Source organism: Suillus fuscotomentosus, assembly GCF_016647785.1.
Source record: "Suillus fuscotomentosus strain FC203 chromosome Unknown F5891scaffold_97, whole genome shotgun sequence".
Lineage (NCBI taxonomy): Eukaryota > Fungi > Basidiomycota > Agaricomycetes > Boletales > Suillaceae > Suillus > Suillus fuscotomentosus.
The window spans coordinates 14,865-85,353 of record NW_024539609.1 but is presented as its reverse complement, the minus strand read 5'-3'; the positions used below and the strand labels follow the sequence as shown (position 1 = coordinate 85,353).

Genomic DNA, 70,489 nt, shown 5'->3' with positions numbered 1-70,489 from the left:
GACTAGTCTCCCTTACTTACCAACATGATGGTGATGGGTTGCGGCTAAGTTGGACTCGGTCTTTATGCGGTATACTATAGCACGTTGTGTGCACGTGCAACTTACAGATCATGACAGACTTTGGATCAACTGCACATTTTATCATCTCAAATTTGAGACCATCGTTACTGAAAAGCAGTTTTTGGCTCTGTTTCGATATCCAAATAATGTTACAAGTCGCATACGTCGTATACTTATAAGTGATTTAAGTTTTAAGGGATAAACTTCTCCCAGTGGCTTTTCGCAAGGGATTTGAATGCAACATAATACTGCAAGGCGACGAGCCTGTATTCCGGTGCCTCCATGCCACCTTTGCAGTCACTAGCGACCTCGCATTTCAACACCTCAGTCCTAGCGGACGGATATTGACAGGAAATGACTGCATCGCTCAACGCTTTGGTGACGGGCACCAAGTAGAAGGTGGGGCGCGTCCCAACCATCGTGACTCAAGGTATGGTCATGGCATCAAGTGGATGCAGGCCCTTCTCTTGCCGCATGTTATTGTTGAACTGGTAGGCCGCAATGGCTGCTGAAATCATGTGTGCTTCGATATTTGAGCGATCTATCTGCGTCTTGTTCATTTGTAGAAGAGGTACCATCTCTGTTGAACCAAGGTCCTGCAAGCCCAAGCTTATCTCCGCGATTTTGCGGATGTCATCACAGATCAACAATGGGATCTCCAATCGACACACGCGATACCGATGTTCTTCGAAGCCAAGAGTAATGAGAAGCTGACGAGCGAAGTCGGTAATCTTCGGCACACGAACGTTTCGATCATCACTGAACGGCGTGGTGGCATAGCGCAGATACGCGAGAAAAAGGTGCGTGCTGTCCGAGACATCAGCGCTGTACGAGTCGGCGGTGGCGAGTGCGGGATCAAGTCCTGCCGCGGTTAGAGGCACATCTGTTCCTTGGGGAAAGAATTGCTGTGATGGTACAGCAGTGACGGTTATGTTGTATGCGATCAATTCATTGTTATCCCATTTACCGCATGACTTTGGAGAACGAATGATATTGGCCATGTTCTCTTTCTCTTTATAGGGGTCAAACTTGAATGTCAGAATGAGCAATCACAGAAAATTTCCTTCACCTAGGGTTAAGTTACGTCCCAGCTGCGTGTTACTTTGTGCAGGAAAAGTACTTGATGAAATATGGAATGTGATAAATAATGCGCAGTGCGCACAAGTAGCTAGAAAATAAACCAAGGAGGAATGCAACCTGGAAACCTCACGGCAGCTGAGTCATCGTGGAGTGATGGCACTCCAATACCGGCAATTTGCGCCCGGAATGCAGTAGATTTTTGTCTATGCTTGAACTTTCAAACACAAAGTTTGATTGGTAATCAACGTGTGAACCTGGGTACAGCGCGAGACAGTATAGACAAGTAGACTACAACTAAGACAGGAGTAATGGTATCTGGTTTTTTGGGCAAAGCTTTGAAGCTTTAGACCGAAACACTTCTGGAGCCTCGCACCCTAAGCCAAGCTGAGCCGAGATACCCTATGACAAGGAGCGCGTCGCGATGCATCGAGCGTTAGCTTGGCCCCAAGTGTAAGGAGAGACGCGAACATGTACCAATCAAAGAGGTAAGGTATATTGCATGAACGGTTTGAGGACTGGCTGGTCCTGTAAGTATGGTGCTAGGACTACCGCATGCTTGCGCAAATATAACACAAAGGCCTCGCTGCTCCAGCGCCCCATTGCTTTGACGCTCTCGAAAGGGACACCATGGAGGAGGTACTCCAGCGTTCCGCCGATGCGAATACCGTGACCCTTCAGATCATGTCGGCTGAGGCGCGCGCCGGCATCCTGTAGACATTTCAGAAACGCTGACTTCGTCAGAACCCTCATTCCTTTATGATGGCGCCAGCTGAACAAAGCTGCGAGGGAATGAGGTGCGTTCACGGCGAAGTGGTTTAGCAGGGCAGCCTTAGGGTCGACGATGCCGGACTGGGCAGCCCAGTAGACATCTTCTCCGGTAAGGGCCGTTTTGGTACGAGGCAAGCGGAAGGTGGTGACCTGAAATCCGTTGCGATCGACTTCGCAGTGCACGTCGGCGACTTTCACGTGTCGTGAAGCATCGAAAGACAACAAGGAGGAGACCGTGAATTCGCCGGTTCTGGCGAGGGTGAAAAAGGATGTCGTGAGACATGCGTATACGGCAGCGTGCAGCGGTTTAGATAGGTTGAGGACTGAGTGAATTTGGGTGAGCAGCGTGATCGTGAAAGGGGAGCGTTTAGGATGAGAGGATTGAGGCGGCGCAAGACGTTTTGCGCCTTCGAGGGCAAGAGAGACTTGAGCTTGGTCGACCAGCCAGGGTAGACCATGCAACAAGTGCCAGGCACACACGCCGTAAAAATAGTTTTCTAACGTACGACCTGAATATAACCCAGCGCAGCTGGCTACGAAGGCAAGTAGTAAAAAGGACGAAGCGGGGCAACACTGAGTTTCAGGGATGTTGCGAGAATCGCAGAAGACATGGTATACCAGAAGTCCGGACCCATAGCATTCACGTGTGCTGACAGCGTGAGAGTGGGCAAGCACTGCAAAGATGCGGTTGACGTCGTCGTCAGATAAGGTGACAATGGACCCTGAGTGATCTTCGTGAGATCTAGGGGTGGCGGGTGTCCAAAGACAAAGGCGGTCTCATGCAAGACAATGTGGGCGTAAGATGGAAGGGCGAGGGGTGAGAGAATGATGGTACGTGCGCGGTGTGCTGTTGATGGGAGGAATGGGAAGGGGAACGATGATGTCGAAACGCGAAGTACTATTCCCACCAGCTATCATGATATTTGTTGAGGTCTTCTCCCCAGTCTGAATCCAGTGCCTCGACAGCCACAGAGTGGCAGCTAGTACGTGTGACATCGGGGAATGCAGTGACGTGCTCATTGAAGGGGTCTGCGTCGGTAAGGAGGTGAGAGACGTCAGGTGGCAAGGAGACGGGTGGGAGAAGAAACCGGATTGGTGGGAAGAGACCACGTGATGGACCGTCGGCTGGGTTGTTGCGACTTGCAACATAGCACAAGTGGAAAGAGATGTGGCCGTTGGAGCTGGAGAGGCTGTTGTGGATCCTGCGGAACACTCTGTTAGTCTCCCAGTTGCGACTTCTACCATTGCGCCAGGCATTGACAACTCCCTGGTTGTCGCAGAATAAACGAAAGTGGTGGTCTTCGTCGTCAGAGAGGGAGTTAAGGATGCTGAGGACGAGTAGCTCAAAGCCGATACATTCAGCCCAGCCGATGTCTCGTCGTCCGTCGCACATTTGCCAGTCGGGAGATAGCTTCCACGCCCGCCAATGCCCATGGAGCATAATTGCGATGCCGAAGGACGAACTTGCGTCTGAAAACGCCTGGAGTTTATGGAAGGATGAGGGACGTGAGATAGACCTGCCGAGGAAGGAGCGGGATAGGGTGGAGTCCCACCAGCATAGGTCGTTCTGGAGGTGCTTGACGGCGTGATGAGGCACGAAAGGACGAGGGGAGCATACTCCGAGCATGGTCTCCAATGAGGTGAGGTAAGCACGGCCTGCTGGTACGACCAATGAGGCGTGAAGAAGTTTTCCGTAGAGTTGTTGAATGTCGAGAAGGACGTGAGTTTGCCGCGAGTTCCAGTCCGTAATGGCATTCCAATATTTGGCTTTCTTGGCCGGTGAGAGTTCAACTGTGAGCTGAGTAATGTTCCATAACAGCCCAAGGTAAAGCGCAATGAACACGAACGCGACGTCTTTCGTGAGTTCCCAAGGGATCCCCAGAGGTTGGGACTCCCGGTCGATGTCTTGGAAGGCGTACACGAAGTCAGAATCAATGTCAGAACGGGCTGATTTGAGGGAGAGATCGCACACAGGGAAGACTACGTCTTCCCCGTGCACGTCGTAAGAGTCGTCTGGGAAGGTGGTGCCTTTGTACCAGATTCGGCCTCCGGAGCGTTGACATCCGTCATGCTTAAGTTGTCATCGTAGCTGCAAACGATGTGAGTTGTAAGAGTCGATGTGGGCCCGTCTGATGCGGAAGAACAAATGGTCATCGACCCATTTGGTGATAGGACCGATGCCGGCTGCATGTAAGAGATCTGTGCCTGTGTCAGCGACTTGACCATATACTCCAGCAGACGGACCCATGCCGAAGGATACACAAGTATCCACACATAGATTCCCGTCTGGTAACAGAACCACGGCTGCAGGCCATTGGGATGGATGGAGTGGAATGGTGCGGTAAGCTTCTGCGACATCTCTCATCGCGGCTTGAGACCCGGGGGGTAGTGAGCGAATAATTGTACAGACGGTATCGAATGTACCCCAGGTACAGGGGAAATCATCTGAGCAAACCAACGAGTTGACAGAACCGCTGGGGTATAAATGTGAAGGCGTAAAAGGGAAAGAAAAGTTTTGAATGATTCGAAATTTGCCGGGTTTTCCCGATTTTGGTATAATGGAGATAGGAGACATTTGAAACGGACCGAGGCAAGCAAGAAGTTCAGCCGAAGAGAAAGGTCCAACATAGTGGCCAGTAGCGAGTTCTCGTTCAAGAATTTTTTCAAATGCGTGACTAAAGGTGAGCAGAGACGAACTATTGGGAGGGCACTGACAACTAAGTAAGGAGGGAATGTTGAGATGATGTTACAAGTAACATCGGCTACATGGCCCCCCTATCATTTTTCCCCTTCGTCCTCGCCCTCGTATGCCTCCGGCTCGTACTTCTCTACCGACTATCCGTTGACCAGATCCTTGGGACCGTTCCCGTCCCTCATCCCCCTCCTATCGCACCAACGTGCGCACGTGCCTTCGGGCTATGACTCGTTCTGACTCGTGCCACCAATGTGGCTTTCCTTATCTTGTCTTATCTTTCCTTTGACTCGTGCATACTGCACATTGTATCATTTACCGTTGGCTCGTTCCAACGTTTCTCGGTCTCATTCCGCATTCGACCTTACATCACTAATCAGGCTCTGCTACCAGCGTACCTATACCCTTTCCGTTTCCCCTTTACCCTTACCTACAGTACGGTAGCCTTGCCCTTAACCCTTTCCACTTAGTATAAGTAGTTGTTACGACGGTATGTCGCGTGCGGACTGGGATGATCTAACAGCGACGATCACAACAGTGATATCTCGTGCTGAGAGTCCGAGGTCGGCTTCCACAGAAGAGCGGAAGTTGCGTACGCTTGCGGAGGCGAGCGATGATAGCGGTTTACAGGCAGAAGGGGTCTCAAGTCCTTCTGAAGGTACGGATCTGATGTCAAGCAGGTAACTTTAGCAGGACAAGGAGTTCAAGGTAAAATCCAGTAGGATTAAAGTAAGGAACATCTACTTTAATCGTCAACCTTATATAAGGCTACTCTATCGATCTAAGCTCAGCTTGAAGCTGGGTTCTAATCTGCTTATCTATCGAGTCAGAGATACCATGCATGAGGCAGGCTTCTATCTAGGATAAGGACCGCGAGGCGTCCTTCTATCAGTACATGAGGCAACATGAGGCTTGCCTTCTATCTTGATATCATAAATAGGTCTTCTAGACCTATGTCGTCATATGTTCGTTATAGCGGTCCAGACCGCTTATCTAAGCCGGCATCTTCCGGGCTTCTTTTCTATCAGTCGTCTGTCATCAAGGCCTAAAGGCCTGGGTATCGTGTTGTTGCCATGCAAGGTGGCAAAGGGCTGGTCGTGTAGCTGGGGGCTCTCGTAGTGACTGTAACAGTAGTCGGTCACTTTGTACTAGATTCCCTAACTTGAATCTACTCAATCTTCCCTCGAACATACTTCCCTCTGAAGCCCCCTCAGCTTCAGTCTCTAGTATCTTTTCTTAGGTGCTCTTCGTGCCTAAGTCTACCTCGATCGACAACTCATCGTTCGGACAAGACTGTCCTTACTTTGAGAACGTCAGTGACTTTGAAGACATCTGTCTTAGAAGTCACGGGACACGCGCGTCTCTGAGATCTGCCGACTCGACGTCGCCAGTCTCAGTCGCTACACCGGACCCTTCCGGTTACGTCACGAACGTTAGCGGACGACGCCCCTCTCAGGGCTCCGCATAACAGATCTATTTGAGTGCGTAACAAAAGATTCAAGTTTCCTTTTTGCGCCCTGCCATCCGCACGGCCCATTAACCAACAGACACCACGACTACCTGGATCCCGAAGTACCCTTGGGAACGTAATCCCAACACTCCGGACTCCGAAGAAGAAGAATCGGAAGAAGACCACACATCCTCCGACGAGTTTCCCGACGAACAACCGTACGGCAACCTCAACTCGAACCCTGGAACAAGAATGTCCGGAGGCCCCACCCAACAACCGACAGTGGTCGTATCCAGGCCTGAACTAAAGGCTGGAGTACCACAAAACTATGATGGAAGCATCGATGATGCCGAGCGCTGGATGTACTCGGTGGAGACATACTTCCTCATCAACTCGACAATCTACAACTCCGACCAAACCAAGGTCGCTGTTGCACTCCAGTACATGAACGATGGAGACGCCCGCGTCTGGGCCGACACCTTCTACCGAGCAGCCTTCGACAAACCTGCCGTCGACTTCGGTAGCTGGAAGGACTTCAAGAAGGCATTCACCGAATCCTTCCACCCGGTCGACCGGATGACTGAGGCTCTAACCAAGCTTCATGGTTTGAGCCAAACCGGCGACGTAATGCCCTACATTGCGACGTTCAAGACCCTGTCATCCACTGCTAGTCTCAAGCAGGATGTCGCCCTCATTCACTTCTTTGAACGAGGGTTGAAACCAGGACTTCGGACCGCCATCTACGGGAAGGAGGTCGTCCCCACCACCATCGATAAATGGTACACTGCCGCGATACAGTTGGAAGCCAACTACAAGCGATCAAGAGCAGTTGTGTCCAACAACAGATCAGTACGCCCTTCCGGCCACCGGCACGTCCCCAAACCTCAGGTTCGCCAACGCGATCCTGAGGCCATGGACGTCGATCGTTCCCTCACGCCTGAGGAACGACAGAAATGCTTCGATAAAGGCCTTTGCTTCAAATGCAAGGAGAAGGGCCATCGAGCAAACGACTCCTGGTTCCACCCGAAGGTGCGCCGAGGAGACAAGAACGACGAAGAAGACAAAGGCAAGAAGCCAAGCAAGTCTGGCATCCGCCAGCTTGACGAGTCTTCTGACGAGGAAGACATGGAAGTCAACCTTGTCAAAAGAAAGGATTTTTAAAGAGAGGGCTTGTCGAATGGTCAATTCCCTCTATCTGCGCATTGTATACTAAAGCTGTTGGTAAATCCAACGAGTTTCGTGTCCCGGTGACACTTTTCTCTTCTTGCAGTGCCAAAACCGTTCAGTCGACCGCCATCATCGACTCAGGGGCAGGTGGGACCTTCATTAGCTATGACTTCGTCAAGCGAAATGGGATCCAGACCCACCTACTCAAGAAACCCTTCCGGATCACCACAGTAGATGGAAGCCCGTCCTCGGCAGGACAGGTAACCCAATACTGCATGCTATTCATTCGTCTCGATCGGAGACTTATGTATGGAAAGTTCAACGTAACGAAACTTTCCAAGCATGATGATCTACTTTTTGGAAAACCTTGGCTTAGTGCCATGATGCCCAATATTGACTGGAAGGCCAACATGATCTCCCTGCCTTCGACCAATAGGTCAAAGGAGGTGGAGAGGGAACTCAACGCCTCCCGGCGAGAAAGCAAGGCCAAGCCATATCTCTTTCATGGAGAAAAGGCTGTCCTAGAAGAACTCGACGACGAGGACTTTTCGCCCCTCAAGCGACTCCCCGAAGGCACTCAACATTGCCTCGAAGAAATCAAGAAACGCAAGAAGCGTAACAGGAAGAAGACGGCACCAATCATCGTGCCCTTCGAAGACACTGACTTTAACACCATGGACGATGTCTGGGTCGGACAGACCCATCTAGTGGATAAAGTTGAGGAGATCTCCACTTATCCCCTCACTGACGATGAAATTCTAGTGGAATATGCTTCGGACGGAACATCCGTCCGGATCATCAAGAACATCTCTTTTGACACCCCACTCACCAAGGACGGAACCTCGAAGAAAGAAATCCGGAAGGCTCTCCACAGATGAGCAAAACCCCTCTGGAACCTCTGGATCCTCGCCTCTCAGCAGGACTATACGAAGACCTCCAACAAAGCTCAAGAATTTGCTATGGAGGACGCACAGGAGAAGAAGAAGAAATCATTTGAAGAACTGGTACCTTCCTATCTTCATGATTTTGCTGACATCTTCGCAAAGGATGGTCTAAACAAACTCCCTCCCTCGCGACCAGGAGTAGACCACAAGATCGAAACGAAGGAAGGCTTCATTCCAAAGTCTTCTCGAGCCTACCCGCTCTCACCAAAGGAAACCGATGCTGTCAAAGCATTTTTGGATGAACACCTCGCCAAAGATTTCATCCAACCCTCGAAGTCTCCTCAAGCCGCTGGATTCTTCTTTGTCGGCAAGAAGGACGGATCTCTCCGTCCCTGCCAGGACTATCGATACATCAACGAATGGACGATCAAGAACGCATACCCACTCCCTTTGATACCACCCTTGCTTGCGAAACTCAACAAAGCGCAATGGTTCACAAAGGTCGATGTACGCTCAGGATACAACAATATCCTCATTCATCCCAACGACAGGTGGAAAGCCGCGTTCTCCACCTCATACGGGCTCTTTGAGCCCAAGGTAATGTTTTTTGGATTGTGCAATTCACCCGCCACCTTCCAAGCTTACATGAACCAGACATTTTCAGAAGAACTGAACGAAGGATGGTTAATCGTCTATATGGACGACATCCTGATCTTTTCAGATAACCTGGACGAACACCGGCAGAGGACCCGCCGAGTGTTGGAGAAACTCCGCAAAGAGTCTCTCTTCCTCAAACCCGAGAAATGTACTTTCGACACTCAAGAAGTCGAGTACCTCGGTATGATCATTCGACCTGGACAGGTCGCTATGGACACTGCCAAGCTGAAAGGCATCAGCGAATGGCAACAACCCTCTTCGGTCAAGGACGTGCGGTCCTTCCTCGGATTCTGCAACTTCTACCGTCATTTCATTCCCCACTACTCCGACATCGCACGCCCTCTCCTAGACCTAACCAAGAAGGAGATCCCCTTCTCTTGGTCCGACTCCACCGAAGCTTCATTCCAGCATCTGAAGAAGCTTTTCACCACCGAACCGGTTCTGCGGAACCCCGACTCCTCGCGACAGTTTGCACTTGCAACTGATGCCTCGCTCTTCGCGACCGGAGCAGTCCTACTCCAGACAGATAGCAATGGGGATTACCACCCCTGCAGCTATCTCTCCCAGTCCCTCAACGCGGCCGAATGGAACTACGAAATCTACGACCGGGAACTCCTTGCCATCATCCGAGCCCTTCAGGCTTGGAGGCACTTCCTCGAAGGAAATCCTCACCCGGTCATTGTCTTCACGGATCACAAGAACCTGATCTATTTCCGCTCCGCACAACGACTCACCCAACGACAGGCCCGGTGGCACTTCACGCTCACCAACTTTGATCTGGAACTTCACCACGTTCCCGGAACAAAGCTCGCTGCACCGGATGCCTTATCCCGATGTCCGGACCAAGCTATAGCTGGTCAGGATAACGAGGATCGTATCCTCCTCCCCGACACCTTATTCACCCGTCTAATTGACGCTGAACTCGCAGACGAGTTCCAACGCCTTTCTGACGACCCCTCCGACCAGACTGTGAAAACAGCCTTGGACGCTCTCTCCGGGGTGTGCGCACCCCCCATGAAGTCTGCACTTTCCGATTGGAGGTTCACCGATGGTGTTCTCTTCTATAAGGATCGTGCTTACGTTCCCCCTGACCTGCGGCATCGCGTGTTGTCTCTACATCACGATCACCCAACCGCCGGGCACCCCGGGCGTTCTGGTACCGAATGGAACGTCAAGAAATCCTACTGGTGGCCCAGAATGGGCTCCTTCATTAGGAAATACGTCGATGGCTGCGCCATGTGCCAGCAGATGAAGGTTAACACCCACCCCACGACACCTCCCCTCACCCCGATACCCTCCTCGGCCCTCCGGCCCTTCGCTCAGGTTTCGGTTGATTTAATCACCGACCTCCCCGAGAGCGCCGGCTACGATTCTGTCATGGTCGTGGTAGACCATGGGCTTACGAAGGGGGTAATTCTCTGCCCTTGCAGAAAAACCATCACAGCGGAAGGAGTAGCCGAACTTTTCTTCAAGAAAGTGTTCATGCGCTTCGGACTCTATGACAAGATCATCTCGGACCGAGGCCCCCAATTCGCCTCAAAGCTAGCAAAAGAGCTAGGACGACTCCTCGACTATCAAGTCGCACTTTCCACTGCCTACCACCCTCAGACAGATGGACAAACCAAACGGCTCAACCAAGAGCTCGAAACCTACCTCCGGATCTACTGCCGGACGACCCCCTCCGAATGGGCAAAGCACTTGCCTATGGCCGAATTCGTTCATAACTCCCGACGACACTCCGCCAGAAATGCCTCCCCCTTCTATCTCATGATGGGCTACGAACCATGAGGCATCCCCCATCTATTCCCCGACTCTACTCTACCAACTGCCGAAGACCGAGTCAAATCACTCGCCAAGATCCGCGAAGAAGCCCTTGCATGCCACAGCCTCGCGCAGCAACGCATGGCTGATCGTTCCTATGGCCAGCGTTACAAGCCATGGAACGTTGGTGATAAGGTATGGCTATCCGCCACAAACCTAATCACCGGATTCCCTTCTAGGAAACTCGCCCCGAAACGATATGGACCCTTCCCAATCCAGAAGGTCCTCTCCCCCATCACGTTCCAGCTAAAGCTGCCTGCTAGCTGGCGTATCCACCCCACGTTCCATGCCTCGGAACTTTCCTCCTATCAGGAGACAGACGTGCATGGACCAAATTTCACCAAACCTCCTCCTGATCTTATCGATGGAGAGGAACACTACAAAGTGGAAGCTATCCTCCAACACAAGGGTACCGGATCGCGTCGCCGGTACCTCGTGTCTTGGGTTGGCTATCCTGCCTCCGAACGAACGTGGCTCCCCGAAACAGAATTGAAGTCCGCAGCGGAGCTCCTGAAGGCATATAAGAAGTGACTCAAGATCGCTTCAATCGCCATCTCATGTTGATCAACAAACGCCACTGCAACTTCTCCTACCGCCCTCACTACACTAGGGCTGACCCCACCGACAAACCCATCCACACCGACACCAAAACCTTCCATCGCCAACGAATCCGCAACCGCCATCGCCCCACAAAACCCAAACCCATCGACAAACAGCGACCCGTTACCCAATACCCCACCTACGCCACCACCCAAGGAAAGACGCTTCACTATGTCGGTCTCAGCGTCGTCTGTTTCCTCGCACCGATCTGCTACCTCTCATGCGTCTGCCTCCGACCGCGACCCGACGAGCCAGCCAACGCATGGCCATGATAGGCCCTCCCCCCCGGGATACACCATCTTCCGACGACCATCTCTTCGCTCAGTTGTTCAAGATAGGCAACGGGCCTACTGGGAAGCAGTCATCTGCGACCCCCAGTATGCAATTCGACTCGACAACTATCTCAACCGCACCAACGACGACATAACCATGAACCTCGTCCAGGCCTTCAGGGCCACCGACGCCCTCACCGGCGATATCGCCAGGATCGACCTGGCTAGGGAGACTTCCCTATCCACCGTCTCGACCAGATATAACCAAGGCAAGATCAAGCGAGCCTTGCTAAATCTGTTTGAGCTCAGGAACTTCCATGCCGCTGTCATGGCCGTCGAGGAGGAGCGGGCATTTAATCCCCCTCCCGACCCGCTTGCAGTCGTCGAGCGTGCTGTCTATGACAGAGCTCCGACCCCCTTCCTTCCCCAGCTACCCCGCTCTGAATCACCAGAGCAGATCCCCAACATCACCCAGTTGACCAACCCCGAGATTGACCGTCTCTACAACGAATATGAACGCGAGCTCTACGCTCCACGTAACCCTTCCCCCATCCTCGATGTCGACACCATCTCTATTATCATCCCAGAATTGGATGAATGCCCTCCCGAACCACCTGTTCTCAACCCTGACGATTGGGTACCTACTGAAGTGGTCCCACACCTCTCCATTGGTTCTCCGGAACCTCTTCCTACTCTGCAACGCCGAAACCACCGTGCTCGTGCACGATCCATCCTGTCCCTAGGACTACCCCTCTCCCATGCGCATCGCCCGCGCACCCAGAACTTCACTAGGCACTATCCTCGCAAGGAAGCCCAGGAAGACGCCATCAACGACGCGCGTCGTAATGCCACCGAAACCACCCAGGTCTACCGCAGCAACATTGTCTGCCGCCAGTGCCGTGTCTTCGGACACAAACAGAAACACTGCGCGCAATACTTCTGCCGCATTTGTGGGCAATTTGCCCCAAAACATCTCACCCCCTTCTGCCCTCGACTCGACGGCAGAAAGATCCTTCGCCGAGGAACCTCTTCCGACCGGTTCTACAGGGACATGCAGCAGCTCGAAGCTGCGTATGACCAGGACACTGCTCGCCTTGAGCAAGAACGCAAAGAGAATGCAATCGAAGCCGCCTCCTGGCTCAAAGACCTCGACTTCGACCCCGAGTGGTATAACAACCAGGACAACTACGTCCCCTTGAACGACAATTAAAGAGTTCATGGAACTCTACCTTGAAACGGGGGTAATGTTACAAGTAACATCGGCTACATGGCCCCCCTATCATTTTTCCCCTTCGTCCTCGCCCTCGTATGCCTCCGGCTCATACTTCTCTACCGACTATCCGTTGACCGGATCCTCGGGACCGTTCCCATCCCTCATCCCCCTCCTATCGCACCAACGTGCGCACGTGCCTTCGGGCTATGACTCGTTCTGACTCGTGCCACCAATGTGGCTTTCCTTATCTTGTCTTATCTTTCCTTTGACTCGTGCATACTGCACATTGTATCATTTACCGTTGGCTCGTTCCAACGTTTCTTGGTCTCATTCCGCATTCGACCTTACATCACTAATCAGGCTCTGCTACCAGCGTACCTATACCCTTTCCGTTTCCCCTTTACCCTTACCTACAGTACGGTAGCCTTGCCCTTAACCCTTTCCACTTAGTATAAGTAGTCGGTCACTTTGTACTAGATTCCCTAACTTGAATCTACTCAATCTTCCCTCGAACATACTTCCCTCTGAAGCCCCCTCAGCTTCAGTCTCTAGTATCTTTTCTTAGGTGCTCTTCGCGCCTAAGTCTACCTCGATCGACAACTCATCGTTCGGACAAGACTGTCCTTACTTTGAGAACGTCAGTGACTTTGAAGACATCTGTCTTAGAAGTCATGGGACACGCGCGTCTCTGAGATCTGCTGACTCGACGTCGCCAGTCTCAGTCGCTACACCGGACCCTTCCGGTTACGTCACGAACGTTAGCGGACGACGCCCCTCTCAGGGCTCCGCATAACAGATCTATTTGAGTGCGTAACAGATGAAACCCGAAGCGTAAACTATCAGACAAGGTAGGGTATTTGCGGACAAGATTGTGTCTATGTAAGGCGCAATCCCATACGGTATAGTTATAGGGTGTGAGCGGATTAAGATGTCTGAGCGCGAGCACAGTGTTGGGCGCTGTGCGAGCTTCCGAGGCAGCCAGAACAAACATGTCGATCGTCGTGAGATCTGCTGGAACAGCCTTTGTGTCGCTGCCAATCGACACAAAGCGGCTTGTCGGACTTGCGCAAGATGAGTTGTCTTTCGACGCGGGTGGCGAGGGTGGGGTGTGAACTGTCCCAGAGTCTGTCCGCAGTGCATTCAGCGAAGATATGTGAGTTCCTCCCCAGGCATACGGCGCACACAGCTGGGGAGCGAGAGCTGGGTGCACTGTCCTGAAAACCCGAGCGACTAGAGTGGTTGTTGTGGGACTTGTGTGTGGCAAGGGTTTTTGCAAATTTCGAAGAGCCTGCCCATTCGAGATGTGAGGGCGACAGAGAACGTTTGGAATGTTTAGAACGCGAGTGACCAGAGGAGTCGTGGGCACGCAGGGGTGATGATGCATCCTGCAAAGTCGTTCACAACCGCCAGACAAAATAACGCGATGCCACGGCGCCCAGAGTGGTTCGATGATACCACAAACACGGAGCAGAATGGAAGCATGAGGTAAACGCGAGGTGCATACGCCAGAGACGCAAACGCAAACGCAACGCAAAACGCAAGATGACAGCGCAAGGTAGAAAGAAAGAACATGAGGAATATTAGCGAAAGTTCTAAGAATGAGTGATCGAGCTACTTACGCGACGAGAGTCAAGGAGGTCACGGTTACGCAGTTGACGGAAAACGCGGTCAAAGGTACGCAGTAGCGCAGTCTCATCCAGGAGCGAAATGTCCCAGGCGCCCTTGGGCAAAGGGATGGCGTTGTGCCAGGCGCGGCGTTGTTCCTCCTGATAGATGAGGATGGCTCGTTGAGCGATGGCATCAGTAGAGTTCCAGTATCGATGCAAAATGATGGACCCCCAAAAATTGGCCAGCATCGTGATGTGCTGGGCTGGCCAATCATATTCTTCCATGGTTTTTAGTATGCGCGGGATGGCTTGAGCGAATTCCACCGTGGACAGGTTGCGATCCGGGACTACCTTCGAGGAAGGTTTGGTTAAGCCCGCACTGACCCATACGGTGGAACTGTCGTCTCCGGTGGTGGGGACCATGCCCTCATCGTCCCTGGTGCGATAGTTGGCATGGGCATCGGCGACCCCAGTGTTAGTCCAATAATAGAGCTCGATGTAATGCCCCTTATCAATCTTCCGGAGAGCGAAGTCAGAAACCATAATCTCATCATCAGCGGAGTCAGGGCGGGGACGTAGGGGAATTAATAAATGTTTTGAGCGATTTTTCTTCTTTTCGTCATTTTTGGCTGCTTCCTCCTCGAGGCGAAGAGTCTCCTGGTTACAGTTGTTTTCGTCGTCCGCTAGACGCTGCTGTTCGAGATGAAGGCGTTCGTCGTCAAGTGTCTGTTGCTGCCATTGTGCGCGGAGCGCATCGTTAGTGGTAACCCAGACTTCACGAAGTAGGTTGGCGGCTTGTATCTCCGTGGTGGTTGGTGTGACTAGGCCGAGACGGCTGACACTATACGGGTCAGACATGAAGTCTGGGCAAGCGAGCAATCCTGGGTCAGAGTGTAGGCGGTTCATTGAGGCGAGTCAGCGAGAGCGACGAGAATGATAAGATATTGTTTTTATTTAAGGACGCGAAGAGTCTAATCAAGAAGTTTGTTCGTACTTGCGAGGAGCGTGGTGGTGGGGAGAAGAAGAAGGAGTGTGTCAAGTTTGCTCGTGACATGCATAGACCTCATTCGTATCACGTGCTCGTGCCTCGTACTTATTTAGAATACAGTACAAGCAATTTCTGTGCCTGAATATCCCACGCCTGAAGGCACCCTCCGAAATTTCCCGACACCGCCAGCTTCCGAGAGTCGAACTGACATCATTAAGCTTCCCTCGCCTGCTTCGAATGGACCAGCTATGAGTTCGCCTGTGTCCAAGCTCCATATCCGAGCTGTTCCATACTCTGACCCACCCGCTACCAACGCGCTGTCCGCGGAGATATCAATGCAAAAGATCAAGCCAATATTGTCAAATGTTCTCACGATACCCATTTCAACCCTCACTGACTTTGAGTCCCAGGCTATAGCCAGCAGTGACAACCTATCGACCATCCCTTGATACCCCCACCCCATTTATACCATCATCACAAACCTCCCGAGCCTCCTCAATCTCCTTACCCTCCCGCAGGTCCCATCGCCGAATCGTCTCATCGCCTGATCCGCTGATCATTTGCTTGCCGTCAGGAGAATAGGAAATGCACGAAACATATTTGTATTCGTGATGGTCACCATCCGGAAGGAGAACTTTCCATGGTTCATGTCCCTCCAAGGTCATGACTGGTGTTAGAATCGATTTGTTCTCTGCTGCATCGGGCTGCATCGAGCTAGAAGCTATCACAGCTGTATTCGCCAGACTGGTCGGCAAGATGTCGGTCAATGGATGTGTCCGGTGGGTTCTCCTCATGCTCTATAAAGCTAGGCTTGACGTTGAGTAATTGTCAACTCTCACTCGTTCGAGAGCTGGCGCACCTTACTTGCTCAAATCAATCGTCAGTTTGACTCAATCCATGCGTAATCCTCAGAGGTTTGGTCTTACCAGGGCGTTAGCAAGCAAGAGCGATGATGGTCATATAGGCGCGTGTCCCATCTCTTTATATTTATATCTTCTAGACGGCTGTGCATTGTACAGCGTGACTCCCCATACTATCCACACATGTAACCTTATCAAGTTATGATGGCCTTGGAGTGGCGTCCACCCGCATGCTTCTTGTGTGATTCTCATGTGCCAGGGCGTAATGGATTGCCAGTTAGGAGGAAATTCATTGCATGAAATTCGTCTGTGAGAAGCTAGTACATGGTCACTTAGAATCACAAACCAAGCGTTAAAACTTGAAGGTTACGAGAAATGAAAAAGAGCTGGCTTGATCTCGTTTGAAAGCTCACTAGATTCAACTAGGCCGCATTTTCGAGCAGTTCTATGTGGGCCAAGTACTGAACAAACGCCTTCGGAACAAGAGCCTATCGGGATTCGGATGTTGATACATCAGGAGGTCAATTTCTCTCTGCCCACGACACTACGCATGTGCCGTGACTATTGTGACGCACACCAATTTTTGCTGGATCCACGTTGATGGACGACTAAAGCGCGTGTCTATACCTCTGTCGTTATATCTGAAACCATTGTCAAGTTTATGCGACTCCGAATATGGCCTCAGAGCATCAATCTCATCAAACATGATGCAGAGGATTTTCGACACGCACCGCCCACCGCAAGCTGTAAGGCGCATTGGCAGGAGAAGAATATGAAGGTCATATGACAACCAAATGATAAGCAAACTTTACCCATGGTTGAAACTCATTAGTATTGAGAGCTTTTGAACCGGGAGTGATCGTGATCGTGACCGGAAACATTACCTGGTTGACGTTTGGCTGCACTCCGAAAGCCGATGTCGATGCGCTCGTACATCGCAGTCATCAATAATAAACCCATGTTGTCAGGTACCACTTTCTGCTCACCAATAACGCAACTCCGTCTTCATAGCCAGTGATTTCCTGCGCATGCTGCCGCTCCATCCGATCCAGATTTCTGGACTCAGGTCGCACCAGGACATCCAGATGTCGCTTCTCTGTGTTGACGATCTGTAGCGGTGCAAAGCAATTCGTGAGATGACTGTTTAACAATGAAGAAGTTCTTCGATGCTTTCTTGAGTCGATGACATGGATAAGTGAAATTTTGCTTCTTTACCTTTCACCCATCCTTCCGTGCCAGGAAGCCGTTCCTTGAATTTGGTATGTCTTTGTGCTCTTCATGACCGCGTATACAGGCACTAAAAAGCGATCACTTGCAGGCTCTCAGCAGGGTGGCAAAGGCACATTTTTGCGTCAAGCGACCAACGCTGCAAGACGGCGATTTCCTTCAACTTAATGGTGTAGTTTTGCAAGCAGGAAACTAAAATAATGATCCGTTCTCTACCTTGGCTAGAACAGTCAGATTGGGCCAGAATCTACGACGGGATGTTGCGATGTATCAAGGACACGAATAAAGCGTGACTACTCACAAGGAAATGCAATGGCAATATGATTGTCTGTGACACTTGGCGCTTGAGTCTTTCTGAGTCAGATGCCGGTGAGCCGATTCTAATATCACGCGTTTAGAAGATGATGCGAGACGTGCATCAAGTTTTGCATCGTCTATTGCACTTCGCGTAGGTTCGTTCTTTGTGATTGTTGTTGACCAGTTCACTGAACTCGAGCTGTTTCTCCCGAAGCACCGACATGTCTCACAGAGACCTGATAGATCTCGTCACTCACGCGAATCTGCCTTCAATCTACTATGATTCATCTGTTCGCTATAACTTCTTATAAGTTGTAGTGCTCCAATCAGATTGTCAGCCTCAGGAGGACCTAAACATCCACAGCGCATTGACAATGCACTGCTCGTGTTTGCATCGCGGGCCTGCAACAAGAACGAATAGCTCAAGCGTGCATGCAAAGCTCCAAAGGACCATCGTCCCATTTAGTGAATGACGGTGGTCCACAGAAATTTTTTCCTCAAAGGAAGGCCCCTGCAGTGGAAACACATCTCGAGGATATACCTTCAAAGCGGCGCTGGACGAGCATATAAATATTGCGTCGGTGGCCTTCATCATCTATTCCTCACCCACTGCACCTACTGCCACTGCGACCTCGTACACACACACCCTAACATTTCAATCAACTATCTGTTGGCCCCGGTACGTGTGTTCAGAGCTTCAACACCTACGTTTTCTCACTGTATGTATTTCTTGCCACCAGATGAGACACTTCACTCCCCATGTCTCCTCATCACATGGTTCCGATTCTTCCAATGCAACCCAATACACGCCAAACACTTGTATGTATATGGGTCGATTTCGCTGGCCCCAGCCCTCACACATTCCTTATCTAGGCTTCTACTACCCGTATGGTGTGTCAGCTAACGGGACGCATAGCGCCCCTCCATCATACGCGCCGGTCGCACCTTCGCCTGGTGTCGGTGCTGGAGTCGTGCATCACGCGTTCCAAACGGGACAAAATGGTTATTATCCCAATCCAGGAGCCGATGTCTCGTGTGCCACTTATGGTGGTCCATACTCACTGCAAACTGCGGCTACTCATCCCCCACAAGGCCCATCCGCGACCCCCCTGTACCATCAACCTATTTCTTTTCCAGGAGCCGCAAACCCTTACGCTGCGCTCATACCGCACCAAGGATACTTCCACCAGAATCACGGGCCTGTGCCTGCAACGGGCTCTACTTTTTCGTCTCTCCCTCAAGCGCCAAGTATCAGTCAAAAGCGCATCGCGGAACACCTCCATTACTGCGATGTCAAGCAAGCCAAAATAGCTCCCGGCGGAATGAAGGACGACCCGTTATTTGTGAGTTTTCTTTTCATCTTGTGAGGTCTGATTCTCAAGCATCGGCACAGACCCCTGTGTTAGATCAACTCGGTCAACCAAACGGGACATTCGTGTGTTCTAGGGACGGCATGGTGCTCAATCCTGGAAGCTATCTCAAGCACCTTAAGACAAAAAAGCACCTAGGCTTCAAACTAGAGAAATTCAAGTGCTCTGGTTGTTCCAAAACGTGCGTATCCCAACTCTCAAATAAGCTTCTCGTATCATTAATATCGTTGTGATTAGGTATACGAGACGCGATGCCTACAAGCGGCACTTGATCAATAGCAAGTGTGGACAGTCGATAGCTGTGGGCGCTCCGCCGCCATACTCAGCTAGTCAGAACTCCACGAGTTCTGCTTCTGTTGCACCTGCAATGGCATCTACCACTGCGCTCACTTATTCTCACCCATACCCCATGTTCCCCACGTCAATGTCCCAGAACGTCGAGATCGCACCCCCAACAGCTTATATCTCGCAGTCATGTGGCACGCCCAGTTTTTCGAATCCTGAAGTTTTCTCTTCATCACCAGAGAACAACATGGTCTCAGAGCCTGCCGAAAACGATAATAATGACGACACTGGTTTTTGGGAGGCTAATGAGATAAAGGACGGCCATGAGATGTAACCATATTTCAATTCTGCTACTGACTATTTTCTGTCTTTTATTATCTGCTGCTGTCGTTCATTCACTTGTCTTTCCACCTACTACACGCATTCTCTATTCTCTATGGCATAACACATTATTTATTCGTCCACATTGTCATGACTGCTATCATCATCATCATCATGGTAATTTGGTGATTCGTTGGTTATAATACACACGCTCCTCTCATGTACGCGCGAGCTGGAATATCTAAGGAACGAGCGAGTAGGTGAGTTGAAACAATTTGTGACATCATCACCCGTCCCTCCCGAAGAAAAACTTGAGAAGCATCAATATCAGAGATGTCAACACATTTTCTCTGTAAAATCTTGAGAGCGCGCCTCAACAGATGTCACAATGCGAGGTGAACTATTGCAACAAGGCGCGGACCCACAATTGACTCAACACGATGAAGTCCCTTCAGCGGAGGCCAGCTATGTCGGAGGTTAAAAGGCTCTGGAGTCTGGATAGTAAATGCTCATGACAGATAGAAACGCAGGGACAATATCTCGGAGCGCCGTAGACACTGGAGTCTGGACAGAATCGACCATTGGCACTGTGATCATATCTCAAGCGCTTCAGGGGGCAATAGCGACCATGAATTCGACATGAGTGTAGGGAGGACAACACATACAACGAGCAGCAATTACAGTAACGTCGAACAAGATGCCCGATAACTAGACGCAAAAACAAACAGCTTGATAGTCGATTTGATCTGAAGGTCGGGGAAGTATTGATGACAGAGGATTGGGTGGTGGGTGGTGCTGGTGTGCGTCGAGACTGATGGAATGTAAGTTTGACACGTGATGATAGAGGTCCGCACTCACATTCTCGTCGTGCTTTGGAAGTGGACAAGGTAGAGGCGATGTAGCAGGGAACTGTGAGTCAACTGTAGAGTCAACTTGGAGGCAAACAGGTAAAAGAAACATACATCCAGGAGATTAGGCTCATCGATGCGACCCGCGTCTGTACGAGGAAAGAGCTTGCGTAGAAAGCGGAGGCGAGCATGTGGATCCTTGGCAGGCAAAGGTCGGGGGATGGGAGACATGGCAGGTATTATCACTGGTCTACGACGCGCGGGACGAGGTGTTGCATCGGACTGTAATGAATAAAAGTGCGGTGCAGATGAAGGAAAGGGCGGGTCCACATACGTTGAGCAGACCAGCATGGCGTGAATCAGATTTATTGGTCTATAAAATATTAGCATATAAATGATGTATGTATGTGGGGGATACATACACTAGGCTGCGCTTCAAGTCCAATGCTAGTAAGGATGTTGGCTGGAATGTCACATATGAAGATTTTAGTGTCATTGGAGATCGTGTAAGCTAGTTGGCGTAAATTGGGCGAGGACGAGCTCGGGAAATTCCGAGACGTGGAATGAAGCGAGGAGTTGGCGGGACTCGAAGGCCCAAGTGGTCGGAAGAGCTGGCGAGAAGAACACAATCAGATGAGAGTGCTAGACTATGGATGTTCTCAGTGTGTTTGAAAGGGGCTCCAACAGTCTTGAGGGTCGACGCGTCAAATTCGTGGATTGTCGTGCCATCATCCATGCAGTTGGATGCGGCTATGTAAGTGCAAATTGGCAAAGGTGAATTGATGTATCTGCGCAGTGCGATGGTAGTACGACTCGGATGTCTCCAACTAGATCGGCGTTTGAATTATACTATAGCCAGTATCGTCATTCAAATATTATCACTGAAACAGACCTGAATATGACTAGTTGACTATACATATCATTCGCACTATGTTTGTTCTACTGCACTTTACTCTTTTCAATCCCGCCAATTTGTTAGCAAAGATAGCGCATGAAGATGTCCCCGCCGAGTCTCAGAGGGCATAACGACGGGCATTGAGGTTCAGAATTGCTAGTACTTCTCATACATGTTGCCGAAACTGCAGACCTGGGACCAAGCTAGTCGGAGCTCAGGTAAATGACCATTTGATGTGTCCTCGCCAGATGTTCTAAAAAAGAACAGACCGAAGCAATTCTGTGGTATTCGAGGGAGCACGCACTGCCACATAGAAATATATTTGTCGTATGGAATACTCGTTCTCATTTAAAGTCGGTTATAGGTTTCGCATTTTCGCCTCTTCGAAGTGTTCCACACTCTTGAGCTCCCCGCGAGCTTGTTACAAGTGTTGAACGGTCTGCAGTTCTTTCGACCCCACCCACTAGGCTTAGGGCTATCATCAGTGTGCTTTGGGTCAGATTCGTGTCTCCTACAGCCCGCGGTCCAGTGCGTCTATCAATCCTGATCCGAACGCGCCTAGAAGGTCTGTATCTTAAAAGTCCATATCTTGTCCCTCGCTTTTTCTTTTCACCGCATTGTTGCTTCAAGTTCAGACGCGGCACCTTCCAGCCCTGCTCTGGCGGTGCTGGACCTTTCCTCTCAATCGTTCAACAATCTTTTTCTATTAGCCTGCTTTAACAGATTCTTTACTAGATCCATCAAATCTGTAAATTGGGAGCCTGACTCTCTGTCAGCTCGTCTTCCCTTCTCTCCATCCTGACATAACGCCGACGTACAAAGGCCAACACTCATGTCCAACTTCCTTTCTACCACGAAATCGGCCAGTAACTGGATCTACAATTTGCACAATTCTTTTCATCTCCGACAAACGTACCATTGGGAGGACTCGAGCCAGCGCTAGCTACTGCCACAGTCAACACGATCGGTGTCTCAGAACACACACACATTCCTACAGTACTTGAATGCTGTCAACGTCACAACGCGCGAGTCCAAGGTCGACGACTTCGCTCATTTTGCTCTCACCGTTTGCAGCTTCAAGGAACACGACTCACTCATACATGAAAGACACTGGATTTCTCTGTGGATCTGTGGTGAGGAGAAATCTGCAGAAGCAAATGTCTGCATGGTGGATCCAGACACAGATGATCCAGGTGATCGAAGAAAATAAAGCGGCGCGGAATATCCAAAGTCCCGAGCCACAGGTGATTGCAGAGTCCATCTCTGCATTCCAGCACAACAACCACATTCGACAATCCATGGGCCTCCCTGCACTTGCCCAGATGACCTTACTCCGCATCACAATGGTGGGAACGCACCCTGCCTTCTACCTCGTCCCCGTCACGAATGTGCTGAATAACGCCGTCCTCAATGGAACATACCCGCTGTCTCGAACAAGGGTGCAAAGATGCAGATGCGAAGTCGTTGGCGTCAACGGTGGTGTGGAGAACCCGGCATATAGGACTCATGCCCTACAATATTATGTCGCGTTCAGGGTCCTGGCCAAGAGATGTTTTCCGTTTAATACCCCTTATGCATCATGTTTCGTGTCGCCTTTGATTGTAAAAGAAGTGATACCCTATCCTGTATTCCAAATTTTCACGCACAACGACATGTAATATACCTACATTTGCATCGTATCTTCCTTCTCCCACCCAGGGTTCTTCTGTAGTATAACAAAGCCCTCTAGAACATGTGCATACGGAATGAATTCTTCCGTCGCCAACTCTGCACGCTCTGTCGTCCCCAGTCGTACAGGCGTCTGGTGCGTCTGGAAGCCTGATATCGTGCGTGGTTTGCCAGCTTGGCCGACGACGTCCACAGCCTATGTAACGAATAAGGATGTGCCGTATGCGACACGGAAGGGGAACACTATGAACTCACCTGACCGACACGAACTGTCACAGGCTTGCTCTCGAGGTTCTCATCGAGCGTGATGAGGAAGCGAGGGTACATGGCAGTCACTAGGAAGTAAAGCATCCAATGGTACTTGTCGAGCACGACTATATGCGCTCATCAGAATACGTTTGCATGAATTAGAGCGAGAGTACTTACAGGCTTTAGCATCCGTAAACGCCATGATTGTCGCCAGTAAACCCGCAACAGCCGGTCGACTCATGATGTTTCTATCCGAGAAGAAAGGATTGATCCCAATCGTGCCCTTGCCCATGTGTACGAGACCTTGCGCGATGCGGACCATAAACAAACAATCAGGCTCCTTATAGTAGTACCCCGCGAGCTGACGGAGCATCTGTGCAAGCCGTGCGTTGTTCGTGCCCGCGCCCACGAGGCCCATTGCAAAGATGGCGTTGAGTGCGACCGCGAGGTCGTGGTCGTGGCTGTATTTTGAGAGTGTGTCGAGGACGGGGAGCTGTGGATTTGAGGCGCTGATGAGGCCGAGGGCAAGGGGGACAGATTTGCGGATGATGGGATCGCCGTAGTGCATCTGAGAATGATACCCGTTAGTAAGACGACTACATATCATTTCTCTCGAAAAGTTATACCAAGTGGTTGAATTGCCTCATGGACATCTCGGCACCAATATCCTCTCCCATGGCGATCATCGCAATACCGAGAACGGCGAACGATTGGAATGTATCGTCGGGTTTCTTGTCCTCTTTCTTCTCATCCTTGTTCTCGTCCTTCTTCCCCTCCGCACTCTCAGCTTGCTCCTTCTCCTTGAGGGCATCAAGGTGCTCGCCACACAAGTGCAGCAATCTCTGCACCCGCAAGACGTTCCCGGTGGCAACGAAGGAGCACACCTCCACAAGAATCTGCGCCTGCCTTGAAATCGGATGTTGAATAGCCTTCAGCGTCTCGAGTGTGGCATCCGAAGCATCCTGCAAACCTGTGACTCCGACTCAACACGTCTCTCAACTCAAAAAAAAACTATGAAAACGTACCAACATAAAGCAGCGCCAGCCCCAACGCCATAAATCGACCCCACTTCTCGTCCAGAGCTTTATCATCTCTCTCCATCAGCGTCTGTAGAATCGTGCTCGTAATCTCCCCGTTCCCGCTGCCTACGAACACGAATCCCAGCGCGAGCGCGCTGAGTGCAGCAATCTCCATCGATACACCGTCGTCTGCGACCGCAGGCAGGAGGAGAGTGAGTAAGTCCTCGCGATGCGAGCCTGCGTATGCTACACCGAGGCCCATGATTGCGGCTATTTTGAGTGGGACGGATTTGTTCTCTACGTGTTCTGCTAGGAGTGCAAGGGCGGCATCTGCTTCCGTGCGCACACCTGCATTCAGCAGGCCTGTGGCTAAAAATGCACCAGCCTACATAATTAATGAGGATGTATAGTAACACGGAGTAGATAATACCTTGATCCACTCTTCAGGGGAGTATGTATATCTGTCGATGTGGCTGAGACCAACATCCGTATCCCAGAGGAGTCCAAGTCCAAGACTGGCTGCAGCGCTCATCATGCCTAAAAAAAAGTTGTCAGTATACCGGCTTCACGAACTGGTAAGATAGTCACCATGGTCTTTGTTCTTGTAAACCCAGCTGCTGCCCTCTTCAGCTTCTACCATCAGTTTATCGTTACCAAAACCAGCGTTAACGAATGCATTGACAAATGTGCCTGCAAGGTTAGCGCGAGCCGAGTCGACATTGGCAGACAGCCCTGATCCTGATCATGGTTCAGAAACAGACAAAAAATAGCTTCAAAAACGCACTCGTAGTCTCCAGATGACTCTTGTAGACGTCTTCAAGGCTCTTCGGATCTGCAACGCCCACTTCTTTCCCGAACTCCTTGAAATGTCTGCTGAGCTGTGTGTTGCTTAGACAGTCTAGAATGTCTTCTGGGAATTCATCTTCTGCGTCTGCATCTGGGTCTTCTGAAGCCGACGCTTTCAGCCATTCGATCGGAATTTGTGCACGCGCAAGAAGGAAAGCAAGCTGCTTCTTCATTATTCTGAGCAGATATGAGTGGATATCAATGCGCGTATGACACGACTCACGGGTTGCCAGAGGCGTTGAAGTCTTGTCGAATGAGCGCAGCATCATTGAGGCGGATAGCCACACCGAGAGCCTCGGGGAATTTGGAAAATTGGAGGTAGATCTTGTGTATCGTGCGCAAGAAAGTGACATCATCAGGAGGTGGGAGGAGCATGACGCATCTATAAAAGAGATTAAAGACACGAGAATATGTACAAGGTAAACATACCGATCCATATATGCACACACACGACCGAACGTGTTTGCATCTACGAGACTTGCGATCCGATCAACAATCTCGAGCTCCACGAACAAGTCTACGGCGTCTGGCTCGGCGTTGTGTCCTAGGAAGAACGTGGCACATTCTAAACCGAGGTTATGTAAGTCTTCGATGGTGCCAGGGACCGGAGCAGGCTTTGATTTAGGCGCGTCTGAATCAGCTTCTGCTGCGGGTAAGGGGACTGCCTCTTCACCCTCTTGACGGACGGTATACTCCTCTCCTAGTTCAGCAGCGAGATGACGGACGTATTCATGCCCCCAAGAACCAGGTTCAGAAATTTTGGATGTAGGAGGGAGGAGAGATGCAGAAAGAAGGCGATAGCGGAGGGTTCCTCGTGGTTCAGTATCGGAGTAGGTCATAGCGAGAACAGAGAGAATATCGGCAAATAAACTCTACAAGATGATCAGCCAGTGTTATACAAAAAGGATTTCTTCGCACCTTGTTTTCAGATGCTGGCCATGTCTCGAACAGCTCCTGCAGGCCGGGATAATGTGGGCGTAGAAACTTGAGTGGTTTGGGAACGGAAGTCATGGACGACGTGGATGTTCTTATAAGTGTCCGGAGCGTTTCAAGAGCAGGACGGTAGAGATCTGTGTTCAATTCCTGCTACCAATTCAATTACTTGTTCTACCTCGATCGTGAGTGGCACGCACCTTTAACCGTTCAACGAGCATCTCCAGCTCGGATTTGAGCTGTGCATCTTCTTCCGACTGGAAGATATAAGTCAAGCTAATGTTGATTTCGCTAATGTGATTAACACTCACTAGTTCCTCCTCCTCGTCCTTTACACCATTCGCTTTAGTGTCTAGCTTCTTGTCCTCTTCTTTCTTCTTCTCCTTTGGATCCTGTGACGGAACTGTAATATCTGCTACTGGTCTTTCTGCCATAGCTCGTGTGTGTCTCTAAGATGATAGAGCTAAAACAGTTAAAGTACTTGGCAGCCAATAAGTCTCGACGCGCGTCGGGGACGCGTCACGCACCATCCAGGTGTCACACATATTCTGTTTTGGGTATCGTGACATTATGTTCAATTCCGTCACGCTGGCTAACCACTATAATTGGTTTGTCCAACTTCACTCTCAGTAGGCGTCTTCAGGCGCAATGCGTCTTTCATGTGTTTATTAAAAAGGCCTCAGATTTTAGATATCATCGGATACTCATCGGCCAACCTCGTTCTCTAAGGATCAATATCCCTTCACGCCTTGGGGCTTCGTATACTCTTTTGCCTAATGGTATTTCCGCAGTTGTGGCCTTCGCGTCCGGCTGGAGAGCTCTTGTTCCATTCATGTCGCAGGCTTGGTATGCCAGTGACGAAGCATGGGAGTGGAAATGTCAGGGTGTACGTAGGATTTTGTGGAGGGGGCTCAGTATCACATACGCGTTGGAACTTGGCAAGGGGTTCCAAAAAAATATGGTACACGAAGATGAGTAAATCAGATGCCTCGCAGTAGTCGTTTCTTAAAGCAAATAGCATGCATGTACACGAACTGTTCTGTGACGTCAAAGAGACAAGATAGTCTAAAAATTGAATGCTAAATGGTTTACGATGGACATGCCATGTGCACCCGTAAATTGACTGCCTCCGTGTGGTATGCAGAGATATGTTCACTGAACCATGCTGCGTCGTTCCTAATTTGAAGCGGGAACGACACAGATACGAGTCGAGAATTTCGATTGATCAATCAAAGATCATGCTGTTTTGATGTGCCAGTATGTATAATCAGTAAAGTTTCGAGTCCCACATGCTTTACTTCCGCCTATACTAACAGCATTTAGCATTAGCAACCTGTAGGAATTTTATGCGCCCGACTCGGTTGGCACTCTCACTGACGCTGTTGCATATCAACCAAACTGAAACGGTTAATTACTACTCACGCAATGCAGTCTTACGCAGCGGAGCGGAAACAGGACAGGTCGGTTGAATTATCATTACAAACCCATTTGTGTCCTCTGATGAGCATACGAGGGATGAGAGTATGGAGGACAGTCGCCATCACATAGGATTCTTCAAATGTACTACTCAATTACTTTCTAGGTATGGAATTGAAGCTCATGGGTGAGTGAGATGGAGTTGTGACACTTGTCCTGGCGCTTTTGCTGACCCTTGGATAAGCATCCGGTGCTGGCGGAGGAACGTCTCGAGACTCGGTGGTACCAGTTGTTTTTCGTTTGGTTCTCCTCTTGCATGAATATCTTGGTGTGTGCTTTTATCGCTGTCTTAATTCTGGTGCATTTTCCTGATCTGCCTAACACCTGCAGATATAGCTTTGAGCTGCTGGCCCTGCTTTTCCCCCTGGGAGTTCGCGACTCCATAGCTATCATCGTCATTGTTCACCTGGTGTAAGCCAACAATTCACAAAATATCGATCTCCAGCGATTGTCCTTCAGCTAGATGTTGTTTATTGCCAGGATTCTTGCGGGTTCTTTTATTCTTCTCTGCACGTTTCTGGGGACTTTATGATGCACTACTGCCGGATATCAAGGTATTTCGGTGCCATCGTACCAGCTGTCTTCAATGTTTTCTCCTCGGAAGGCTTCCTCGTTATAAACTGCATCATTGGTGAACAAACGCTTGCAAGCCTGTCTTCTCGTTTTGATGATACCCTTGGTATCATATCCCTTGTAGTATGTCTGAATTCCTCCCGCCGCACCAAATGACAGATTTCGAGGTGGATACCGCGTTATTCATTGGTGGGACCACTTTAACACCAATAATCCAGAATTCTGACCGAATGCTGACTCATAGGTACGAAAGTGTCGCCTGGATCCCGAATGTAATTGCATTTATCGCCGTGTTGGCTATAGGTTATCCACAACTACGCGAAAACCTATCCGCTCACGTCCCTTCGGCAACACCTGCTAATATCATGTCTTTTGCATCGTTTCTTGCATCTAACATTATTGGCAGGTGTTCCACAATCCCTGACTATGACGTATACCATAGCCCTGATGCTTCTTCGTGAGCTGTCCCTGGTCATTATCAGGGCTCTCTTGACATTCCCATAACGCTAAATTTTTTGTTTACACGTATCTTGGGTTCTTCATATCTAATGTAAGCCATCTATGTCAGTGTCAGTTACATCTTGACCTTTTTCTTTTGAAAAAGGTGACTGGTCAGGCTCTGGGTGCCGCATTTGCAGCAGCAGCTCCAAGCATGCCTGCTTGGAATGCAGGATTTGATAACAGCTCTTCTGTCGGTGGCTTGTTACACAGCGTCTTGTTACCTACAGGTGCATTTGGAAAAATCCTGACTGCTTTGGTCGCTCTCAGCATATCCGGTGCCTGTGCACCATCGATATATACATGCAGCAACAGTTTCATGGCTATTATTATGTGGTTTGCTGCGGTGCCGAGATGGGTATATATCCTCGGGTCAGAGGGGATGTAAGTGTCATCAAGTGGATGCAAACGTCAGCGATATTCATGATTTTGATTCAGGCCTCGTGCCAGTGGCCATTGTTGGTGCCAAAAGGTTTTATGCTACCTTCGTGGACATCCTTAGTACAAGTTCCAAATATCGGTATCGATTGTTAGCACTAACATGCTGATCTCTTAGACATCATTGGATATTGCACATCAGTATTCTCTGCGATAATACTCGCAGAGCATGTATTATTCCGACGAACCTCATATTCTGAGGTCCAGTACCCCATCGCGACTTGAGCTTCATATGCTTTCTTTCCTAGCGGTAGTGGCTTTTGTGTGCGCATACGGAGCTCTTGTTCCATTCATATCACAGGCTTGGTATGTAGGACCAGTAGTGAGGTAGGGCAGTGGAGACGTTGGTGTGTTCGTAGGGTTTGTGGTAGGAGTTGTCACCTATGCGTTGGCGAGGAGTTTCGAGACCATACTGTACAAGAAGATAGGTAAAGCAGATCCTTACTGGTATTGATATCCATGTGTACGTGAGTTGTCTTTGGCTACCCTTTTACATTGCAACTTACAAAAGACAACTTAATGTTTGGTACCAACTTCGAGACCTCGATTCTTGTGGCAACTTGATTGAATATTTGATGACGACGTACATTTGACCGTATATTTACCCCACACTTGATCATGCAAATACGCACGACTTGGCAGCGGAGAGTGCTGCTGCAAAATCTAGAGCTAATTGTAAGTACATGGATCAGCGAAAGCACGACCATTATGCATGCATGAAGCCCCACTGGGAAGAGAGTTATCGCAAAATGTGGTATCTCCGCATAGGTATCGAATGCCACATTAGCGGTACTCTCCAATAACTGGGTTCCACAGCGTCGATGTCACGATAACTGTCCGCTCACCTTCGCTACTATTGTGAAACGGCCGTAAAGAGCTACTCCACTGACAAGGTCAGGGGTGCACGAGAAGGGGGGCCTGGTACAGGAAGAAACTTGTACATGGTTTGACTGCCTTATTCGCCTTGATGAATGAGATTTAAGGAAACAACTCTGGTTTGAGGGGAGGGCGCGGGAAGGCTTCCATGCATTGCCGATGGACTCCGAATACCCGCCGGCCTGCCATACAGGGCTATAGTATACAGCCTGTAGGTACATAGGATGGAGGAAGGCCGTATGTAATTTGGATCAGCATATTTAATGCTGGTTTTTAGAAACGAGCCTGATCACAGTTGCCGAAGCACATTGAGTATAATAATTCCTAATTGGGCAACCCCAGTTGCCGGGCCCGGTCACCGGATCATAGCAAACTTTATTCAAGACAGAATGTCCGCTATTAATATATTGAATCTGCCTAGCAGCTATTATCCTATTTCATTCTACACTACTCCGTTAATATTGCTTAACATTTAACCATCGGTGTTGTCGTTGGCATGTCCCACGAAGCGCTCAGATGGTAGGAAAGATAAAATCCTAGCCACCAAGGGAGAAACTGACCTCAACAAAATGGCTACACCCACAGTTTCGGGCTTCATTGGCGCTGTGATCATTCGTCCCGTCGTCGTGGCTATAAACAGTCTTGTGCTCGCATCCCTCATGTCCTACGTGATCGCTGAACGACTTGACTGGGGGCCGGTAAGCTCTCTGTTTGTGTATTCCAGTCTTTACGGTCTTCTGATTGAACAGTACAAAAGATCACCGTATGCGTTACATGCGACATTCTTGCTGTCGGCATTGACCACTTTAAGGACCAAAAAATTATCATTAGCGCATGCGGCGCAGCTGCTGAACAACGCTTCGCCTCCCTGTTCTTTCTTACCCGCATGTTTCTGGTCCTGAATGCATCACTGCTTGTGATCGCTTTATGTCAAGGTTCACCAAAAATGACTATCGTCACCGCGATTTTTACTACCCCCGCTTTCCTGTGGGCGACGCCGCTCAACCCTCGGCGAATTGGTGCGGTCATCCAGAGATCCTTACCCGCAAAGCATGGTCAAGAAGTGGAGTATAGTTCGTCGATACCTGGTACTCCATTCGTCATCAAACGAGTCCCTGGCATGAAGGCTATATTCAACGGCATCATCCGAGGGTATGTGATATTGCATTCCGACGGTTTATGGGTTTTGATTTGAAGAATTTTAGTTGTGGGATATTTTTCGTTGTTCACTCCTCACTGCAGGCATCGTGGAAGTCAGATTTCAACGCGCTCCCATGGACGATCATTGAGATTGTCATTTGGTCGACGGTTAATCGCATTGTTCATTCTGTAAGGCAGTGTTCTACATGTAATAGAACTCCTAACTCACGAACTCCGAAAGGTTATGACAGACGTGCGTGACTTTGATGAGGACGAGAAGGCTGGAGTCCCCACCATACCCGTCCTTCTTGGATCCCCTATCAAGACTCGTATTTTATTAACTGTCAGTCAAGCAGCCGTTCTGATAGCCTCTCTCAGCAACCCATACATTTTAGGGAGTTCCTGCTTCATGATTGCTCTTGTTTGGATCCTAGGGAAAGATTCCCCGAAAGTTTCCTTCTTCCTGAGCATTCACTCGCAGTCGATATTCATTGTTATGTACGCTGTCACAAAATGTTGGTCTCTCTAGACTACTGTTACTGTTATCTTACGAAGGAAGAGAGGCTCGTCGAGACTGGACACGGTAAAGTCCGCACGCTTGTTTGCAGTTTGTTTGCCGGTGTGTTTATTTGTCGTTTCCGGTAGTCTCCTGTCCTGTTACAAAATCGGAATTCCAATTTTTGTTCTCGTTTTGTTCTCACTTCTCTTTCTTCCCCTTTCCTCTCTACAAATCTCCGGCTCGTGTCCATGACCGGCCCTCGAGCCGAAAGCATGAGGGACTGGCAAGAAAGCTCTCTCCCCGGCTTCCTTTACGAATATCTTGCAACAAGGCTGCGAACAAAATAGACAAATGTCTCACGGTCTCTGTCTTACTCATCACCTAAGACCACGCTATAGCTAGTCAGCGTCGAACCGATATTTTTCAATGCTCAACTCAATTTCGACGCTTTTACCACTTGTCTCGTCTTTGATCATTGCCCTGAACCTGACGCATTAGATTCAAATGATACAATTGCTATATCAAGGGTATGGTGATGTCTTTGCATACGAGGATCATTCGTCTCGACTCATTGACATGATCCATCGGTGCATTTGTGCGTTCGCGTGCCGCATTGCCATATTCCCGCTAATTTTTATACAGGGTCGAGTGTCTTTGTATTTGTACATGAGGATTATCCCGACGATACGTCGGGTGTGGTCTCTCGGTGCGTTCGCTCGTGCGCGTGCGGCATTGCCCTCCTCGACCCGCCTACCCAAAAGCTATTTGAGAAACCCATGCCATTGGCCAGATTATTGCATACCACACAAACTTGCACAACCACGCAAACCATATCGTTGATATTCGAACCGCATGTGATCATCAGGGTCAAGTGGCTTTGTCTTTGTATACGAGAACCATTCGCCTTGATACGTCAGGCGCGGTTTATCGGTACATCGTGCGTTTGCGTGCGGCATTGCCCTCTTCCCGAATCCAAATGCATTTTAAACAGGGTCAAGTGGCTTTGTCTTTGTACACGAGAATCGTTCTCCTCGATACGTCGGGCGCGGTTTATCGGTGCATTTGTGCGTTTGCCTGTGCACGTGCGGCATCGTCCTCCTTGACCCGCAAACCCCAAAGTACATGATAAACTGATACCATTGATGCATACCGCACAAGCTTACATGACCCAGTCATATCATGACCAAACCAGTACCCGCGCACAAAAGCCACACAGTCATCCATGGATCAGTGCATAGCTCCAGAGACTCATACTATGCAAGCCCATTATAGTCCCTTGCCTATCCGTATGGACGAGACCAAACATGATGCGTTGCTCATAGAGCAAGTTGTGGACCAAGCATACGATGATGACCTTGAAGGAACCTATCGATGCTCCCGTGCTTCGCACGGCGCGACTCAGTACACCTGGGTTTTTGAACCGTTATCCTATATCGGACTTGCGACTTATGATTCACAGACTGTTGTCATCAAAAGCTTTTTTATGATGTCAAGCTCTTGCTACACGCCGTTGTCTAGCTTCGACTCGAATCTCATTTCACGATTGTTTCAGGCGTATGTAGGGTCGATGTGTATCCATGCAGGGAGGTGGGAAGCCCGTTGGGAGCATATCCAGGATACCCAGTTGCCAGTAACGCAATTTGTCAAAATGTATCCGGAACTTGCCGATGTTATGTAACCCACGCATTTCCTGGGAGCCCATGTTTTGCATGATCGTAAGTTATACCTCTGTTCTAATTCCAATGCTCATTGTACGTTTTGCAGAGGCTTTGCCGCCTTTGATTTTTTGGCAGCTCTTTCCGCCAGAGCGAGGCAGATTTCATGGCTTTATGGGTCTGTCGTCTTCAACTGGAGCCCTTGGGCCTGTTGATGATTCTCGCACAATCTTTTGCCCCCCTCCCTTCTTTGTGAAGGGTCTTCATCTGGAATGCGGTTTCGCGCCGTTCAGATAGAAGAAAGTGTCGTATTTCTTGACAATTTGTATTCATTCACGTATGATAATGGTAATATTCATCCCGGTGGTGTAGCCCTCCTTGTGTCTTCCTTGTGCCTATGTGATGTTTTGGAGTCCTAAGCTGTGCATGTGAGTTTGAATGTACTTGCGACACTCTTAGCATTGCTATTGTAAGGTATCTTAATGCAGTCATTTCTGGGCGAACCCAACCCCAGGTGGGGTATCAGTTAGCCGCTATTAGCAGAACCTGGTCGTAATCAGCTGCGCAATGTACCAGAACAGCCAAAATGTTTTTATACATGCCTTTTACATAGCTAGTATCATACTCCAAATCGCACCTGAGCAAACATCAAATACATCGCTCTATTCTGTCACAGAGCAGCAGTGGTGGACGTGATGAGATGTGCATGGAATTACCCTCCCCATGACTTTCACAACACACGCAATACCGAGCTCCTTCCTGTCCTTGTGGATGACACCAAGAAGTATATGCAAATCGCTTCGAAATCTAATCTCAAGCAGCTCATCGGAAGAGTGGATCGTTTTCTCGAATATCTGGAGCGGTACATGCGATGGCAGAGGCGGCTATAGGAGTTGCGTCTGGAGACGGGGCCGGAGATATAAAGCTTAGAGCAGGGAGAGGGGATTGCCATTGTTGTGAAGGAGTTGAGGTCTGCAGCCAGCAACATGATAGAGAGCTTTGGTCAACAATTATCAGTGGCTGGCTAATCATGACGCATGACACGTTAGGAATCAGAGGAAGCAACGTGGCAGTGCATATGCGGAAGCGGGAAGATTAAGACCTGAACGGAAACAATATTGAATCATCAGCTGGTCGTCTGACTTAGTATATGCATGGCAGGTGTGAGGAACAACGGGCATGAGATGCGAAACCATGTAAATATCGAGGGAAGGTTGTTTGTTCCACAGGGTCAAAGCTAGACACAGTCACTGGCGAGGTTCAACTTCTGCGCTTCACATCCCTTGATCGACATGCACGGAAAGACAAAGACAGGGCGACAAACGCAGACTTATTACCTCAAACCATTCGTGTCACAATCGCCCTTCTTTGGCAGAGATGTAAGTAATAGCACCGAAACCAATGAAATTGTCCACCTAAAGCGAATCAGTATTGACCTCGCCCGCGACAACTATCGTCTCCGTCTCCATGCTTCACGATATTCTGCCCTTCGAGATGATCGGTTCTTGATAGGCCGTCATCGTTTCCCTAGCGTAGGGTGAGCAGTCTCAGCCTTCGTTTTCTGGGAAGTCCGGGCGATTGATGGGGCTTTGCGGCTTGGAGATTCTTCGGCAGCCGGCCGCTGCGGAGCGATGCGAGAGAATTGTTGGGTCCAGAACTGCGGTGAGGACTTCAGTAATGTGATCGAGTAGTATGAGTGATACGTACCTCGGTAGCCAATATCTCGAGGACGTCAAAGTAAATCCAGCACAATGAATGTGTCTGGGATGATTTATGGCAGTTGCTAGGGTGCGTCGAATAAGAATCATACACAGACGCAAATGTCAGGTCCTGTGAACACAATACTCATCAGTTACGCCACAGAAAAAGGCTTGAAGATGATGGGACACCTGCAGCACTCGAGCAGTCGATATCATTTACGTAGCATCGAGACTGAATAAAATTGGATGGGGCACTTCAGCAGGCGCGTTAGGGTGACATCGAGGATGAATACGTTCTGAATGACCATCATGAGCTGCTTTGAGGTAGGGCTGTACGATGGAGAGGCCTGGAGTCGTAGTACGTGTAATAATATACAGTCTCTGAGGAGCGACTCGGAAGAAGCTTGTCGTTTGTTGAGTTGATCACCAATGTCAAGTCGTCAAACGTGTTACGAAGACGAAAACTGCTAGAGCCTGACTTAGCCAGCCCATGTCTTAGTAACGCGTATGAATTGATGATGCAATATCAAGTAAAATGAAGTCAAACAAAATGTGGTTGCGCTGCTGGACAGTGGAATTTCAAGATGCGGCAACTTGAAGCGTGCTCGATGAAACGATTACAAAACCCTAACCTTAAAGTTGGTTTTCCTTATCTTCACAACTTGCAACGATCCAAATAAGGTTTACAGCATATCCTGGAGGATCTTGCTGCATTTCTACTGCAAGGACAGCCAGTTCTCTATTGTCGACCTAAATCCAACGGGGTCATGACTCGGTCAAAGGTCTGTGGTCTGTGAATAAGAAGTTCTGTCTCAAACCATACTCATGGATGAATTCCACTATACTTCATTTCTTAGAAACGACAGCGAGGAGGCCGAGCAGGAAAATCGCGGGACGATGACGATCGCGGTATGCTAGAAAAGAGCGATATGAAAAATGAGCGCTTCAGCTCGTATTACAAGGCTCAGCACATCATCCCGGAGGAGGAATGGGATCAGTTCATGGAGGCCTTGAGACGTCCCTTACCTACCACCTTCCGCATCGCCGGAAGTCGAGAGTACGTGCCTTTATGTTCTCCCGTGCCAACTCCAATGACGGAGGTGTTAGGATTGCTCATGCTCTCAATGACGCTATCAAAAAAACTTATGTCCCGTTGTTGAGCGATGTTGTTTTTGAGGGTGATGTTGTACCGCCTCCATCTCGGATTCCTTGGTGCGTCACATTCCCTAGATACGTAAAATGTGTGAGACTGATGCTGTGCTTAACCAGGTATCCAGAAGACCTGGCCTGGCAATTCAATGTGTCCAAGAAGGTTCTGAGGAAACAACAAGCGTTCAAAAAATTTCACTCTTTCCTTGTACACGAGACCGAAGTCGTACGTGATCCTTCACCTCGAGTTACGCGGTCTATGATGCATGTAACAGGGCAATATATCAAGACAAGAGGCGGTCAGCATGCTTCCGCCGTTGTTCCTCGATGTCCAGCCGCACCATAAGGTAAGGTATGCCGGGCTGCTTCCGTAATGTTCAAAGTACAAACCGTAGCTCGGCAGGTCGTTGACATGTGTGCCGCCCCTGGTTCAAAGGTAACCCATTTCTTACGCCATTGCGTTCGTCTTTGATAGACCTTAGACAGCGCAGCTATTGGAAGCTCTTCATGCGCAAGACACTGCAACAGCAACTTCTATTCCTCCGGGACTTTTGATAGCGAATGACAGCGACAGCAAGCGGGCGCATCTTCTCATTCACCAATCTGCTCGTCTTCCCAGTCCGGCTTTCATGGTCACGAATTTGGACGCGTCAATCTTCCCTGTCCTAAGACTTCCCATGACAACTGCGGATCCTCGCCGTGGCATCAAAAAGTCTTCGAATCAACTCCTGTTCGATCGCATTTTATGTGATGTACCTTGCAGTGGTGATGGCACGCTACGAAAGAATATTGGGATATGGAAGCGGTGGCAGCCTATGGATGGGAATGGCCTGCACAGGTCTGTTCAGTACATGCGCTCATCCTTCATCAGCTCATTTTTAACAGCCTCCAAACCCGCATCCTGCAGCGGGCCATGCGCATGTTGGAGCCTGACGGTCGCATTGTTTATTCGACTTGTTCGCTTAATCCCGTCGAAAACGAAGCAGTTATAGCAGCTGCTTTGAACTCTAATCATGGTGGGTGATTTCAGGCCGTTACAGATCGATCATTGCAGTATGTTGACGCATAATATAGATTTCCAGTTAGTCGACGTTTCTGCGCAGTTGCCGGAGCTGGTCAGACGAGCGGGCATCAGTTCGTGGGCACCCACCGTCAATCGCACAATAAATACAACTTTCAAAACATGGGATGCATACAACGAAACTCTGACGGAGGAACAGCGAGCAGATAGTAAGATGTCGGAGACGCACTGGCCACCTATTAACGCGGATTCCCTACAGCTGCAGCACTGGTAAGTTTCACCTCGTACCAGTTGCATTAAAACGTCTTCTGACTACGAAGTTTCACAAGTATGCGAATATATCCCCATCTTCAGGATACGGGTGGATTCTTCGTTGCTGTACTCGAAAGAAAGTTGCGAAGCAGTCATACGAGCGCTGCAGTGTAGGTTCAAGCGCCATCTTTCCCAGAATTATTTCTTACGCTTGTCCAGGAAAAGAGATGCAGAGGAAGCTGAGATCACTGCCCCGGAAGCCAAAAAGGTTAAACTTGACCTCGACAGTCTGCCAGAACCCCAACCAAGTGCTTCATTTCCGCCTACACCAATGTCCGAGGACGATAGTTCACGCCTGTTGGTATTGGACACTGTGCAGGCAGATGTGCAGGCTGTTACTGACACGAAGAAAACTACATTCAAGGGTAAACCCAAGCTCTCGGATCCCTCCTTCAAGGAAATGCCCTATACCTTCCTCGAACCCAATGATCCAACCTTGATGTCCTGCATGTGCGTGTTTCTGCATCATATTCAGACTCCAATTCACACTATCACAGAGATCAGCTTAATCTTATGGCCAGCTTCCCGTCGTCGAACGTCCTTGTCCGCAATCCGGAAGGTGATGCGGTACGATCTTTCTATCTTACAAACGACCTTGTGAAAGCTGTCGTTCTGAACAACGACTACACTCGCATGCGTCTGATGACGAGTGGGACGAAGGTTATTACCAAGCAAGAGGCAGGACGGGGACTTGAGGCGCAGTTCCGTGTTCTTGGGGAAGGTTTACCTGTCGTTCTTCCGTATATCGATTCGAGCGTAATATTGGACGCTGAGTTTGCGACTCTGAAGACTCTTTTGATAACGTATTATCCGCTCTGCGAATCGTTTTCGGACCCGTTCCGATCTGTCATTGAAAATAGAAGTATGGCTCTTGCAATAACCATTCGATCACACTTGACTTACATTGTGTCGTAGGTCCTGGAAGTCATATTGTCCGATTCTCAGCTGGCCAATCAAACGACTCGACGTAGGTGTATTACACACTGGTACATGCATCTAGCTGACGTTAATAGGCTGTCACACGACCTCCTTTTACCTTTGTGGAAGTCCAATGTATCCGTAGCTCTCATGATCGACAAGAAGGCAAAAAGGTTCGTTCGACATATAATACATCCCGTTTCCCTGGGTAACCCATCGACCGTTCTTAGTGCGCTCAGTTTACGACTTTTCGGTGAAGATATAACAACTGCTGCGCGTGATGGCGGAAAGAAGGTTTCTCAAACATCACAACTGCCACAAAATTCAGGCGATGTGGCTCCGGATGAAGCCGCCGATAACGAGGTTGAAGAGGCAATCCTCGAAGATGAAGGTGACAATGAAGCAGAGCAGTAATACTAAAACGGTTTGGTTTTGTGCGTTTTCTTCCTCGGCATCATCGGGGCTGCTCTTGTATTTGAACTCGTGATCAGTCTTCTTATCATGATGTTGGATGCAAATCATAGTCATGAGTAATCTCATCGAATGCGTTAGTACGAGGATGAATCGATGAAAGCTAAGCCTGGCATGGACGCGTCTCAATAACGTATGTAGCTATAGCTCGAGTTGACAGCCATACCTACTCGATGATCTAGATTAATCCTAGAATAGAACACAGAGTTTCAAATTTCAAATTTGATAAGCTTGGCGGCAACGAGGAATCTTAACCTTAACCCTAGGTCACTTGGTTTGGCTTATCTTCACAACTTACGAACTTACATCAAGATGGAGCATTCTTCAGCGTCAAGAAAGACGTGCTCATGATGGTTGTAGACGCTCAACCAGCTGGTGCTTATCTATGTGCGCTCAGACTCTTCCTCTCCACTGGCTTCTATATAGCTCTCACTTACTCATGTCAAAACTTGAAGTATCAAGCACTGAGGGCGCCGAGTACCAGCCTGAGTATGTCCAGCAGCCTGCCCCAGAACAGCCGGCGCACCCTCTCTCCTAGGCCAGCCAGGGTGGTCCTCAATGGGGATTAGGGGCGATAAGCAACGAATATAGGAAGGGTTCCAACAAGTTGAACCCCAACGTTCGGCATTCGACTTTGGCTCGTATTACCGCAGCAGGCGCTTCGCCACTTCACATAACCCTATGGCTTACACGGTGACACCGGTACCTACTACTCGATGACAAATCGAGAACGTGTCGAATTTCAAATCCAGGCGATAACCATAGGTCACTTGGCTTGGCTTATCGTCACAACTTACGAATTGGCACCAAGATGGCGGTACCCTCAGCGTCAAGAAAGACATGTTCGTGATGGATTCAGGCGCTCGACCAGCCTGCTGTGTATCACCACTACTTATATCTGTGCGTTCAGACTCTTTCCCAATCCCACTGCCTTGCATTCGGATCCAAATATCTATAGCTTTTACTTACTCATGTCGAACTTAGCATCGAGCACTGATGGCGCTGAGGACCAGCGCGTCCGTGCCGACGAGCAGCCTGCCCAAGAACAGACCCTAGGACCCCCAGAGGATTCAGAGTAAGTGACCGATTCCTGAGATCTGTCACCTGTATAACAGGAACATAGGGAGAAGGAAAATAGTGGGCCTTTACCGGTGAAGACACCATCAGTGATGTAAGTGGTTCTGCTCTGATGCTTCTGTTTAAATTCTCACCAGAGCGGCAGTTCGAACACTAGGCCTTCCCAACCATCAGAACGTCACGAACAGGAAAGTGCTTCCAAAGTCTCAAAGAACGGCAATTTAGCTTCGTAAGTCCCTATCGATGGCAATTTTAAATAAAGCCAATAAATTGTCTCAGCTGGGCGGAAAAGGTCGTGGCGGACAAGAACCAACCAGATCTCAGCGAATTGTGAGCGACAAATAAGCTGGGCGATCGCAGCTGACGATACCATTCATGCAGAACAAATGTTATGAAGGAAGTATTGGATGTTCTTCAGAAATCGACAATTGCACCCAATAGTGACAAGGACAATCGGTCTTCTTTCTGGGGGATATACAAACAAGTCGCAACAGACCACGACGATCAGTTCCTCATCCGATACCACAGCGACTTGAGTGATATCTTGCTCATCGTAGGTTTCGTGTTCATCTTTGATCCATTTTGAGACTAATGTTTGATCAGTCTGGTCTTTTGTCCGCTGCCAGCATGTCTTTCATTGTCGCGATAGAGTCCAATCTCAGTCCCGACCCCAGCGACACCACGAATGCCCTTCTCGCGCAACTCGTGCAGATCGGACTCGGCAACCTCACTGCAGCGGGCTCCATGCCTGCAGACCCAGCGTCTACGTGGTCGCCGACTGTGGCGGCTGTGGGGGTCCAAATGTTAGCATACGCAAGCTTGTCCATGAGCTTGCTAGCAGCATTCGGGGTCATACTAGGCAAGCAGTGGCTCGGGTATTACAAGTTCTATAGATATGGATATGGTCGCGGCTCGCTGGAGAACCGAGGAAAGCGCAGACAAGAGATGTTTGACGGTCTCGTCACGTGGTATTTCGATGCTGTCGTACAGTCCTTTCCCGTCTTGCTTCAGATCTCCCTCCTTCTCTTTGGGATCGCCCTCTGTGCCCACATGTGGTATCAGCAGCCCAGCATCGCTTGGGTGATCATTTCCATAACGGTCTTTGGATTTCTGTTTTATTCGTTAACAGTGATGGCATGTTTGATATCTCCTTCGTGTCCATTTCAGACGCCGACGTCAACGATCTTGTGCATGCTGGGCATGGACAGTAAGATCATTTCGTGAATCCTTGTGGTCGTTTCTCTGAATTAACATTACAGGGGTTCTACGCCCAGTGTTCAAACGAGTATTCAGTTATCTCCAGCAGCTTAAGACATCAGCGCATGGTGAGCCATATTTTCTTACGTGTTCTTCTATTTTGATCGTTGTTGATCAGGCGTATTGCTAGGGATATTTGGTACCCTCAAATCAAGTTGGACCGGATCTTATGAAGCGCTTGCAGGTGACGTTCTTATATTCTCTCACATGCCTATTGCTCATCTCACTCCCCAGGCCCTGTGTACGCTGCTGGCGCATTCGCACGACGGCCTCTTCAGCGATTATCCGCCGTACTTCGCAAAGGGTTGCGTTATTGGGCTCCGCGCCGTTCGACAATGGTTTGGGACTCAGAGGCACAACCTCTGGACCAGGATCTGGATGTCTGGGCGGAGGAGGAATCTATCCTCACCCTCGACCTCCGGGACATATCCACCAAAGATCTCGAAGCACCTAGTATCAAGTGGCTGCTTGAGACATCCACTGATCCCGAAGTAGTTCTCCCTGTTGCCAAACTTGTTCCGGAGGTCGAATGGCCCCTGGATATTGACGTTTCAGACACGCTGCGTCAGCTGTCTGATATTTTAATGAGCTGCGTCGATATTCAGGGAAACATCGTACCATCGTTGGAGGAGAAGGCCTCGGCATGTACAACGGCTCTGACTCATCTATACTATGGCCGTGTTCTTCAGGCACATCCTCGCTGTGACAATTTTATTGCCGGTGAAAAAGAAGACGCTGACGTGTTTTGGGAGATTTTCCGTGGAGGCATCTGTACAACAGACCGCACGGTTCTTCACACGACTATAAATCTTTGTAGTCCAAATAGCTTTCCGTATGCTCCGCTTGTGTCAGATGCTTGCCCTGACTCTGTCCTTGAGCGGCTGTCGCATCTTCTTCCCTATCACTTTGTTACTGGACGAGCGAATACAGACATAGAAGACCTCGCGATAACGGTGATATCAAAATTGCTATCCTCTCCATCCCCTCCGTCGACCCAGATCATAGCCAATTGCACTCTTCTTGCCTGCGTCATGGTCAGCACTCAGGTTGACAAGAAAGACATAATCCGGATTGACAAAAGGTGCCATCGACTCATTTGGTGGTTTTTCTCCATGATTAACAAAGAGATCATGTAGTTCCTTTCTGCCTAAACTCAGTGGCCTCCTTTTGGCGCATTTCCAAAAGGCTCTCTGGGCATGGGATGGAGATGAGCTCGACGATGATAGACGTCGGGCATGGAAACTCCTCGGCGTCATCTGTCGCATCCTCGAGCTTGCTGGATATCACGATCCTTCATACCACATCATGCGGAACCTGAAAGTATGCAGGAAGATTTATTCACGAACGAAGTCACCCGAACAAAACGATGCCTCTGTTTTGTTGGTAGCTCTGCGAAACGTACTGCACTTCACGTTCGCTGCTGCCAACGTATCTCGTGATTCAGCTGAGTTGTGGTATGCCAGCCCAATTTGGGCAGGCGATTCCCACCCACCAGAAGACTTCGACTGGATGCTGGACTACCTCAACGACATCTATTCCAACGACCACGAAGCGGCATACGACGTCCTTTTGCTACTAGGTAGCATTAGAGGGAGCTACAACCCTGCTAAACATCATATGTTCATCGAAAATCTCATCGCCTGCATGAACAATAACATGCCCTTCCATTTACGCCATGCCGCTCTTCGCGCTGCTCACAGTGCCCGCGAAGAAATTGCCTCTATCGATGCCATTGATGATGCAAGGCTATGAGAGATAGTTTTAACCAATCTCTCCCCCGCTATTATGTCCGTGGTTTGTCTGCACCCAAGTCTAATGCTCGCCAATGATGATTCCGACCGCTTTTTCGATTATAACCGCGACTTGTGCTATCTGGAAATAATCTTTGCCCTCGCGAGGAATCCCATCTGGCACCCCCATTTATCTGAGGATCGCCATATCGATCGGTGCATTAGCATGATTCCAAAGTACTGCAATTCCGAATACTACAGCCAGCATGCCTTTTGCATAGCTGGTATCCTCCTTCGCATCGCACCTGAACAGACATCGGATACATCGCTCGATTCTGTCACAGAGCAACAGTGGTGGGACGTGATGAGATGCGCGTGGTATTATCTCCCCTATATCATTCGCGAAACACGCGATTCCGAGCTCCTTGTCTTTGTGGAACGCACAAAGAAGTATATGCAGATCGCTTCGAAATCTGATCTCGAGAATCTCATCGGAAAAGTGGATGATGTCCTCGACAGTATAGAGCCGGAGATGGGACTGAACATGCAAGATCTAGAGGAAGGAGGGGCGGTCACCATTGCGGTGAAGAAGTTGAGGGATACAGCAAGGAACATGCTGGAGAGCTTAGTCGACGTCAACAATCATTAGTCTAATTATGATAATTGTATTAAGAGTCCTGGAGTCACAGGGCAGTGCTTGTGCGGAAGTGGGAAGTATCAAGACCAGTCGTTTGACTTGTTGACGTATGTCAGGAACAGCGAGCATGAGATGCAAATATTCCAGAGACCAAATGTAAACATCGACAGGGGTCCGGGGAAGATTGTTCCATGAGCTTGAAACTATACACCGTCACTGGTGAGGTTTCTGCCCCAGTCACATCCCTTCATCGGTATGCATGGTAAAACAAAGACGGCGACAAATGTCGATTTTATTTGAAATCGCCCTTCGGCAGAGGTATAAGGAAAAACACTGAAATCGATGAATTTGCCCATCAGAAGCGAATCAGCATTGTCCTCGCCCGTGCCATCTTCGTCTCCTTCCTCATGTTCCACATCACCCTGCCCTTCGAGATGGTCAGCCCTTAATAGGCCGTCCATATTTCCTTAGCGTAGGCTTCGCCACCTTAGCCTCCATCTCCTGGGAAGTCTGAGTGATGGATGGGGCTTCTACATGTGAGACGTCGATACTACTGTCAAAGAACATGAACTCGTCTTCACGGAGCGCAGTCGGCTGTTCAGATGAAGCTACGATACGTAAGCCTGCGGCTTGGAAGTTCTTCAGCAGCTGGCAGCTGCCGAGCGATGCAAGAGAATTGTCGGATGCATGTCAGGTCCAGAACTACGGAGAGGACTTCAGTAGTGTGATCGAGTAGCATGAGTGATACGTACCTCCATAGCCAATGTCTTGAGGACGTCAGAGGAGATACAGCTCAATGTATGTGTCTGGGATGATTTATTAATGCTGCTAGGGTGCGTCTTCGGAATACGAATCATACACGGACGCAAACGTCAGGTCCTGTGAACACCATACTCGTCAGTTACACCACAGAAACAGGCTCGAAGGTGATGGGACACATGCTGCACTCGAGAACGAGCAACATCATTTATGTAGCATCGAAACTGAACAAAAATTGGACGGGGCACTTCATGAGGTGCCTAAGCCTGTCTTGCGGTAGAGCTGTACTATGGGGCCTGGACGTGTAATAAGTATACGGTCTGAGGCTGGGGAGCGAAGAAGTTTGTCGAGTCGATCACTATTGATTTTAAGTCGCCCAACGTGTTATGAAGACGAAAGCTGTTAGAGCCTGCCTGACTTAGCCAGCCCATCATATCTTAATGACGCGTATGAATTGATGATGGTGTCAAGTAATGAAGTGTATGGGGCCCGATGCGGTTGCGTTAGTTCCAGATGGAAAACTTAGCGAGCAAGTAAAACCCTAACCTTATTTTCAACTTGCAACGATGAAAATAAGGTTTACAGCCTTATCATGATATCCTGGAGGTCTATACACTGCATTTTTACTCCAACTAGTTCTCTATCCGTATCGTCGACCTAAATTCAAAGGAGTCATGCCCGTCGCCTTTGACTCTTTCTGCCAATGCGAGGCAGACCCTATAGCATGAGTATGTGGTTTTCAACTGGCCCTCGGATTCTCACACAATTTTTGCCCCTCCCTTCTTCGTCTGGAATATGCTCTCAGCGCTCGGTACTCTCCTAGATCCATAATTCTGAGCGAATTCTGGCCTGGGTATGTCAGTCCCGCTATCGGCTGTAGCGGAGCTTGGTCGCAATCAGCTGTGCAACGTACCAGAACAGCCAGAGTCAAATATTGGCATATCCTGAACGACCTTGTTACAGCAGAAGAGGGCGAGAATGGAAAGCTCCGAAAGCATCTTGGGCATCGAGCAAACCTTTATCTATCATTCAGTCGTCTTCTCGCCGGTGCGCCTGTCGAAAATTTACTCAGGCACCATCATGATTGTAGTTCTTCATATTACTATGGGCAATAGTACTTTGCCTCGATTTCTCGAGGACATCCTAGTAAGAACGCAGTGTTATGAAAGTGTCTGGGATGCTCTGGTACATCCCGTCGATGCTGCTAGCGCGCGTCAAATAACAATCATCCATGGGCCTCACGTCCTAGTAACACATGCGGCTCGATGGCCTTACCTAGTACTCGATATGGTCGAGAACATGATTCTCCATGTCGGGTTTCAGGCCTTTCAGGAACCAAGGCGGTAAGGATTTATGTAGTAACCCTAGATCACTTAACTTGGTTTATCAAATAACTTGCGAACTTGCACCTAGATAGCAACGTTCAACGCCCTTGCTGAGCGCTGAGCGCCAACAAAGACATGTTCGTGATGGTTGCAGGCGCTCAAGCAGCTTGTGCCTATCTCTCTGCGCTCAGATTTTTCATCGCTACACTGGCTTTTATTTTGGATCTAAATACCTATAGCTCTCACTTATCCATGTCAAAAGTATCGAGCACTGACAACACCAAGGACCAGCACATCCATGCCGATGAACTGCCGGCCCCAGAACAGGTGGAGATCCTGAGGTGATAAGTAACGAATAATAATAGGATGACTTCTCAACGTTCGGTTTTGGCATGCCGAATGTCGCAGCAGGTACTAGCGGGCTTTGTCATATTACATAGCTGGCCCTACGGCTTACACTGCGACACCGGTACCTACGAGAACGTGTCGAATTTCAGATCTAGGCGAAAAGGGTAGGTCACTTGGTTTGGTTTATATTTGTGATTTACGAACTTATACCAAGATGGCGACATTCGCGGACACCCTCAGCGTCAAGAATGACATGTTCGTGATGGTTCCAGGCGCTCGACCAGCTTGCTGTGTATCACCACTGCTTATATATGTGCGTTCGGACTCTTCCCAATTCCACTGCCTTGTGTTTTGGATCCAAATATCCATAGCTTTCACTTACTCATGCCGGATATATCATCGAGCACTTACGGCGCTGAGAACCAGGGCGTCCATGCCAATGAGCAGCCTGCCCCAGAACAGGGTACCATAGGACCCTTGGAAGATTCAAAGTGAGTGGCTGATTCCTGGGATTTGTCACTAGTATAACAGAAAGATAGGGAGAAGGAAAATGGTGGACTCTCAGCGGTGAATCCACCATCAGGAATGTAAGTAGTTCTGCTTTGATTTTTCTATCCAACTCCTCACGAGAACTTCAGCTCGAACTCTGAGCCTTCCTGGTCATCAGAGCATCACAAACAGGAAAGTGCTTTCAACATTGCACCGGACGGCAATCTAGCTTCGTAAGTCCCTATCAATGGCAATCTCAAACAAGCTCATAAATTGTCTCAGCCGGGCGGAGAAGGACGAGTTAAATCTCAATGAATTGTGAGCAAAAAAAAGCCGAGCGATCGTAGCTGACGACTCGCCCTACACGCAGAGCACATGTCATGAAGGAAATGTTAGAAGTTCTCCAGAATTCGACGATTGCGTCGAAGGATGGCAAGGACAATAGGTCTCGTTTCTGGGGGATATACAAACGAGTTACAGCAGAATACGACGATGAGTTCCTCGTCCGATACCACAGCGACATGAGCGACATCTTGCTCATCGTACGTTTCGTGTGTTTATCTTTGATCCATTTTGGGACTGATATTTGATTAGTCTGGTCTTTTATCTGCTGCCAGCATGTCTTTCATTGTCACGATGGAGTCCAATCTCAGTCCCGACCCTAGCGACACCACGAATGCCCTTCTCGCGCAACTCGTGCAGATCGGACTCGGCAACCTCACTGCAGCGGGCTCCATGCATGCAGACCCAGCGTCTACATGGTCGCCGACTGTGCTGGCTGTGGGGGTCCAAATGTTCGCATACACAAGCTTGTCCATGAGCTTGCTAGCGGCATTCGGGGTCATACTAGGCAAGCAGTGGCTCGGGTACTACAAGTCGCACAGATATGGCCGCGGTTCAGAGGAAGAACAAGGAAAGCGCAGACAAGAGAAGTTTGATGGCCTCGTCACATGGTATTTCGATGCTGTCGTGCAGTTCATTCCTATCTTGCTTCAAATCTCTCTTCTTCTCTTTGGGATCGCCCTCGGTGCCAATATGTGGTACGAGCAGCCCGGCATCGCTTTGATGATCATTTCCACAACGATCTTTGGATTTTTATTCTATTCGCTGACAGTGATGGCATGTTTGATATCTCCTTCGTGTCCATTTCAGACGCCGACGTCAACGATCTTGTGCATGCTGGGCATAGACAGTAAGATCATTCTATGAATTCTTGTGGTCATTTTATGTCTGAATCAACATTACAGGGGTTCTACGCTTAGTGTTCAAACCGGTCTTTATTTGTTTCCAACAGCTCACGATATCAGCGCATGGTGAGCTATGTCGTCTTACATATTCTCATATTTTGACCATTGCTTGTCAGCTGTGCTGCAACAAATGCTCAGATCGAGATGGATTCGATTGTTTGGAGCATTGAGAAGTAATTTTTCTATCTCCTCTTACACGGGATTCCCAGCGCTCATTGCACTCCCCAGGCGCTGTGTGTGCTACTGGTGCATTCGCACGACGGTCTCTTCAACTATTATCCGCTGCGCTCCACAAGGGGCTGCATTCTGTGATTCCGCACCCTTCGACGAAGGTTGTAGACTCAGAGGCACCACCGCTTGACCAGGGTTTGAATGATTTGGCAGAAGATGATGGCACCCTTACCCTCGACCTCCCTGACAAACCCACTAGCAATCTCGAAGCGCCCAGCATCAAGTGGCTACTTGAGACATCTACGAACCCTGAAGTATTTCTCGCTGCTACCAGGCTTGTTCCACAGGTTGAATGGCCCCTGGATCTTGATGTTTCAGATGCGCTGCATCAGCTGTCTGATATTTTTACGAGTTGTGTCGACATTCAAGATCACATTGTACCATCATTGGAGGAGAAGGCCTCGGCATGTACAATGGCTCTAACTCATTTATACTATGCCCGTATTCTTCAGGCACATCCTAACCGTGGCGATTTTATTGGCAGGAGAGGAGGAGACATCAACGTGTTTCTTGAGATTGCCAAAGGGGGCATGCATACAGTCGACCGCACGGTGCTTGACACAACTATAAATCTTTGTGTTCCAAATAGTTATCCGTGCACTCCTTATTTGTCAGAGGATTGCCCTGACACCGTCCCTGAGTGGCTGTCACATCTTCTTCCTTATCACTTTGTCACTGGGCGAGTGAATACAGACATCGAAGACCTCGCGATAACGGTGATATCAAAATTGCTATCCTCTCCATCTTCTCCTTCGACTCAAATCATAGCCAATTGCACTCTTCTTTCTTGCGTAATGGTCGGGGTTCAGGTTGACAAGAAAGACATAGCTCGGATTGATAAAAGGTACTATCGACTCATTTAATAGTTTTTCTGCTGTGATTAACAAAGAGTGTAGTTCTGCTCTGCCTCGACTCGGGGAGTCACTTTTGGCGCAGTTCCAAAAGGCTCTCTGGGCATGGGATAGAGGCGAGCTCGACGAAGATAGCACGGGAGTTGTACGCCGGGCACGGAACCTCCTCGACGTCATCTGTCGCGTCCTGGAGCTTGCTAGATATTACGATCCTTCACGCTACACCATGCGGAACCTAGACATGTGCAGGAGGATTTATTCACGAGCGAGGTCATCCAAACATAATGATGCCTCAGTTTCGTTGGGAGCGCTGCGGAAGGTACTGCACTTCACACTCGCTGCTGCTAACATATCTCGTGACCCTGCCGAGTTGTGGTATGCCAGCCTGTCTTTGCAGAGCGGTTCCTGCACACCGGAAGACATCGACTGGCTGGTGGACTGTCTTGACTACATCTATTCCGACGACCACGAAGTGGCATATGACATCCTTTTGCTATTGGGTAGCATGGGAGTGAGCTGCAGCCCTGCCAAACAACATACGTTCGTCGAGAGCCTCATCGCCTGCATGGACAGTAACATGCCTCCCCATTTACGCCATGCTGCTCTTCGCGCTACTCACAGTGCCCGAGAAGAGATTGCCTTGATTCATGCCATTGGTGATGCGGGGTTATGGGACATGGTTTCGACCAAGCTCTCCCCCGCTATTCTGTCGGTGCTTTGTGCACACCCGGGTACAATGCCCATCAATGATGATCCAGACTACTTTTTCGACTATGATCGCGACTTGTGCTATCTGGAATTAGTCTTTGACCTCGCGAGGAATTCCGACTGGCACCCCCATTTGTCTGGGGATCGCCATGTCGATCGATGCATTACCATGATTTCAGAGTACTGCAATCATGAATCACCCACGGAGCATGCCTTGTACATCGCTGGTATCCTCCTTCGAATCGCAGCTGAACAGACGTTGGCTACATCGCTCGAATCTGTTATAGAGAAGCAGTGGTGGGACGTGATGAGATGCGCATGGTATTATGTTCCCTATGCCATTCGCAGAACACGCGATTTCGAGCTCCTTGCCCTTGTGGATGGTACAAAGAAGTATATGCAGATTGCTTCGAAATCTGATCTCGAGAATCTCATCAGCGATGTGGATCATGTTCTGAACATGGGACTGGAGATGGGACCGGAGATGCAAGGTTTAGAGCAGGCAGAGGGGACCACTATTGCTGTGATGGAATTGAGGACTACAGCCAGTAGCATGCTGGAGGGCTTTGATTAGTTGCCTAATTATGACGGTGCTTGCATATTCTTAGAGTCCTGGAATCGAAGCAAGTCATGGGACAGTGTATGTGGGAAGTACCAAGACCTCGATAAAATCAATATGGAACACATCAGTCGTCTGACCCTGACTTGGTAGACACATGTCATGTACTACATTGATAAATCGGTTGCGCTGCTAGATGGCAAGCGCGGTGCTCAATCAAATGATCATCCTAGAGTTGGTTTTCCTTATCGCAACGATCAAAATAAGATTCACAAAAGATTTCTACTCGGATCCAAGGATAGCTAGCGCTCGTTCTCTGTTATCGACCTAATTCAAGTCATGGCTCGGTCAAAGGTCTCAAGACTTTATAGACAAATGAAAATCATCTCTAACATGGACACGTCCTAGTAATGCATGTAGCTCGACAACCATGCACTCGACGTGATCGAGATTCGAGATTCGAGAACACATTAAGAGGGAACCTTAACCCTAAGTCAGAGCTCGGTTTGGCTTATCATATGACTTACGAACATGGCAACCTATGGCAACGTTCGCGAACACCCTTAGCAGCTGAGCGCTGAGCGTCAACAAAGGCTTGGACGTGTTCGTGATGGTTTTAGGCGCTCAACTACCTTGTGCTTATCTCTGTGCGCTCAGACTCTTCCTCATTCAACTGGCTTTTATTTTGGATCTCTCACTAATCCGTGTAAAAAGCATCGAGCACTGGAAGCGTCGAGGACCAGCACGTCCATACCGATGAGCGGCCTACCCCAGAACGGGGAATCTAGGCTGGCCAGGGGCCAGGGCAGTCATCCTGGGGTGATATTTAACGAATAATAATAGGATAGGATGGCTTCCCAACGTTCGGCATTCGACTTTGGCACGCCGATTGCCGCAGCAGGCTTTGTCACTGTACATAGCTTGACCATACGGGTTATAATGTGACGCCGGTACCTACTCGACCACCAATCGAGAACGTGCCGAATTTCCAATCTAAGCGAAAAGGATAGTCCCTTGGCTTGGCTTATATTCACGACTTAGGAACTTACACCAAGATGGCGACATTCGCGGACACCTTCAGCGTCAAGAATGACATGTTTGTGATGGTTTCAGGCGCTCAACCAGCTTGCTGTGTATTACTACTGCTTATATATGTGCGCTCAGACTCTTTCCGATTCCACTGCCTTACAGTGACTCAAAAAGGAAATGCACAGCATCGACATTTCTCCTATTCCTCCTCGTACTCGAGCAATAGACCATTTTGTGTCGTTCCACTTGTTGCAGTGTAGTGTACTAGGTCTATATTTTCAATACCATATGCTTTTATTGTGATACTTGGCTTTCTGAGAGAGCTGTCCAGATATTTGTGAAGAGAATGCTGTGCATTTCATTTTTAGGTTTAGTGTGACTTTACAGAAAATGTGTTTGTCGGCTCATTGCCGCACAACGTCACACTTGCACCACTTGCAGACTCATTCTACACCCTTGCTGTCACTAGTCATCCATGACAAAATACACAACTCCTACAAAGAAAGCTCGAATTTGCCGAGACAAAGCTGCTGGCATGTCTGATGGAGACCTCGCTGAAAAGTTTCAACTCCACCGCACTACAATTGGCCGCATCGTGAAACGCTTTGCTAAAAGTGAAGCTTACTATGATGTCAAGCCTAAATCAGGTCGTCGTCGCAAATTCACGACCAATGATGCTCGCTTCGCAGTCCGGGCACTGGCACGCACTCATGCACATGATGTTGCCGATGTCGCAAATTCCTAATTTGGGTTTAAGTGCCTTGTCACGCATTTCAATATTCAAAGACCGAGCGTAGATTGAAAGTCCTTTCAATAATAGAGTCACGATTGCAATCACACTGTAACGACGGTTGCAATTACGATGGCAATTGCCGTTGCAACACGTGGCAATCAATCTTAGTCATTGTAATGAGTGATTTGGCTGGAAAGCCGCATGGCGTTGAAATCGATTGCAATGTCAAGTAGCAGCTTGTAATGCGAAATGAAGACCTGAAATCTTGGTTTTGATATTTTAATAGAGATCTTGAATTGTCATATTCTACCATAATTACAAGACAAGTATGAGCGGATACTCAATGGAAACCCTCTGAAGCCAAATCCCCCACTCCCTAATATACCCTGCATCTTTCCCTTGAATGAATGGGGCGCTTGTCCATCATTTCTGGATCCTTCTGTTGCTGCCGATACCTCTCACTAACCTTCTCCCTTCATCTAATAGGTCGCCATACATCATCCGGTCCAACCCTGCCCTTGTGCGGGAGATATTTGGTGACGAACAAGAGACCACCAAGCAAAGTGTGCTAGCCGCTGCCAAATGGCGATCGATGATGGGGCCTGACATGGGTAAAGGGCGCTTGGGTGGAACCGAGAGGTGGCATGCTGGTTGGGCGCTATGGGTATCCCGCAGGCATTTGGCAGTGGTCTAGGGAGTGGCGCCTTGCGTGTGGGTGGGGTGTGGCATGGGAAGGGTAACGGTTTGGTGGTCGCTGTGCGATGTGAGAAGACCTTGACAGTAATAAGCTTCAGCACACCAAATTAGATATTCTACATACCAGTAGTAGCGCGGACACCATTGGGAATTGGGCCACGACGGTGCAGTCTGGGTTGGCATTAAAACATTAGCGAAAAGTATCAAGTATCAATATAATAAAAAGACTGACCTGTAACTGCGATTATTCGTTGGACACACTGTCAATGGATGGTTCAGAATGTCTGTACCATTGACCAACGAAAGGCATAAGGTCACTAGACAATGAGAACTTTTCAATAATTGTCGCCCCAAAAAAAGACTGCACACCGTTTGCCATGTGCTCGACGTCAAATCACTGGTAACATTGACTTGTGTGGAGGTTATTAATGGAGGGGAAGAGGGATTCAGTCAAGAGAGGAATCGACGGAAAGTCCGAGCAGAGCGACGACAAGTCTAAGTCTAAGCGACGTTACAGTCACACTGACAATGTGGTTGTTGTAAGAGATGTAAACCGGTGTGAAAACTTTACAATGAATAATAAATGATTGTTATGTAAGCATCACTTACCCGCGATTCAGATCAAGCAGCTGTAGGATAATCTGTGACTCGGATTCCTCAATTTTATCCCCAAGAATGTCGGCGGACGACTCCCAGAAATCAAAATATGTATCTGGTTTAGTTGGTACGTTCAAACTTTACTCAGCTCCCCTCTCCTGGCTATATTACAATCTCTGATGATTCAGACACAACCATCTCCCATGCCCACCCCCCTGACGTTTGGTTCGAGCAATCAGCCCCCGCATTGCAACGTTATGCCCATGAAAGGGTTTGTTCACGAGGTTCTTCGTTGTTCTCGCACGTCAGGCAGCGTTCTACAGACAGCGCTCTGTTATCTGGATGCAATCTGCGCCAAGGTCCCAGAGTTGGTCTCACAGGAGAAGGGTCGCCTGGGTCCACTTGCGAAAAGGAATCAGCTGAACGTATTGTCCAGGGTGAGGTATCCACATCAATCCTATTGCACTTAAGGCTGACTCTATTTGTATCCATGCAGCAACCGCGAAATGGTTCATGGAGACTAGCCTTATTGTTTCACCAATATCTTGCACTGTCATGGCTCGCCTCTGGTGGCAAGGCCTCGTGTGTGTGTCAGGCGGCACGCCACACTACCCGCACAAACCTTCTATTGCGAAGACTCTTGTTTGGCGACAATTTTGTTTGCCATTGAGACTAGGAATGGTTAGCAGTCCGAACAGCTCCAAGATCAGTCCACCCGCTCTTTTGAGCTGCAGAATGACAAGATGTGTATTGACGCTGAGTGATTTGACAGAGAACAGCAAGGGTATTAGCTAGCTATCATGTATTATATCACTTAGACTTTACGAGAACGTCCACGACGAGTAGGACCCTGCGTCGCTACAACCTTCCTCCCCCTAGTATTCTTGGCCTTTGCTTGTCCTCCACCCGATTCCGTCCTATCATCATCAGCTTCATCTGCATTGTTAGCTACTGCATTGACACTTGTATTCGAATCATTAGCGCGAATGACAGCCCTAGATACTGATTCGTCTGGATGTGTGACTGGCTGAGTGACGAGATTTGAACCTTCAGGTCCAGGCGCCAATGAAGGAGCTGGTAAGGCTGATATTGCCGAGGGTAATACTGAGAGTGCCGACAAGACCGGTGGAGTCACTGGAGTGTCTTCTTCGCTATCAGTGTCCATGTCAAGTGCTAGCATGGCGCGGTTGATCTCCTCTGAAAAATCTTCGGCACCAGCAGGATCCATCGATGTAGACAACTTTGCAGCACCGAAAACGTAGCGATTGATGTTAGTCACGATGGTTTTGATACGTTTTGTCTCCCACTTCGTAATTAGCAACTTCTTGTATTGAAAGAAGAGGTCCTTGTAGTTGATAGTTGACGACTTGCCAACTCCCGAACCTGGAAACTCTGTGTCTGGCGAGAGCAGAAAAATGACCTGTGTTGCAGTAGTGTATGAGTAGTAGAACGATTCAATGTCATCAAAATGACTTACAATAACCGCAGCCCATGCAATGGACCCTGGTGTGACTTGTTGCAAACTCCACTTCCGAGCGTTAGTCTTCGATCCACCACAAGGCTCTTGATGAAGCGAGGTGACGCCATAGAGTGAGGCCCTCAGGATCTAGATATGCCAGTATCAGTAGAGTACTAGTGAGCAGCAGGACAATTATGAGAGAATGATAGCGCACCTTTGCAAAAAGTGTCCAGTTGCCGAAAACGGTCTTGAGGGTTGTGTCTTCTTGGAGACTTGGGAACAAGAGAGGCGGAAAAATCTTGTAAGTCTGAGTCTTGCCGGAAACTCCAAACATCTTCTGAATGTCGACAATCGCAGCTCTGTCATAACTGGCATTGGCAAAGTATTTTCCCGGAAGCTCGAATATGTCTCCAGCAACGCCACGCAATTTCTTGATTTCGTTAGAACGAGCATCGGCGATGCACTTATTTACCTGTAACAACCAAATACATTAGGTAGTGGCTAGAATGAAAAGCAAAATTGACATACGAGGTCTTTGAAGTACTCGCTACCCATTACCGTTTCATGGATGCGTTCAGGGAAATGTGCATAGAGTTCATCTAAGAAAGCAGACTCTTGAGTTGCCGACGTCTTGTAACGATCAGCACTATTAAAAGGTGTAGGTGAATCGGGGCGCTTCTTGATGAGAAGCTCGCTGTCTGGGAACATCTCCACTGTCATGCCATATTTGCGGGCATACAACGAGATAGTTTGCTCATGGGCGACGAGGGCATCCGGTGCTTCTACACGCCGTTTCCGTTTAGGCTTCTCGGAAACCAGAACCTTATTTTTCTCCTTAAGGGCACGATTGTCTGCACGCAGCTGCTGAACCTCAAGCTGCAGCGCTTTGAGTGCCTGTATTGAGGAGAGTGTACGTTAGACAGCGTTATGCGATGAAGACGGTGGCTACATACTTCCATTAACTCTCCCTTGGAGGCATTAGGCCCTGGGATGTTATTCGAGACCTGGTCCGTATTGCCTTCGTCCCAGTCGCTATCTGAATCATCATCTGACACCCGCGCTGAGAGATGAGACATGTTCTAGATGCTCGATGGTAAGGTGACGGAGAAAACAGTGTGAATGTCACCCTAATATATAGGATGAGATGTACTGCTTACCTCGTGTATACTAGACGTAACATTACTGCGAGTGACGACATTGATTCAGTCTTGCGCGTAATAATACCAGTGAACTAATGAGAGGCACGTAAACAAAAACACGACTGAAGGCCACATGTTGATGGAAGAGCGACCTACCCTAGTCATTCTCTCTCACACATCGGCACGTCAATGCCAAGGAACCTATTGGAGTTAAAGCAATTGCAGCATTCATGGCGGCGTTAGAGGTCTATGACAAGCAAGGTCAGATCAAGACGTAAAAAACATTATAACAGAGGTCACAAACAACGCGACATCTGAAACACGCTGTTCCAATGCTGCTGTCATAGATTGCACGAAGTCTGTATGAGGTGAGTTGGTAGATCAGATAGACTGGGATCGAATTGCCCGGTTTCATTTGTGGGGTATTCATAGGCATGGAGGGGAAGTTGGGTGGTATGATAGGAGGGTTGGACTGAGGGTCATGAAAAGACGGGGCAGAGGGAGGGACACGCTGGGTGGAGGTAAGACCGAATTGCTGCTGAATCTGTTGTGGTTGCCAACGCCCGGGGGATTCGAAGCCGGAGGTACTGAAGGTGTCCCGTTCGGAGCAGGAGACTGCATGATACTTGAGTTGATGGTATTGGGAGTCGGGTGGCCTGGAGCAGCAGGAGCGTTGTGAGGTGACCCTTCTGGTATACCTGAAGGGTTATTGATCATGATGGGTTTGACATCCTTCTGATCTTTCATGGGACCACCCATAGCTGGTGACGCAGGTGGCGCCATGCCGCCCATAGGTTTGGCTTGAGCCAAGTTCTGGCCGATTCGATTGTTCTGGGGACCAGCAAACTGTTGTTGACCTTGCACAGGATGGAAACCTTGCTCAGAAGCACCGGGAGCGGCTGCCGCTAATAGGTTCTTTGTCGTTGCGGTCATACTCTGTCGGTACTGCAAGGCCTTCAGAACAGTTGAGGGGCAGCCAAGGGCTGCAACAAAATCGACGACTTACTGCATGAAGATAGCCTAGTATAATTAGACCATTAGTGAGACAACGAGCGAAGAAAATGAGAGGCTTACCAGGCATAGAGAGAGGAAGCCGACTTGAAGGGATACAATCAAATGCGTATTGGATGCCCTGCTGCAAGATGTAGCTCCTTTACACGAATGAACATGTCAGAGTCGACAGTGTCGACGACAAGGTAATCGGTACTGCCATCCGGCACAAGGAGAGCTCCGCGAATGATTGACCTCACTGAGAAAAACTCGGCTTGCGCTCGGGGTCTTGCTCGAACACGATAGATATTGAGGTGTTTGTCCTTTCGGAGCCGTACACCAGTGGGAGCGTCAAAAGGATGGATTAGAGCTAGAGAGAGCGTGATATCCCCAACTATACATTCAAACAGAAAGAGAAGGCGACCAAATATCACTTTGGCTTCTGTCTGAATGAAAACACAATCAAAACGCGCAGCATTGAAAAACTTGGGACTGCATCTAAGGTAGTCGGTGTGTAGTCGCCAATCCACCAAGGACTCGTAGTTAACCTTCAAAAAACGGCACTCAGTGATCTGTTTAACGATATTAGTGTAGCGAAACATAGAGCCGAACTGAACATGACCAACCTTATCACTTGCTTTGAATTGTACCCGCTTTCCACCTGGTAAAGGGAGCCGAATAACTTGAAGAAAGTCAGTCAAGAAATTATTGAGCTTGACCCGAAAATTAGTGAACGCGGCATCCTCCTTATGAGCATCCTCGATCAACTCAAAGGTCTGCGCAGCTTGCCTCGACCCAAGTCTTACATGAGGCGCATTTGCATCCGGCGAGACCAGATCATCCACATCTCCTAAATCCTCCAGGTCACCCGAATCTTCGCTGCCTCCGGACTCATACTCGTCTAGGTCTGATATGTGGCGGCGAATGCTCTCCGCAACCACTTGCCAATGGTTTATGCGGAGTATCTGCAATGAAATTGGTATCAAAATGATAGTTAGAGTGAAAAGAACGTCACCTGAGGCGCCACATCCCTGAAATTAGTGCGCAATAAGTACGAGTCTTTCAGCGACCCATGCATCCTTTCATTCGGCTTTGTATTGTAGTTACGTGTCGCACCTTTTGCTTCGATATTGTCAAAAATGTGCACACTCATGTGCAGTTTGGGGAAGTTCCAGTTTTTGTCGCTCTCATCAGCGCTTTTCTCTATATATTGCTATCATAGGCTTAATCAGTGGATAATTGTCTGAGTGAACTGAGGTAGACACACCTGAAGATAAGTCGAGAATGCCTGCACTGCATGTCGGCCGGCACTGATAGTCTCAGTGGTGTGAACTTCAAGCGCCGCATATGCGTCAACTTCGAGAAAGTGCCGAATGCAACGGAGTAGGAGATAGCCGAGTGGACTGTCGTCCTCCGTCAAAATCGCGTGCGCAGCATATACCACCATCTGAAAGAGTGTCAATGGCAATGAAGTAATAGTTTAAATCAAAAACACACCTTTGATATGTCCTCGTAGACACTGCCATCAGCGAAAGAGATGCTCATAACGTGAGCTAAGTGCTTCAAGTTTCGCCAGCGCGGGAATGCTTCGTAGCTAGTAGTTAAATGGGTCAATTCAAAACAATGTTACAGCGCTTGAGTCACAAACTGACTTTTTGTCCATTTGTGCTACTTTCACTCGTCCCAAACCGACAACGATTTTCTGAAGTTCGGCCCAGAGGTGGTCACGATACAGACCACCATTGAAGTGGAGTCGGTCCCATGACAACGCATCATGTACATCAGTATGCATCATGGCCGCAAAGGCATTCTGTAGCTTTGATTAGTTAGAACGAACTTACAACAGAGAAAACATTACCATGATGTCACGAAGGCCATACTCTTTCAGTTTCTCCTCTTTCTCCTCAGCAGTCGCCTCAGCTCGTGCAGCCTTCACCACTTCCTGCGACTGGGTAGCCGTTCGAGGAGGATAACACTTTAATGTATTCAAAAGCTCGTCGTGGGGAACGAGACACACTGGACATGGCCAAAGGCATTTTATCCCTCGGATTAGCGACATAATACATCTTAAATAGTTAATGATATTCATTAGCGATTCAGATTAACATCGAAGTGTGATATTACTCACTGTTCCTCGTAGTCTGCAGATAAAATTAGGATAATAGGAAAGAACCACCGCGGAACGTTGTCAGGGCAATCAAACCACTGTCCAGTATGAGACTTTGATGCGAGCGAAGATAGGATCTTTGAGAATGATTCATGCCAAACGGCATTCTTGAAGTTGACCCAGCTGGGCTTGCCAGCTTGGTCTCTGTCCTCCTTCACCTGCGTCAGAGTATAAGTCCCAACCGCAGATATATCAATATTACTGTGTCATACAATCGGAAGCCATCCAACTACATAGCCGCTACCCACACCCTGTCCGTTACGAATGTTCGCGGGGAGATTTGCTAGACGTGCAACAACAGGATACCCTCTTGCGGTACCAAATGACGACAACCTTGTCTTGTCCGCATACAAAATGAAAGCTAAGGGCTTGCCGCCCGGTGGTAGCTGTGACTACAAAGCAAAGTAAGGCGATCAAAATTGACAGTGAGATTAAGTACCTACTTGAACATTCCAAAAGGTTTCGGCAGTGAAAGGTTCGTCTATGAAACGTACGAAGGTCTTGCCATCAAATTTCGAGAAGCGCTGCGCATCAAAAACCATGTGTGGGAACAAGCGAGGATCACGGAGAAGATCTGCCGCCCACTCCCAGAGATCCCGGTAGTATAGCTCGAATTGTCGAATTGAATCATCGTATGGTACAGATATTACATCATGAGTAAACTAAACTTAGTTGTTAGACAATGAATATCAGAATGAACGAAGGAAAAAAACCCCAGTAGTGCGATGGGAGACGGCTTCCCACCTTTCGCGGATGTCTTTGTGGTTCTTGAACGTAAATTTTTCCGATTGAGAAGCGCACCTGTTACACAACGTAATGAGACGATCAGTTTGATCATTGTTGAGACAGGCCTCCAGAGCAAGTTCGGCTATCTCGAACTCCAAGCGTGACTTAAATGGAGCCCAGGGACGTTTATGAGGTGGGGCAGAAGACGTTGGTGGACGGCGTTTGAAATCGTTGAAGCCGTGTACTTCTGGTGTGATCCCGCTGCTAGGATGGTGCTCGAGCTTGATGTCATCGACCTGGAACATGGGTTCCACGCGTTCAGGGACATCGGCATCGAGAAACGAGGGAAGATCTAGTAAAGTTTCGATAATGAATGTAAAAGCACATAATTTGAGCTCACCTTGGTATTCCGCACCATCCAGATCATTCCAAGTACCTGCAGGTGAGGTATTGCATTGCCCTGTTTCAACTTGAATGTATCAATTTAAAATCAGACTAACAGGCACTTACCTCCCTGTCTCGACACTGTATCAATGTGATCTCCCATCGTCCGTTGCAGATTCGAAGGACCCGCTAGCAAAATTAGACGTTGTAAACAACGAGAAATTGTGCGTACCTGTGTCTCTTCGAATAGAATCAACGAAATGTTGATTCTGCCGTTGTTTTTCGGCTTTCTTCTCGCAAGCCTTGCGGTGGGTGGTGTAGCCACGAGGTTTGATGTCCTGTTGACACAAGTCGCAATATCTTGTCCTCTCAGGGCCCATTTTGTGGATGGTTTGTGTGCTGGGAGAGATTTGGATGGAAAGAATAGGAGAGAACACTCAAAATGCTGCGAGGGGGGGAATTCGAGAATCGAGACAAATATCAATCATCTTGCATGCGTATTGCAACCGCTTGAAACCCCGCCATCAATCTTACAACATGGTTTGTAATCGTCATTGTAACACGATGTAAACGGTACCTGATTACAACCGACTTAGGAAATTTGCGACAGACCTGCAAAAGAAGTATTTCCCCGATATCAATGCTCAAACCATCCGAACGAGACTTCGGGCATGTGGCCTCAATGCCTACGTACGCCGTACAAAGCCTCTTTTGACAGAAGCTCACAAACAGAAGCGGTTAGCATGGGCGAAAGCTCATGCTGATTGGTCAGCAGAAGACTGGATGTCAGTTGTCTTCTCAGACGAGTCTAAATTCAATTTATTTGGCTCCGACGGCCGTTCGTGGTGTTGGAGGAAGCCTGGGGAAGAGTTTGATGAGCGCTACACAAAGAAGGTTGTGAAGCATGGTGGTGGAAATGTCATCGTTTGGGGGTGTCTAACTGCAGAGGGATTGGGCCGCATTACCCGCATCGAGGGCAACATGGATGCCAAGTTATATGTCGAAATCCTCAATGATGACTTGCTGGGGACCTTCCGCGACCTGGACATCAACAAAAAGAACGTCTATTTTCAGCAAGACAACGATCCGAAGCATACTTCGAAATTGGCGGGAGAATGGTTCCGGAAGAAGAAGATTGATAAGCTGGATTGGCCTGCACAGAGCCCGGATATGAGCATCATCGAGAACATTTGGGACTATTTGAATCGTCGAGTGCGCACTCGGACCCCTTTACCACGCAATCTCACAGAGCTATGGGCCGCTTTAGTGGAGGAATGGGGTAACATCGAGACGGACTACATCAAGAACTTGTATGAAAGCATGCCACGTCGTGTTGAGGCTCTTCTCAATGCTAAAGGGGGTCATACCAAATATTAGAAAGGTTTGTTGCATTATCTTTTGATTTGATCTCTGTATGCTCAATGTTTTCGCAGTGCTGCAACTGTCAAAAATGAATTGCACAGAGGTTTTCACATCAATTGCTTTACTACATTTCAGATGATACATTACACTACATTTCCTTTCCTACTCTAGTACATACGGACTTCTAGCTTTCTCTAGAGCCTACTATCGTGACATGAACTGCGCAGGAGGAGGAGGGAGACGACAATTCGTCAAATTAGTCATGCTGTGCATTTCCTTTTTGAGTCACTGTATATTATGAACCCAAATATCCATAGCTCTCACTTACTCATGTCGGACTCAGCATCGCGCACTGGCGGCGCTGAGAACCAGGGTGTCCATGCTGACGAGCAGCTTGCCCCAGAACGAACCCTAGGACCCCCAGAGGATTCAGAGTAAGTGACTGATTCCTGACATCTGACACTGATATAACAGGAAGATAGGGAGAAGGAAAATGATGGACTCTCAGCGGTGAATCCACCGTCAGGAATGTAAATAATTCTGCTCTGATGCCTCTGTGTAACTCACGAGGACTGCAGCTCAAACACTGGGCCTTCCCAGTCATCAGAACATCACGAACAGGAAAGTGCTTCCGAAGACCCAAAGGACGGCATTTTAGCTTCGTAAGTCCCTATTGATGGCAATTTTAAATAAAGCCAATAAATCGTCTCAGCTGGGCAGGAAAGGTCGTGGCGGACAATAACCAGCCAGATCTCAGCGAATTGTGAGCGACAAATAAGCTGGGCGATCGCAGCTGACGATACCATACATGCAGAACAAATGTTATGAAGGAAGTGTTAGAAGTTCTCCAGGATTCGACGATTGCGTCGATGAGTACTAGTGGCCAGGACAATCGGTATCGTTTCTGGGGGCTTTATGGACAAGTCGCAGGGGAACACGACCAGAAGTTTCTCGACCGACACACCGACGACATGGAGAGTATCTTGCTCTTTGTAAGTTTCGCCTGCTTATCTTTGATCCGTTCTGAGACTGATGTTTGATCAGTCTGGTCTTTTCTCCACTGTTAGTTCGGCTTTCATTGTCGCGATGGAGTCCAGTCTCAGTCCCGACCCCAGCGACACCACGAATGCCCTTCTCGCGCAACTCGTGCAGATTGGGCTCGGCAACCTCACTGCTGCGGGCTCCACGCCCGTAGACCCAGCATCTACGTGGTCGCCGGCTGCGTCGACCGTGAGGATCCAAATGGTCGCATATGCAAGCTTGTCCATGAGCTTGCTAGCAGCATTCGGGGCTGTCCTAGGCAAGCAATGGCTCGGGTATTACAAGTTCTCCAGATATGGTCGCGGCTCGCTGGAGAGCCGAGGAAAGCGCAGACAAGAGATGTTTGACGGCCTCGTCACATGGTATTTCGATGCTGTCGTACAGTCCTTTCCCGTCTTGCTTCAGATCTCCCTCCTTCTCTTTGAGATCGCCCTCTGTGCCCACATGTGGTATCAGCAGCCCAGCATCGCTTGGGTGATTATTGCCATCACGGTCTCTGGATTTCTGTTCTATTTTCTTACAGTGATAGCACGTTTGATATCTCCTTCTTGTCCATTCCAAACGCCGATGTCAACAATCTTGTGTATGTTGGGCATTGACAGTAAGATCATTTCGTGAATTCTCGTGGTCGTCCCTCGTCTGAATCAACATTGCAGGGGTTCTACGCCCAGTGTTCAAACGAGTGTTCACTTATCTCCAGCAGCTTAAGACATCAGCGCATGGTGAGCCATATTTTCTTGCGTGTTCTTCTATTTTGACCGTTGTTGATTAGGCGTATTGCTGGGGATATTTGATACCCTCAGATCAAGTTGGACCCGATTTTATGCAGCGTTTGCAGGTGACATTCTTATATTCTCTTACACAGGATGCCCATTGCTCATCTCACTCCCCAGGTCCTGTGTGCGCTGCTGGCGCATTCGCACGACGGCCTCTTCAGCTATTATCCGCCGTACTTTGCAAAGGGTTGCGTTATTTGGCTCCGCGCCCTTCGACAATGATTGGGGACTCAGAGGCACAACAGCTCGACCAGGATCTGGATGTTTTGGTGGAGAAGAAACCTATCCTTACCCTCGACCTCCGGGACATATCCACCAAAGATCTCGAAGCACCTAGTATCAAGTGGCTGCTTGAGACATCCACTGATCCTGAAGTAGTTCTCGCTACTGCCAAACTTGTTCCGCAGGTCGAATGGCCCCTGGATCTGGATGTTTCAGACATGCTGCATCAGCTGTCTGATATTTTTACGAGCTGCGTCGATGTTCAAGGGAACATCGTACCATCGTTGGAGGAGAAGGCCTCAGCATGTACAACGGCTCTAACTCATCTATACTATGGACGTGTTCTTCAGGCACATCCTCGCTGTGACAATTTTATTGCCGGTGAAAAAGACGCTGACGTGTTTTGGGAGATTTTCCGTGGAGGCATTACAACAGACCACACGGTTCTTCACACGACTATAAATCTTTGTAGTCCAAATAACTTTCCGTATGCTCCGTTTGTGTCAGATGCTTGCCCTGACGCTGTCCTTGAGCGGCTGTCGCATCTTCTTCCCTATCACTTTGTTACTGGACGAGCGAATACAGACATAGAAGACCTCGCGATAACGGTGATATCAAAATTGCTATCCTCTCCATCCCCTCCGTCGACCCAGATCATAGCCAATTGCACTCTTCTTGCCTGCGTCATGGTCAGCACTCAGGTTGACAAGAAAGACATAATCCGGATTGACAAAAGGTGCCATCGACTCATTTGGTGGTTTTTCTCCATGATTAACAAAGAGATCATGTAGTTCCTTTCTGCCTAAACTCAGTGGCCTCCTTTTGGCGCATTTCCAAAAGGCTCTCTGGGCATGGGGTGGAGATGAGCTCGAGGATGATAGACGTCGGGCATGGAAACTCCTCGGCGTCATCTGTCGCATCCTCGAGCTTGCTGGATATCACGATCCTTCATACCACATCATGCGGAACCTGAAAGTATGCAGGAAGATTTATTCACGAACGAAGTCACCCGAACAAAACGATGCCTCTGTTTTGTTGTTGGTAGCTCTGCGAAACGTACTGCACTTCACGTTCGCTGCTGCCAACGTATCTCGTGATTCAGCTGAGTTGTGGTATGCCAGCCCATTTTGGGCAGGCGATTCCCACCCACCAGAAGACTTCGACTGGATGCTGGACTACCTCAACGACATCTATTCCAACGACCACGAAGCGGCATACGACGTCCTTTTGCTACTAGGTAGCATTAGAGGGAGCTACAACCCTGCTAAACATCATATGTTCATCGAAAATCTCATCGCCTGCATGAACAATAACATGCCCTTCCATTTACGCCATGCCGCTCTTCGCGCTGCTCACAGTGCCCGCGAAGAAATTGCCTCTATCGATGCCATTGATGATGCAAGGCTACGAGAGATAGTTTTAACCAATCTCTCCCCCGCTATTATGTCCGTGGTTTGTCTGCACCCAAGTCTAATGCTCGCCAATGATGATTCCGACCGCTTTTTCGATTATAACCGCGACTTGTGCTATCTGGAAATAATCTTTGCCCTCGCGAGGAATCCCATCTGGCACCCCCATTTATCTGAGGATCGCCATATCGATCGGTGCATTAGCATGATTCCAAAGTACTGCAATTCCGAATACTACAGCCAGCATGCCTTTTGCATAGCTGGTATCCTCCTTCGCATCGCACCTGAACAGACATCGGATACATCGCTCGATTCTGTCACAGAGCAACAGTGGTGGGACGTGATGAGATGCGCGTGGTATTATCTCCCCTATATCATTCGCGAAACACGCGATTCCGAGCTCCTTGTCTTTGTGGAACGCACAAAGAAGTATATGCAGATCGCTTCGAAATATAGTCTCGAGATTCAGAATCTCATCGGAAAAGTGGATGATGTTCTCGAAAGTATGAAGCCGGAGATACCAGCGGAGGAGGGACTGAATATGCAGGGTTTAGAGCAGGCAGAGGAGTTCACAATTGCTGTGAAGGATTTGAGGACTGTAGCCAGCAACATGCTGGAAGGCGTTGTTCAACCATTAGTCCCCTAGTCATGACACATATCTTAGAATCCTAGAATCAGAAAAAGTCACGGTCCAGCGTATGAGTAAAAAGTGTCAAGACCTCGACGGAATCCACGAAATCAAACACTGCCACTGGGGAGGTTCTGCGCTCTTCCTTGCCAGTCGCATCCTTTCATCGATATGCACGGTAAGACAGATACGGGCCAATATATGCGGACTTTATTGAAAATCATTCGTCTCCGTATCACAATCGCCCTTCTTTGGCAGAGGTGTAAGGAATAGAGCTGAAATCAATGAATTTATCTTTTCTGGGAGGTCCGGGCGATGGATGGGGTTTCTACATCTGAGACGTAAATGGTGCTATCAAAGGACATTATGAACTTGCCTTCACGGAACGCTGCTGGCTGTTCAGACGAAGCTACGACTCGGATGCGTAGTAAGTAAGCCTAATCAGCACACACACCCAAAGGTTGTCATGTCAGGAACACACTCCCGTCCTCTTCTTGCTGCCCAAACTGCAGCTTGGAACCAGCTGGCATATAAGAATCCCGTAAGGTGCATGCGGGTGGACGTTGCTCCCAAGGTCAATATAGGATTAGATGTTGTGGATGTAATTGAATTTCCTCACGCGCGTGCCACTGTGGTCTCACTTACATATTACTAATTGTCCTCGCTTAAGTCTCGCGGATACGCAGACGACGAGGATATAGCCAGCAAATTCGAGGACCCCGATGCGAGTACACGGGATCCTCATGGATTCGGGGAGTAAACATACCCAAACACGAACAAATATGCGCCAAACTCAACAGAACTATCGTAAAAAACGCACAGTATGATTAAGGGAGGGAAGGGAGGGTGCGCAAAATTGCTTAGTAGCTAGCGGTACGATTAATTCGAGTGAGAAGGGAACAGAATTAAAAACAATTGGCGTACCTAGCGGGACGAATAATTCGAGTGAGAAGAGGTGAGGACCTCCAAACTCACCAAGTCCCGCTAGACATAGGCCAACAACTCCGCTAAAGGAGGTGGCAATGAGGATTGCGAGAGAGATATTAGTCATCTCAAATGATGCACGGGGCATCGGCCATAGGTGGCGAAGGGCCAGGCCCTTGACAAACAATTTTCGGGAAAACCCGAAAGGAGGACTGCTGGGGAGCCCGCTCGTCCAATTACCCTGGTGTAAATAAAGTTAAACTCGATTAAACAACTGCCCTGTATAGAAGGAAGATCATATACCACTCAATTCGTTCCTTCATTAACACGACCACATTGTCGACTGTGACTTATCACTATCCTTTCACAGTACTAATAACCTTTATATTTCACCATATGCATGGACCATTCAATTGAGCACCGATTTTCATGAAAAACCAAGACTCGCGGGGAGTTGTCGGCAACCCCCGACCACCAGCTTCAACGTTCGAACCGACATACATGAACTTCGACTTCGACTCAAGGTCACTGTCCTCGAGAACTTCAGGGAATGGACCCTTTATACACGGCTAATTATACCTGTCAGAGTACGATGCGGTTATCTCGGGCTCAGACACAGAAACACTCAGACTGCGCAAACGTAATTTGGTAAAGTGCTCTACAATGTTGTCATTGTTATGTACTAAGTACCACACCCTGCTCGGAACTTCGGTCTGTGGATGGTTCGATTTGCTTGCACACACTAGGACTCAAGTGTCGGAGTTGTATGAGATGGGCTTCACTGTGACGAGAAGTTGAAGAAGCTAAGTCACGACATAATCTCGAGGCCTAGGAATGTCACTTGCCTTTCAACTTGGTTCCCCATTCCTGTCATCTTCTAACTTTTTTTAACTATATCCTCACCACGAATCGTACGATCGCCACAGACACCGCCTCTGCTAATTTGCCCCAAAGCTGCATGTAGTTGCAGGGGCTTTGACGCTCACTCTCTGCCTCGTTGAAGTAATCCCTGTGATTCGTATTTTCTGACGCTCACCAAGCCCTTCTGACAGGTGACTAAGAATTAATTTTCTGAATCTTACCATCAACACGAGTTTGCCTCGAGTTCATTTGTCGGATGCGGCTTAGCGGGAATCCGTAGGCGAATGCCAATCGTTGAGTCAGTATCCAATCGATGAGACGTCTGGAGTATGGGTGCAAGGAACGTGGTCAAAGTTCGTTGGGTTTTAAAAGAAGTACAGTCAAACGCCACGGTGCCCCAGTACCATCCTTAGCATCGCTTCCAAATCACGATGAACCCAGATGCAAGGTACGTAGAATCTAGACAAGATCCTTGCGCCATTTTTTTTCTAACAATGATGAGTAGAAACAAGCATACAAACGTCGTACTCTTTGGGCAAGGAGGAGCAGGAAAAAGCTCACTTGTCAATCTCATAGCGGGAGAGAATGTAGCAAAAACATCCAATGACCTGACACGCTGTACGCTGAAGTGGGAGGAGCATTCCGTCAATTTTGGTGGCGACTCTTATAATATATTTGACACTGTTGGACTCGAGGAACCACAGCTGGGAATCCCACAGTATCTCGATGCTGTCGAGAATGCCTATAGTCTCATCCAGAAATTGGAGAGACAAGGCGGCATCGATCTACTTATGTTCTGCATGCGCGCAGGCCGACTCACCGCTACACTTCAAAACAATTACCGGCTCTTTAACGAATTCCTTTGTGAAAAGAAGGTCCCCATCGTTATAGTGATCACATATCTTGAAAACGAAGTCGGGGAAATGGATGACTGGTGGAAGAGAAACGAGAAAGCCTTCCGTCACCAGGAGTTCTATGTCGATGGACATGCGTGCATCACCGCCATTCAAGGCAATTGTCCGGAACGGCATGAGCAATCGCGCACCACGCTCCGCAAACTTGTCAAGGAGTGCGCTACTGGCGGGCACAAGCGAGCATGGAAAGGAGGAGATAACCTGTTCGTGTCGTTGATGCGACAGCTGAGGGGGCTAGTTTCAGGGAAATCGCGTTCGAAGAAGGATAATATTGCCCCTCGCCTTACCAAGAAGTGCGGTTTGTCTCCGGAGCTCGCAAAGCAGTTGGCCGATAGGATTAAGAAAGACGTGGGAGCTACTTGACTTCCGGTGTTCGATAGCTTTGTGCTCATTCTGGTTGTAGACTTACCTTCCCAATACGTGATAACTTACACACATAATGATTTCACTCTTTGAAATTCCCCTTAATTACAACACATGCATGTCCAATTCGAAAAACAAGCACCTCAGAGTCACACACCACAGTTTCGCGTGATTCAGGATGTCTTGGAGACATTCTTGGTGACCGTTACAATGTGACGAAAACCTTTCCTATATATTACGATATATAACGATATATGACGATATCTTCTTCTCACAAGTTCTCTGATGGCCTACGAGCTGGGCTGACCCCGAGCCTAAATTCTGCCGGCCGAATTTGGCACGTGGCAGAATCACGTGTGACGGTTTTCATATGGATGTAAGAACACTCACTCGACAGCAACATGGTTTCAATATTGCAAGTCCCATCTTCGTTTGCATTATGATCTGTGACCATGATCTCATTCTGTAGTGCTACAGGCTCATCAACGCGCTGCGGTTCCAAAATCAATTTAAAAGTCTACAAACGGAATGAGAGGCTATCGAACACGAAGTCAAGTAGCTCCTTCTACCGCGTCTTTCTTAATCCTATTGACCAACTGATTTGCGATGTCCGGAGACAAACCGCACCTCTTGGTGAGGCGACGGACAATATACTTCGAACGCGAATTCTCTGAAGGTAGCTTCTTCAGCTTTTGTCTCGACGACACTAACGGGTCGTCTCTTCCTCTGCATCCTCGCTTCTTCCCGTCAGCAGTGAACTCCTTGACAAGTTTGCGGATCGTGGTGCGCGATTGTTCATACCGTTCATACCGTTTTGGACAATCACTTCGAATAGCGGTGATGCACGCATGTCCATTGACATGGAACTTCTGGCGACGGAAAGTTTCCTCGTTTCTCTTCCACCAGTCATCCATTTCCCCGTCTTCGTTTTCGAGGTATGTGATCACTATAACGATGGGGACATTCTTTTCACAAAGGAATTCGTTTAAGAGCCGGTAATTGCTTCGAAGGGTAGTAGTGAATCGGCATGCGCGCACGCAGAAGATGAGTAGATCAACGCCACCTCGTCTCTTCAATGTCTGGATGAGGCTATGAGCGTCCTTGACAGCATAGAGGTAGGTTTGCGACTGTGATTCCTGCAGTCCAGCAGTATCGAATATATTATAAGAGCCACCATCGAATTCGATGACATGTTCTTCCCACTTCGTCGTGCAGCGTTCCAGGTCACTGGATGTCTTTGCTATGTCCTCTCCCGCCATGAGATTGATGAGTAAGCTTTTGCCTGCCCCTGCCTGCCCAAAGATGACAACATTTGGGTTGCTACTGATCAATGTTAGGGAAATGCGATACAAAGAGTATAGGGAATACGTACCTCGCAGTCTTTCTAGAAGGGATGGGGTGCATACTGCCTAGTGACGATCCAGTGTGAACCCCTGTGTTATTCGATGGGCGACACTGCTCGATGAGTTTGCAGACAGCGTCGTATGACTGGGTACGACGCTCCACGAACACAGGTCCTGTCATTGTCGCCGTGGTGATACACGCGTGGCCAGCGAAGGTCATCCCGAGGTTTGAGATGGTTCGCTCATTAACCCTCCACCAGTCTTCCATCTCTGGTTGATAGGATTCCAAACATGTGACGACAAGGACAATTGGAACTTTTCTCTTTACTTGGGAGCGGATCAACTCGTAATTCCGGCGGAGGGTCCGAATCTCTCTCTCACCCCGCACACAGTACATGACGAGATGAATATCGCCTTGCTTCATCAAAGTTCGAAGGAGCTTCTTCAACATTCTTCGAGCTACTCTATCTGGGACCGTGCCTCTGGGGCCCTCGTCCAAACCTACAATCTGATTCAGTAATAGTCGTGAAGAGCAGCGAACTGGACCAACCAGCTGTATCGACAAGCTTTACCTTCGACATCTCGTTCCGAATCATCAAATTGTCGTACATATTAGTTTCAGCCGTACATCCCCCAGCATCGCAGGATGTCACTGCAATGTTCGTCCCAGCGATTAAATTGACCAAAGAACTTTTACCAGATCCG

The 70,489-nt window shown here is 48.8% G+C and overlaps 10 protein-coding genes across 10 annotated transcripts; 4 read left to right on the top strand and 6 right to left on the bottom strand.

The window, feature by feature from the left end:
* Positions 1–1,986: 1,986 nt before the first annotated feature.
* F5891DRAFT_935834 (uncharacterized protein) lies at positions 1,987–2,631 on the bottom strand (the record flags this gene model as incomplete). The annotated part of the gene is made up of 1 exon (XM_041374045.1): positions 1,987–2,631. A coding segment is annotated over one exon (645 nt), but the record flags the coding sequence as incomplete, so codon positions are not given.
* A 10,956-nt stretch (positions 2,632–13,587) lies between these two features.
* F5891DRAFT_962799 (uncharacterized protein) lies at positions 13,588–13,848 on the bottom strand (the record flags this gene model as incomplete). The annotated part of the gene is made up of 1 exon (XM_041375946.1): positions 13,588–13,848. A coding segment is annotated over one exon (261 nt), but the record flags the coding sequence as incomplete, so codon positions are not given.
* A 408-nt stretch (positions 13,849–14,256) lies between these two features.
* F5891DRAFT_962878 (uncharacterized protein) lies at positions 14,257–15,186 on the bottom strand (the record flags this gene model as incomplete). Its single annotated transcript, XM_041375948.1, has 1 exon — positions 14,257–15,186. A coding segment is annotated over one exon (930 nt), but the record flags the coding sequence as incomplete, so codon positions are not given.
* Positions 15,187–39,073: 23,887 nt separating this feature from the next.
* F5891DRAFT_1066106 (uncharacterized protein) lies at positions 39,074–39,694 on the top strand. The gene has a single exon (XM_041363102.1). It carries the CDS (start codon positions 39,151–39,153, stop codon positions 39,370–39,372), a length of 222 nt encoding a protein of 73 aa, XP_041219103.1. The 5' UTR covers positions 39,074–39,150; the 3' UTR covers positions 39,373–39,694.
* Positions 39,695–46,859: 7,165 nt separating this feature from the next.
* On the top strand, positions 46,860–47,286 carry F5891DRAFT_911593 (uncharacterized protein; the record flags this gene model as incomplete). Its single annotated transcript, XM_041373634.1, has 2 exons — positions 46,860–46,967; positions 47,020–47,286. Coding segments are annotated over 2 exons (375 nt in total), but the record flags the coding sequence as incomplete, so codon positions are not given.
* A 1,599-nt stretch (positions 47,287–48,885) lies between these two features.
* Positions 48,886–49,373, top strand: F5891DRAFT_1066086 (uncharacterized protein). The gene has a single exon (XM_041363101.1). It carries the CDS (start codon positions 49,039–49,041, stop codon positions 49,267–49,269), a length of 231 nt encoding a protein of 76 aa, XP_041219101.1. The 5' UTR covers positions 48,886–49,038; the 3' UTR covers positions 49,270–49,373.
* Positions 49,374–52,052: 2,679 nt separating this feature from the next.
* F5891DRAFT_1066079 (uncharacterized protein) lies at positions 52,053–53,075 on the bottom strand. Its single transcript, XM_041363100.1, has 4 exons — positions 52,849–53,075; positions 52,712–52,796; positions 52,604–52,650; positions 52,053–52,556 (listed from the first exon to the last, which is right to left on the bottom strand). The coding sequence occupies exons 3-4, from the start codon at positions 52,622–52,624 to the stop codon at positions 52,281–52,283; spliced, it is 297 nt and encodes a 98-aa protein (XP_041219100.1). The 5' UTR covers positions 52,625–52,650; positions 52,712–52,796; positions 52,849–53,075; the 3' UTR covers positions 52,053–52,280.
* Positions 53,076–53,890: 815 nt separating this feature from the next.
* Positions 53,891–55,611, bottom strand: F5891DRAFT_985795 (uncharacterized protein; the record flags this gene model as incomplete). Its single annotated transcript, XM_041377653.1, has 5 exons — positions 53,891–54,496; positions 54,554–54,682; positions 54,750–55,007; positions 55,064–55,429; positions 55,489–55,611. 5 exons carry the CDS (start codon positions 55,609–55,611, stop codon positions 53,891–53,893), a joined length of 1,482 nt encoding a protein of 493 aa, XP_041219099.1.
* Positions 55,612–56,786: 1,175 nt separating this feature from the next.
* On the bottom strand, positions 56,787–59,862 carry F5891DRAFT_962875 (uncharacterized protein; the record flags this gene model as incomplete). The annotated part of the gene is made up of 11 exons (XM_041375947.1): positions 56,787–57,236; positions 57,291–57,629; positions 57,680–57,860; positions 57,930–58,111; positions 58,162–58,258; positions 58,317–58,474; positions 58,523–58,730; positions 58,793–58,989; positions 59,044–59,223; positions 59,275–59,493; positions 59,545–59,862. 11 exons carry the CDS (start codon positions 59,860–59,862, stop codon positions 56,787–56,789), a joined length of 2,529 nt encoding a protein of 842 aa, XP_041219098.1.
* Positions 59,863–67,185: 7,323 nt separating this feature from the next.
* Positions 67,186–68,718, top strand: F5891DRAFT_1066049 (P-loop containing nucleoside triphosphate hydrolase protein). The gene is made up of 4 exons (XM_041363099.1): positions 67,186–67,347; positions 67,380–67,385; positions 67,407–67,612; positions 67,670–68,718. Exons 3-4 carry the CDS (start codon positions 67,596–67,598, stop codon positions 68,439–68,441), a joined length of 789 nt encoding a protein of 262 aa, XP_041219097.1. The 5' UTR covers positions 67,186–67,347; positions 67,380–67,385; positions 67,407–67,595; the 3' UTR covers positions 68,442–68,718.
* The last annotated feature ends 1,771 nt before the right edge of the window (positions 68,719–70,489 follow it).

Bases quoted from the DNA above. Each gene is read 5' to 3' on its own strand.
- F5891DRAFT_1066106 (XM_041363102.1), top strand. From the start codon at position 39,151: ATGATGGTTGTAGACGCTCAACCAGCTGGTGCTTATCTATGTGCGCTC.
- F5891DRAFT_1066086 (XM_041363101.1), top strand. From the start codon at position 49,039: ATGATGCCTCAGTTTCGTTGGGAGCGCTGCGGAAGGTACTGCACTTCA.
- F5891DRAFT_1066079 (XM_041363100.1), bottom strand. From the start codon at position 52,624: ATGGTGTCCGCGCTACTACTG. The intron at 52,557-52,603 runs GTATGTAGAATA...ATTACTGTCAAG, and splicing joins TGGTGTCCGCGCTACTACTG to GTCTTCTCACATCGCACAGC.